We start from the raw sequence: 72089 nt of genomic DNA, 5'->3' as shown, positions 1-72089 counted from the left end.
CTCTCAATTTAATGCTAAAATTAAATTGATTTAATTTTCAATTTTGATTTTAATTCATTCAAAATTAATTAAATTCAAAAATTCAAAAATCAATTTCTCAAATTGAAGAAAATTTGAAAATTAATTTGGCTTTAATTGATTAGAAAATTTTAATTAATTAAATAATAATTTAATATCAAATATTAAATTAATCAAACACCTAATTTTAAACATGGATCCTATTCATGTAATTAATATTTAAATCAATATTTAAATATTATAAACTCTCCAATTTTGTTTAATTCCAATAAATTAAACATTTAATTATATCAAATATAATTATTCAAAACCTAATTGCAATTTGAACACTTCAAATTAAAAACCCTAAATTCAATTTGAACATTTCAAATTCACTCAATTTACTAATCTAAGGTGTTCTTATTGTACGAGCTAGTAGAAGGACCTTATGGACCTACAGATCATGAGCTCCAACGATTTGAGATTAACTAGCTAAACACTATAGACCGAATTAATCAATATTCGTTAACTATTGAGTCACAACACTATAGCTCGATGGTTGCACTCTCCTCACTATAGATATATTTGTGTCCACTTGATTTAACCATAATTAATAAATCGACTCTTCATAGGTGGTTCGTAATAACGGTTGGGTCAAATGTTGTTTTACCCCCGAAAATACATCTTGCTCTTTAAATTTCACTGATCCTCTAATGAACAATTGATTTGTGATCCAATTACTAAACTGAATCCCTCTCAGGCCAATGAGAGAGTGGGGTCCCTTGTTCAAGACCTGGATTCAGTACTTAAGAGAACAATCTTTCTCTTATCCCTAAATCGGGTAGGCGTGAATTCCATCTTGCACCCTATGTCCCCAGCTATCCACTCGGTCTTACCCCTAAAATGGGATACTTATTGAGCCGACGCTGTTGAGCCAACCCTTACCTATACAAATCTAAGAATAACCCGAATAAATAGGAGTTCATAGTTAGCTCAGTATTAAGATTGAATTACGTAGGTCATCTATGCAAAATGGTCAATCTTAAATAGTAAACAATGTTATAAAGCAAGAGTGACTTATTTCTTAGTCCGATCTTATGCAAACTTATTGCATAGGACGCCCCCACTCCTCATGTCAATACATGAACGAATCAGGATCACTTCGTTTGTAGCACCTTACAACAAACTGTAACAACTACATGAAGGAAATCGGCAGCGAGATTTCCATGAGCAGCGGAAGAAAGATTATTCCAAATCACAATCATGAATGAACAATACATTTACAGTCAACTTCAAACAAGCGGTTATACAAATCATACAGAAATTACAACATGAAAAACTATAAATGCTCAAAGGGAAAAGTGTACGAACATTTGCAGATGCATTTCCACGCTCCGTTGTGCAACCGCCCGAACAATCAGCAATCTCGAATGCACGATCTACACGACCGAAACAAAGCACGAACATAGCACGAACACTTCGTGCTCGTCATGAACTCCTCAACGTGCCTCGATCACGAACTCCTCAGCGACACGAACGGCCTCCACAGCACCACGAACGGCCTCCAAAAAACCTCGACGGTGTCGAGTTCAATTGACACCACTAAAAAGGTTACCTTGGTATTCATTGTGTGAGAATCTAGAGGGTGGGATCTGTTCGGACTTGGTATGAGGCAGACGAAGGAGGAAACACCGATCGCGTACACAACTGGGCAAGTGGGAGATGGTGGAAACCTATCGTATAGGTCGATTCCAATCATTTAGATAAAGCTAGGCGATCGTCTAGCAAAACCTATGTGATCATTTACCTCATCGTTTAGCTCGGTCTGTCATCTACAGACTCTACACGCGATCGTCTAGCAAAACTATGCGATCGTTTAGTACATACTGCACAATCGATAATCTTTACTCTGCATGATCGTTTAGCTCTACTCACGATCGTTTAGCTAGCCCAATCGTCATTTAGTAAATCTGTATTTACTTGACGACTCTATGAGTTTCTTTTGCGCGAAAGATAAAACTCAAAAAAACTTTTTCAGTCGTTTGTAAAAATCTTTTGTAAATCATCATAAAATTAGGAAAACTATTTTTCTTTTAAACTCACGGTTACCATAAATTCAATAACGACCCACTCATATGGTTATTTAAAAGAAAAAGAATTAATTATCTAATAATTAATATTATTATAAATATAAATGATAACCTATAGTTTTAATATTTCATCTCATGAAACATGTAAACCATAGTTCTTTTTCTATTCCATTGTACTTAATGTAAATCTCATTTACATACAATCCTCCACTAGATGTATCTTACACATCATACTAATTATATCATATATAATCAAAATACCTCTTGTCAATTTGAATATTTCAAATCAACATCAAAGAACTGATCCTCAACTGAATCCATTGAGCTACCAAGGGGACCTCATGGACCTGTAGCTCGAAGCTCTAACGGTACATGAAATAATTGACTAAACTCTTTAGTCAAGGGATCCATCATCCGTTAACTGTCAAGACTCCCACTAAAGACCGACAGCTGAACTCTCCTTACCACAGATATATTATGTGTCCATCTTAATCAATCAGCAGTGCGACAACCCTTCATAGATCGCTCGTAAGTACAGCTAGGCCAATAACCATTATGCCCCTGTAGTTACATCTGTCTCCTTAAGTACCACTGATCCCTCTATTGAACATAAGTCATAGTCCTACTATGACTGAGTCTTCTTTTCCAAAGAGAAGCTGTGGCCATTATGTTCAAGCCCCGGAATCAGCCCTTAAGGGAGAAATCTCTCTACTTATCCCTGCTTCGGGAAAGAAGTGAATTCCATCTTATGGATTGAGTTCCCAACTCCCAGATCAGACAAGTCTCTAAAAAGGTAGGCATATTGAGTTGGCAATCTGGCCACTCTCACCCATACTAATCAAAGGACCGCTCTCAAAGGCAAGAGTTCCCAAAACACTCAGGATTGGGGTCGTGTCACTTATGGTTGTTTAGGTGAGATGTAAGTCTCTAGTATCAATGGCATTATATACAGAGTCTAGTCATCTCGTGGTCCAGGTTGCATACAAACTCTTTGTATAGAACACCCCGGCTCGCATGTCTCTACATGAATGGTCAGGATCAACCATCTGTAGTAGTTTACAACACTTGCAAACTTCTACAAAGCAGGCCGTATCCGTAGTGTCACCAGGATCAGGTATCCCACCTTAATCCTTATACTAAAGATCTATTTAGGTTATCACTTAAGGCATGATCCACTTGTATATCACATATACATACTTAAGTTCACATAAGATAATCAAGGAGCTTTGTTTATTGGATTTGAGTAAATGCCAGAATTAAATAACACTTATTTTATTCATTGAACAATGTGTATCTTTACAAAGCAACGAGACTCCGGGAGAATTAAGACATCAATCCCAAAACTACAGAGTGGGCCTCATCCAATAGTATTACTAGAATAAGGTACCCAACCTTATTCATATACTATAGACCGTTTTGGCTATTTACTCGAACTTGATCTATCTTTATGTCTCTACATAAAGTTCAAGTATTCGTATAATAGCCATGGAGCTTTGTTTATTGGATTTAGTCTTTACAAGTGCAATTTACGTATTCAACAACAACTTTATTGAATAAATGTCAAATAACATCTTTATTGAAAAATAGAAAATGTTTTAACTTTATAAACTGCGAGTTTTAGGACATACAACCCAACAAACTCCCACTTGGACTAAAACTCCAGTGGATAAATATATACAAATATATACAATGTTGAGTTCAATGGGAGAATAAATACATAAACTAGGGCATCATATACCCATTATTTCTTCTACTTGCCCTAGTGCTAACTATCTAGTGGTCTTATTCCCACTAGGTGACCCTCAAACACTTTAGCCGATAGGGCCTTTGTAAATGGATCAGCCAAGTTGTCTTGTGAAGCTATCTGCATGATGATCACGTCTCCTCTATGTACAATCTCTCTGATGAGATGGTACTTGCGCTCAATGTATTTTTCACGTTTATGGCTTTTAGGTTCCTTTGAGTTAGCAACCGTTCCATTGTTATCACAATATGAAGTGATCGACAAGTGCATATTTGGAACTACTTCCAAATCAGTCAGGAACTTTCTAAGCCATACTGCTTCTTTTTCTGCTTCACTTGTAGCTACATACTCAGCTTCCATTGTGGACTTAGCAATACAACTTTGTTTGATACTCCTCCAGACTACTGCTTCTCCATTTAGAGTGAAAACTGACCCCAAAGTTAATTTTCTTGCATTCACATCGGTCTGGAAGTCAGAATCAATGTATCCAGTAAGGATCATATACTTAGCACCATACACAAGCATATAGTCCCTTGTTCTCCGAAGATACTTGAGAATATTTTTAACGGCAGTCCAATGATCATATCCTGGATTGGGCTGAAATCTGTTGACAATTCCAACTGCATAGCATATATCGAGACGAGTGCACAATATCCATACATTAAACTCCCTACCGCTGATGCATATGGAATTTGTTTCATAACTCAACCTCTTGAGGTGTCTTAGGACATTATTCCTTAGATAGATGAATTCCATGTCTGAATGGTGACATACCTTTCTTGGAATTTTTCATGTTATGTCTAGACAACATCTTGTCTATATAAGATGCCTGAGATAATGCTAAAATTTCATTCTTGCAGTTCCGAACTCTTGGGATTGATGTCCTAAATCTTTAATAATCTCGTAGTTTGTAAACTTTTTATAAACATATTGTTATTTTATGAGCATATACTCAATCCAATAAACTAAGCTCCTAGGTTATTTTATGTAATTTAAACAAGTATGTAGAGACATACAAGTGGATCTTGTTTAAATAATAACCTAAATGGTTTGTAGTAGATGGATAAGGTTTGGTACCTTATCCTGGTGACAATACAGATACGGCCCGCTTTGTAGGTGTTACAAGTGTTGTAAAATGCTACAAATGATCTGATCATGATCATTCATGTAGAGACATGTAAGGGGGGCATCCTATACAAAAATTTTGTATAAGACCGGACCACGAAATGATTTTTCTCATTATATAATGCCATTAATAATAGAGACTTACATTTCACTAGGATGATCAATAGGTGACATGACTTGAATCCTGAGTGAGTTGTGAACTCCTGCTCATGAAGGCGGTCCTTTGATTTGTATGGGTGAGAGTGGCCAGATTTCCAACTCAATAAGCCTACCATTTTGGGGATTCGTCTGGTTGGGGAGCTAGGAACACAGCTACATAAGACGGAATTCACTCCTTCCCCAATGTCGGGGCAAGTAGATAAATTGCTCCCTTAAGTGCTGATTTCGGGGCTTGAACATAGTGGTCACACCCTCCCCTGACCCGAGAGGGACTTGGTCATAGTTGAACTATGACTTATTGTTCATTAGAGGAATCAGTGGTACTTTAGGAATTAGATATAATTACAGGAGCAAAACGGTAATTTTGGCCAAATTGTACTTACGAGCAAATCGTGAAGGGTCACTGCACTGTTAATTGATTATTCAATGGACATAGAAATTTATCTGTAGTGCAAAGAGTGCAACTGTCGGCCTTTAATGGAATGACCGATAGTTAAATGGATGCTAGTAATTTAATGAAAGAGTTTAATTAATTATCCAAGTACCGTTGGAGCTTCAATCTACAGGTTCATAAGGCCCCCTTTATAGCTCAACAGGGATTTAATTAAGAATTATTTTTGGATTAATTTGAAATGTTTAAATTAATTGAGGAAATTAGTTATATATGATATAATTAATGTATTTGATACATTATAATATAAGGTAATATGAGAGAAATTTAAATATGATTCAAATACTAATTATATGAATGAGATTTATGTAATTAAATTTAATATAAATATGATTTATATTAAATGCCATGTATTATTGAGAGAAATTAAAAGTATAGGTTATATGTTGTATTTGATGCAATACAAAACTATAAGCTATATCTTATATGTTATATGTTATATTTGATATAACATATAGTATATATATATATATATATACACACACACACACATATATACTACCAATTTGATTTATTTTTAAATTAATTTTAATTAAAGGGAGAGAGTTACAACTCCTTCCCCCCTGATCTCTCATCTATTACGTGATGTGGGGAAGATGAATGGCTCTCATTCATCTTTCTCCATGAAACACTAAGGGAATAGTTCTCTCTGGAAAAAAACTCACAGAAAATAAAAAATCTCTCTCTTTCTCTCTATCTCCTTCCCTCTTCCAAAACCTTAAGGTAGAGCCCACAGCTCCTGTCATTCTCAAGCCCTAAAAAGAATACAAGAGGCTCTATTTGGTGGTGTCTCTTTTGGAAGAAGAGATCCATTCGAGGGAATTCTTAAAGAATCGTTCTTCAAAGATAAGATATTTTTTCTCCCTTCTATCTAATTAGAAAAACATGTTGTAGGTGTTGGGTTTTATGTCCTAAAACTTGCAGTTTGTAAAAATTAAACATATTCTAATATCAATAAAGTTGTTATTAAATCTATAAATTGCATACATAAAGTCCAAATCCAATAAACTAAGATCCATTGCTATTATATGAATACTTGAACTTTATGTAGAGACATAAAGATGGATCAAGTTCGAGTAAATAGCCAACACGGTCTATAGTATATTATTAAGGTTAGGTACCTAATTCTAGTAACACTATTGGATGCGGCCCACTTTGAAGTTGTTACAAGTTGTTGTAAAGATACTATAAACGAAGTGATCCAAATTCGTTCATGTATTGACATGAGGAGTGGGGGCGTCCTATACAATGAGTTTGCATAAGATAGGAACAAGAAATAAGTCACTCTTACTTTATATTGTTGTTTACTGTTTAAGACTAACTATTTCGCTTAGATGACTTAGGTAACTCAATCTTAATCCTGAGCTAACTATGAACTCCTGTTTATTCGAGGTTATCCTTAGATTTGCATGAATGAGGGTTGGCTCAACAATGCCAACTCAATAAGCCTCTCATTTCAGGGTAAGTCCGGGTAAATAGCTGGGGACATAGGGTGAAATATGGAATTCACGCCTACCCGATTCAAGGATAGGAGAAAAGTTGTTCTCTTAACTACTGATTCTAGATCTTGAACAAGGGGCCCCACCCTCTCACTGGCCCGAGAGGGATCCGATTTAGTGATTAGATCATAAAACAATTATACATTAGACGATCAGTAAAAACTTAAGGAACAAGACGTAATATTGGGGGTAAAACAACATATTGACTCAGCCGTTATTACGAACAACCTGTGAAGGATCGACTTACTAGTTATGGTTAAATCACGTGGAATCAAATGTATCTAAAGTGAGAAGAGTGCAACTATCGAGCTATAGCGGTGTAACTTGATAGTTAACGAATACCGATTAATTTGGTCTAAAGAGTTTTAGCCAATTAATCTTAATCGTTGGAGCTCATGATCTGTAGGTCCATAAGGTCTCTCTACTAGCTCGTAAAACATGAACACCTTACATTATTAAATTGAGTGAATTTGGAATGATATCAATTTGAATTGTTAAAATTGAATTTAAATTTGAAAATTTTCAAATTGAAATTAGGATTTTTGAGTTTGAATTAGTTCAAATTCAAATTAGGGCTTGCATAATTATATTCAATATAATGATCTATTTTAGGTCTAACTTAAGAAATTGTGAAAGTGAAGACGGATCAAGCTTATACTCTTAATTATCCTGTGTCTACTCTTTAGGCAGAATACTGTCACCCAAATTGAAAATTCCCAAACTCGGGGATGTTTCCAGTACCCAGATTTTCTTACCATGAGTATACCGAGCTAAGAGAATAGATCTCGTCTATAAGAGTCCTAACACGACTTAGATCGTTGATTGATTTGGATGCAATGGAATTGAAGCATTACACCAAAAAAAAAAATCCATCCCATGAGTATACATGACCTCACTACCCATAGCAATGGTAGTCAAGAGCATTCCTTTCCTAGGGCCAATATGGTCTCTTTCTTCCTTCCCTTATTTTGGCTGTTGTTGATGGAAAAGCCATTGAGCAAGGAAAGGAGTCGAGACAGTCTTAGCTACAATCCCTGCCCTTACCTGAGTATCTTCCTTNGTAGTCAAGAGCATTCCTTTCCTAGGGCCAAGATGGTCCCTTTCTTCCTTCCTTTATTTCGGCTGCTGTTGATGGAAAAGCCATTGAGCAAGGAAAGGAGTCGAGACAGTCTTAGCTACAATCCCTGCCCTTACCTGAGTATCTTCCTTGTCGTCTGAAAACATAATAGTCTTTTATTGAATCGTCTCTTTTCAAGGGAATAAGTGTGAAGAAGAATGCGCGTCATCCTCTTCTGAGGAGAGATCCTTTATGAATACATTTCTTTTGAGATATGAAGAATAGCTATCTTTTACATTCATAAAAAGTATCGAATGAATTATGAGTAGCAACTCTGACCTGTATGGTTAAGACATCCTTCCCCTTGGATTGTGAAAAGTTGAATTTTTTGATCTCTATATCACTAAATTTTTACTATATATGACTTGGGACCTATTGTAATGCGTTCCAACAGTTTCTCCTATGAGAAGGCTTTTGGTGCAAACTCAACCTTTTCTTTTCAATCATGGAGTGGGTTTTATCTTAGCCTCTCAAACTTTTACCTTGTTTACAAGTAGGATGGTTTCCATGGAGTCAGATGTTTGATATCTAGTGTTCTTTTTTAAAGCATTATTTTTTATTTCCATGATGGTTTATTTGCTAAAATTAGGTATCTATTAATCATGCATTCACGTAGTCGTAATCATGCCTTAGAAAATTGGATTTTCCATGATGACATAAGGGAAAAGCAAATATTTTATTCATCCATGTCATGCATTACAATATCAACTAGAAAAGAAAAGATGGGAATTCACCCGTATACTAGTGTATAATATTTAAATGTTGATTTAAATACCAACTACATGAATAATATTCATGTTTAAAATTTAGTATGTGATTAATATGATATTTGATATTTAATTAATTAAAAATCAAATTAATTTTAAATTTTAAATTCAATTTAAGAAATTGGATTTTGTAATTTTAGATTTGATTAATTGAGAACTAATTAAATCAATTTTTGATTAATTTTAGAATTAATTAAAAGAATTAATTGAAAATTTAGAAATTTGAAAAATCATGTTTGATTGGTTTTTCCCACAAACATCTCTAGCATGAGGTATAACCCTCATGGTTATTCAAATTTACACACTGATTTTCACTAAATTGAGAAAGCAGTTGTTGGCCATGAATTTGTTGATGTTGACTGCATGTTTTTTGGGAATAAAACAAGTCAAATTTGCTTAAATTTGAAAAGAATGTACAGAGAGTTTAATGTTGGAAATCAGTTTCTGCATCATCTTCTTCTTCCTCTTCAAACCCAGAAATTCACTAATCAAATTCACTCTTCCACCACTCAAATTCAAGGCTGAGAATAGTAGAGAAGACCTCTTGGTGGTTCATGGACTGATTTAGAGCGGAATTGGAGTGAGGAGTAGCTTGGATTTGAAGATTTCATCACAAAAGGTATGTAACTTGAAACCCACTTGAATATGCATGCTTTATAACTCAAATTAAATGTAAGTAGAGTGCTTATTGATTCTGTTTGTTTCCGTTCCATGCTTGTGTATTCCTTCAGTAGGTTAAATTTTAATTCACAATCCTTCTCTTTTAATTTTGTATGTCTTGTAAATCAGTGAAAAACGAAAACTAGGATCGATCCCCTTATTCCGCTGTGGGAACCTTCGTTGGTTTTCCCTTCAATTGGTATCAGAGCCAGGTTTTGGATCCCAATTTTTTTTGTTATTCCAAAATTTTAATTACAGTTTTGGTGGGTGCATATTGCATTATGAATGTATGGGTTTTGCGTATTGGATGTTTTCGAAATTAGCTAGAATTTACTGCTTTAAAGTTGTTAAACGTTGTAATTGCCCAATGTTTTGGGCATTTAATTTCATGTAGTCGAGCCTGTAATTTTCCGTGTCATTTGTGATGGAGCTCCGGCTTGAAATCGATGAATTTTTGGAGCAAAAACGGAGCAAATCGAATAAACGGACGAAACAGAGCAGACTTTCTGCCGCGCAGCGTCTCGACGCTCCTGTCACAGCATTGCAACGCTGCGACAACATAAAAGCCAACATCACAATATTAGCATCAAAGCATTTTGATGCTTCGAATGACCAATGCGTGCGTTTGGATTCCACCAGATCACGGGTTTGAGTCTTCTCAGTAGCTTCTTTGCAGTTTTTTCTTTTTATTTAATTATTAATTTGTAATAATTAAATATTTATTGTATTTTCATTAATTCAATTAATATAATTGTTATATTAATTCAATTAATACTTAGGATGCCAATTTTGGTCCAATATTCCTTTTTTATTTAATTATACATATGATGTATGATTTTAATTATTTATATATCATATTGTATGTCATATAGAATTAAAACCCACTATAGGTTATGCATTTAATTTCATGCATCATTTATATTATAAGTATTATAATATATGTATATGCATGATTTAGTTTTATAGCATGTTCATGCATCATATAATATAAGTGTTATACTATATGCTTGCATGCATAAATAATATAGTCATCCATCATTTATATTATAATCGTTATAATATATAGTTTGAATGTATGCATGTAATGTATGTTATTTAATTTCATTACTTTGTTATATATAAGTGTTATGTATATGTAGTAATGAAATGAGCATTGCATGATGCATGACATTACTTTAGGTAATCTTATAAACGTTATAATTTTATAAAGTATGTCGAGCAATTTCAATAAAAGATTAAATTTGTGGCAAACATATCTATAAGGGACCTTTTGTCTGAGGCGGGTTCTGTATAGGTTGGGGTACTTAAGATGACAGAAACGTCGCACTCCTACTTGGGAACCTACCTGGAAAGGTGAATTAGATAGATTTACTGCAAGCATGTAATTGTTGATTAACATTTGTTAAAGTGTTTAACAAAAATTAATCAAAATTGTTTAACTTTCTAAAGTAAGTCTTACTTTTGGGCAAACTTAAACGGTCACTTAGTAAAAATAATTAATCGTATTTTTTCTAAGTTAATTAAACTCTAGGTTGTTAAAATACTCAGTGGGAGGAAAAGATGTATATGATATGTCAAATTTTCCTCTCACGTTTCTCTTTTAATATTCACACCGTGAGACTCATGCTTGACCTTGAGGCGCCCTGGGAGCGTGCCCCTTCGGATAGTGTTTGCACTCAATATCAAGGTGAATTGAGAGAATATTTATAGTAAGTGGGAGAGAGATGTGTATCAACATGTCCCACGATCTCTTTCATTGGTTTACACCATGAGATCTTCTTACACGGGCTCAAGGCGCCCTAGAAGCATCCCCCTATAGATGGTTTGTGCATTAGATCAACATCAAAGAAAACTCTAGAAATGGATAGGATCACTTTAGTTTTTCCCTTCGGTTGGTTCATTGGGGCAGAACTCTGGGGTCTAAAATGGATGGTCACACTTACAGAAAATTATTAAGCAAGTTAATGATTTCTTAACCAAATAAATGATGATCGATTGTTATAGGAATAAGAGTTATTCTGGTGTAATGATTGGTTGAGAGTGTCTCAATTCAGTGAAAGGACAACTGATAGCTTTCGTCCTAAATCACTGAAGCGTCATTGAAAAAATAGATGTAATTGGGGTTCATTTAGGTTGGTTAAACCTGAATGGATGTTTTTAGAGTTACGCTAAAATTTAATGTAGATCAATTTGTTTATTTTCAGTAAAAATGCTAAACAGTAGTTTTCCATTAGTTTCCTTTTCTAGTTTGACCGATTTTACTTACACGACATAGAAAGAATCCCTTAAAACATATTTCGTGGTAAACAACCTCGACATTATCATGATTGAGGATTGTCTTCAAGTCCCAACCCCTGATGTAACACAAAATGTTTGTGATTCATACGAAATGTGGACAAAGGCTAATTCTATGGCTCGAGTCCACATTTTGGCAAGCATACCTAATGCATTAGCCAAAAGTTTAGAGAGCATGGTCACTGTGATCATGCAATCAACACAAAAATTGTTTAAGTGAAAGTTCTTACAATTCAAACAAATCAGAGTTGATGACAATAGCACCAGTAATGTCAGCTCCCAAGATAAACTCCAGTCCATATTGAATGTCAAGGGACAAACAGAGAAAGAAATAGTTGTTAACTCTGATAAAGTTAATCAACAAGGACTGTCCTCTGAGATGAAACTTGGAGTTTATAATTTGGGTTGTGGAACTGATCTCACTACTCTCCAGAAAATAAAGAACTCCAAAGAAAATAAATTTGATTTATTTGTCTTGGAGACGTACTTAGTAGATAAGGATGATTCTTCCTAGATAGTTGATTCAGGAGCTACTAACCATGTATGTTCTTCCCATCAAGGATTTAATTCTTGGAAAAAATTAGTAGCTAGAGAGATGACTTTCAGAGTTGGTACTGGTGAGGCCATTTCAGCCGTTGTTGTAGGCAGGCTTAAGTTATTTTTAGACAAGAAACAATATATGTTATTAGATAACGTATATGTAGTTCCTCATATCAAAAGGAACTTAATTTCTGTTTCCTGTCTAATTATCCTTCACTGAAAATAAGTGTTTGTTTTCAAGAATGGCAATGCAAAATAACTTGTCAATTTTTCTTTAAGTAAGAGATTGGCCATATTTACCAAGGCCATTAGTTACAAAAGTCGTGTTAAATACCGAAATGTTCAAAACGGCAACAACTGTAAAAAGATCGAGAATTTCTCCTTAAGAAAATGCCCACCTTTGGCATCTAAGGTTAGGTCACATCAATCTCAATAGGATTGAGAAATTGGTCAAAAGTGGACTTCTAAATGGTTAGAAGAAAACATTTTACCTGTATATGAGTCATGTCTTGAAGGCAAAATGACAAAGCGACCTTTTACTGGAAAATGTTATAGACCCAAAGAAATCTTAGAACTTATACATTCAGACCTCTGTGGTCCGATGAATGTAAGAGCCCGAGGAGAGTATGAATATTTCATCTCTTTCAAAGAAGAATATTCTAGATTTGGGCATTTATACCTAATGCAACATGAGTCTGAAGCTCTTGAAAAGTTCAAGGAGTATAAGACTGAAGTTGAAAACCTTTTAGGTAAAAGGAGAAAAACACTAACATCTAATCATGGTAGAGAGTATATGGACTTAAGATTCCAAAACTATATGATAGAACATGGAATCACGTCCCAATTCTCAGCCCCAGGTACACCTCAAACAAATGGTGTATCATAAAGGAAAAACAGAACCCTGTTGGACATGGTTCGGTCTATGATGAGCTATGCTCATATTCTTGACTCATTTTGGGGATATGCAATAAAGACTGCAGTTTATATTTTGAATAACATTCCCTCAAAAAGTGTTTCTGAAACACCTTTTGAGTTATGGAGAGGTCATAAAGGTATTTTATGCCACTTCAAAATTTGTGGATGTCCTGCCCATGTGCTAATGGCAAACCCCAAAAAGTTGGATCGTTCAACAGTGTGTCTATTTGTAGGCTATCCTAAGGAAACAAGAGGTGGATACTTTTATGATCAAAGTGAGAATAAAGTGTTTGTATCGATAAAAGCTACCTTATTGGAAGAAGACCCCATGAGGGATCATAAGCCATTAAGCAAAAAAATTTTAACTGAAATTTCTAATAAATCTACTGAGACTTCAGCAAGAGTTATTAAAGGGGCTGATACATCAACAAGAGTTGCTGATGTCAATTCATCTAATCATCCATCTCAAGAGTTGGGATTGCCTCGACGTAGTGGGAGGGTTATAAACCCACATGTAAGCTACATGGATTTAACAGAAGCCTAAAATTTTATAACTGGTGATGGAGTTAAAGATCCATTGTCTTATAAATAAGCAATGGAAGATGTTGACAAGGATAAATGGATTAAAGCCATGAATCAAGAAATGGAGTCTATACTTCAATTCTGTTTGGGAGCTTGTAGATCAACCTAATGGGGTAAAACCTATAGGTTGCAAATGGATCTACAAGAGGAAAAGAGGTGTAGATGGAAAGGTACAGATCTTTAAAGCTAGACTTGTGGAAAATGGTTATACCTAGGTTGAGGGAGTGGACTATGAAAAAACTTTCTCACCTGTTGTTATGTTAAAGTCTATCAGGATTCTCTTGTCCATAGCCACATATTATGACTATGAAATATGGCAAATGGATGTCAAGACTGCCTTTTTTAATGGTAATCTTGAAAAGACCATCTACATGAATCAACCAGAAGGATTCATTGAGCAAGATCAAGAGTAAAAGGTTTGCAAGCTTAATTGGTCCATTTAAGGACTGAAACAAGCATCTCGATCTTTGGAATATAAGATTTGATGCTACGATCAAATCTTATGGCTTTGATCAGAATTTTGATGAGTCTTGTGTTTACAAGAAAAACATCAACAGCTCAGTAGCTTTCCTCGTACTATATATGGATGATATCCTACTCATAGGGAATGATCGTAGGTTTACTGAATGATGTAAAGAAATGGCTAGTCGACCAATTCCAAATGAAAGATTTGGGAGAGGCGCAGTTTGTTCTAGGGATCCAGATTATCAAGGATCGTAAGAACAAAAGGTTGGCCTTGTCTTAGGCATCATATATTGACAAGATGCTTGTCAGATCTTCAATGCACAATTCCAAGAAGGGTTTATTACCATTCAATTATGGAATTGTATTGTCTAAGGAACAGTGCCCTAAGACTTCTCAAAAGGTTGAGGAAATGAGATGAATTCCATATACATCGGTTGTTGGCAGCCTTATGTATGCAATGTTATGTACTAGACTTGACATTTGCTATGCAGCAGGAATTGTCAGTCGATATCAATCCAATCCAGGATTAGATCACTGGACGATGATTAAAACGATCCTCAAGTATCTTCGGAGAATGAGAGACTATATGCGTGTGTATGGAGATAAGGATTTTATCCTTACAAGATACACAGATTCTGATTTTTAGACTGATGGGAATTCTCGGAAATCCACATCAGGGTCAGTGTTTACTCTGAATGAAAGAGTTATAGTATGGTGAAGCATCAAGCAAGGATGCATCGGAGACTTCACTATGGAAGCTGGATACATAGCTTCTTGTGAAGCTGCTAAAGAGGTTGTATTGCTTAAGAAGTTCCTTACTGATTTGGAAGTTGTTCCAAATATGTCTTTGCCCATCACACTTTATTGTGATAACAGTGGTGATGTGGCAATTCTAAGGAACTTAGGAGTCACCAAAGAGGCAAGCACATAGAGCGAAAATATCATTTGATCCGGAAGATTGTGCATCAAGGTGACGTGACTGTAATTAAGATTGCTTCAGAGCACAACGTTACTGATCTGTTTACAAAGACTCTCATGGCTAAAGTTTCGAGGGTCATCTAGAAAGTCTGGGTCTACGAGATATACGACATATTGTTTAGGGTAAGTAAGAGATATAACTAGGGTATAGTGTATGCCATAGTTTGTTATAATTTTATAATTTATTTGTATTGTAAATTAGGCAAGGCTTTTCCGGCTTTACTGACTTAGCGGAATAATCAGCTGACGCTCCCTAAGCTTTAGAACAAGTGGGAGATTGTTGGGATTGGTGTTTTAAATCTCTTGTAATCTCGTAGTTTGTAAACTTTGTATAAACATATTGTTATAAAATAAGTGTTATTTTATGAGTATATACTCAATCCAATAAACTAAGATCCTAGGTTATTTTATGTAATTTAAACAAGTATGTAAAGACATATAAGTGGATCTTGTTTAAATAATAACCTAAACGGTCTGTAGTAGATGGATAATGTTGGGTACCTTATTCTGGTGACACTACGAAAACGGCCCGCTTTGTAGGTGTTACAAGTGTTGTAAAGTGCTACAAATGATCTAATCCTGATCATTCATGTAGAGACATGTGAGTGGGGGTATCCTATACAAAGAGTTTGTAAAAGACCAGACCACGAAATGATTTGTCTCATTATATAACGTCGTTAATAATGGAGACATACATTTCACTAGGATGATCGTAGGTGACATGACCTGAATCCTGAGTGACTTGTGAACTCCTACTTATGAAGGTGATCCTTTGATTTGAATGGGTGAGAGTGATCAGATTACCAACTCAATAAGCCTACCATTTTGGGGATTCATCTGACTGGGGAGCTGGGAACACAGCTACACAAGATAGAATTCACTCCTTTTCGGATATCGAGACAAGTAGAAAAATTTCTCCCTTAAGTGATGATTCTGGAGCTTGAACAAAGTAGCCACACCCTCTCCTGGCCCGATAGGGACTTGGTCATAGTTGAACTATGACTTATTGTTCGTTAGAGGAATCAGTGGTACTTTAGGAATTAGATGTAATTACAGGGGCAAAACGGTAATTTTGGCCAAACTGTACTTACGAGCAAATCGTGAAGGGTCATTGCACTGTTGATTGATTATATTCAATGGACATATAAATTTATCTGTAGTGCAAAGAGTGCAGTTGTCGGTCTTTAGTGGAATGACCGATAGTTAAATGGATGCTGGGTAATTTAATTAAAGATTTTAATTAATTATCCAAGTACCTTTTGAGCTTCAATCTATAGATCCATACGGTCCCCTCTGTAGCTCAACAAGGATTTATTGAGAATTATTTTTGGATTAATTTGAAATGTTCAAATTAATTGAGGGAATTAGTTATATATGATATAATTAATTATATATGTGATATAATAAATGTATTTGATACATTATAATATAAGGTAATATGAGAGGAATTTGAATATGATTCAGATACTAATTATATGAATGAGACTCAGGTAGTTAATTTAATATAAATATGATTTATATTAAATACCATAAATAAGTTGAGAGGAATTAAATATTTGGATGCGATTCAAATATTAATTATATGAATGAGATTCATATAGTTGAATTTAATATAAATGTGATTTATATTAAACGTTATGTATTATTGAAAGAAATTAAAACTACAGGTAATGTTGTATTTGATGCAATATAAAACTATAAGCTATATGTTATATTTGATATAGCATATAGTGTGTATATATATATATATAGATAGATATATAGATAGATAGATATTAATTTATTTTATTTTTAAATTAATTTTAATTAAAGGGAGGGAGTTACAACTCCTTCTCCCCTGATCTCTCATCCTTTATGTGATGTGAGGAAGATGAATGCTCTCATTCATCTTCCTCCATAAAACACTAAAAAAATAGTTCTCTCTGGAAAAAAACTCACAGAGAAGAAAAAGTCCCTCTCTTCCTCTCTATCTCCTTCCCTCTTCCAAAATCCTAAGGCATAACTCACACCTCCTACCATTCTCAAACCCTAAAGAGAATATAGGAGGCTCTGTTTGGTGGTGTCCCTTTTGGAAGAAGAGATCCGTTCGAGGGAATTCTTGAAGAATCTTTCTTCACAGGTAAGATCTTTCTTTTCCCATCTATCTAATTAGAAAAGCATGTCGTAGATTAAATTTTAATGCTTAATCCTCCTTTTAAATTCTGTAATTCTTGTAAATTTTGTGAAAAACGAAAATTTGGACCGATCCCCGCATTCCGTTATGGGAACCTTCTTTGGTTTTCCCATCACGAACTATTTGGATCCCAAGAATATATTGCGATTCTCCTAAATCCTTCATTTGGAATTGCGTAGCAAGCCATCTCTTGACGTTAGCCAAAAATTCTACCTCATTTCCTATGAGTAGAATATCATCAACATGCAAAACCAAAAAAGCTATAGTTTTGTTGACAATCTTATTGTAAACACAAGGTTCATCAACATTTTGTTCAAAGCCATAAAATTTGATCACAGTATCAAATCTCATATTCCAGGATTGAGATGCTTGTTTCAATCCATAAATGGATCTATTAAGCTTGCAAATTTTTTGCTCTTGACCCTGTTCTATAAAACCTTCTATTTGAGACATATTGAAACTCTCTTCAAGATAGATATTCAGAAAGGCTATCTTGATATCCATTTTCCAGATTTCATAATCATAAAATGCAGCTATGGACAAGAGTATTCTAATAGACTTTATCATGGCTATCGGAGAGAAGGTTTTTTCATAATCTACCCTTTCTCTTTGAGTGAACCCTTCTGCCACAAGTCTAGCTTTATAGGTCTGTACTTTACCAGTTTAGTCCCATTTTTTCTTGTAAATCTACTTGCAGCTGATGAGTTTACCCCTTCTAGTTGATTTACAAGATCCCAGACTGAATTGAAGTATATTCATTTCATTTCAAGGTCCATGGCTTTAATCCACTGGTCTTTATCCACATCTTTCAATGTTTGTTTAAAAGTTAATAGATCCTCTAGGCCATTATCTGGTATGATGACTTGAGTTTCAGTTAAACCCATGTACCGGTCAGGAGTTGCACAGCCCTCCTCGAGGCATTCTCAACTCTTGAGAAGAATGTGAAGTACCAATTTCATTAACAACTATTGGTTATGGACCTAATCGACTAACAAATTCTGCTGATTTATCTGTAGTTTCTCTAGTCATTTTATTTATTACTAGCCTACTACGAGGTTGATGATTTTTAATGTGGTCTTCTTCTAGAAAAGTTGCATTTATCCATACAAGTACTTTATCCGCCTGAGAATCATAAAAGAAACCACCTTTTGTCTCTTTAGGATAGCCTACAAATAGGCATACTTTTGAACCACGTTCCAGTTTCTTCGGATTTTGCACCAACACATGTGCTGAGCATCCTGATAACTTGTAGAAATACAAGTTATTTATGCCACCTTATCTAGATATTGCAACCAAAAGTTAGTAATTATGCGCCAATTGTATGAAGATTAGCCTAGTATGACAATAATTATAAATGATTGCGCTTACACCCACTAATGCCAAAAAGATGGAAGACAAGCCAAACTTTACTCTGTTTTGCAGGAGACCAAGTCACTGCTTGCGCTCAAGGCTCATGAGAAACTAATTAACGCATCTCTGCCAAATTGCGCCCGTCGATCAGCCATGAAGAGATGATTACCAAAGAAACGGCGCAATGCGACAGTCGGTCCAGAGCTATGCTTCAACCGCATGCGGTAATAAAAACAAACACCGCATGCGAACATATGATTGAAAGATGCAACTGAGCAACGCGGGGGATTGAGACACGTGTACAACTAACGGTTATGTAGAATTGATAGTCTGATTTCATAACAGAAGGAATAATATCCCTCCATTTGCGGAATTACCATAACCATCAAGTGGGGAACACAAGGCCGAAGTCAAAGATCTGCTCCTATAAATACCCCATTGATTTCAGAGAAGAGGATGTTATTTTGATACAGGGCTAAGTGCTGTAAGATTTTAGAGAGAAAAGGCTGAGTTGAGTGTTGAAGAGAAGAAATCCGGGAAGAGAACAAGATAAGGCCGAGAGGTGAATCTCAGGTCCGACCTACCATATACCCGATCGAAGCTCTGTACAGAGACCCCTGCCACCGATGGAGCAAGCCTGAAAGGGAAGCTCTTCCTGCCATCGAAACCCTCTTATCCGGCAAGCAGATCTCCATCGAATCTGTGCCCAGACATTGGCACTTGTTTGTATCTATTCTATCTCCCTTTCATTGTATTCCATATTTTATTTATCTCTTCATTCACAAATCATGTATCAAACGCTTAGTAGAAATATTAAATGTTTCGATAAATTCCATTTACCATTTTCTGTCTGTTTCCGTTCACCCATTAGTCACTTTCTTCATGATGTTTTCTTAATCTCTTGATGAGCAATATGAATCACCAAGAACTTAATCTGTATTAAAGTTTTAAAATACGTTTAGCTAAAGCATGCTAGACAGCATCCTCACCTGTGAGAGAAAAAGTGAAGATGTCATTCCGATCTATCGAGAGAAGGTCAAAATAGTGCGTTAACTAAAGCGAGTAGTACTTCCAGACATGGAAGCAACCTTGCGTTCATTACGTTAGACTCTATTTCACCACAAACATGTGGGGAACATGGTCGATCATTGAGAGATGTACGCCAAGAGAAGAGCGGAACAATATTTGTACCTTCAATCCAATTAAGGTCTTGCGTTTTTGTAATACTTATCTTTCTCCTTCTATTCTGTTCATAAGACTTGTCGTTGCATCCCACGTCTTTGCACAACTTTCACAGCCAGCCTTAATCCTAGCATCTTGTACATGAAGTCTGTATCTTGTAACATCTAGCTTAGGTTTATTGTATTTTTATGTTTTATCGCATCTTTACTGCTTTCCTTTATTTTACTGCAATTTACATACCTGTACAAACTCCTTTATAAAGAATTGAAAACCTAGTCGCATATACTATGAACATACCGCAATAACCGACACCATTTTCCTGTGTTCGACCTCGGATCACACCGAGAAACTTTCGATGGAATTACACTTGGTTCCATCGTAAGGAAACTTGTGACAATGCAGAGCATACTACATGAACATTCCAAATTAACACATAACTATAAGTAGTATAGCATCATTATGAGCACTTAATATCATACATCCTGAACGCGTTACACATCCCTAGATCCTGAAGGGACGTAAATTACCTTTATGTCCTCTCCATAGCTCGTAAGGTGTTTCTGAAATACTTTTCGAGGGAACCATGTTCAAAATATATATTGAAGTATGAAGTGCATATTCTCAAAAAGAACTTGGCAACGGAGCATAACTCATCATACAACGAACCATGTCTAACAATGTTCTATTTCTCCTTTCTGCAACATATTTTGTTGAGGAGTGCCAGGTATTGTAAGTTGCGACTGAATTCCATGTCCTATCAAATAGTCCTGGAATCTTAAGTCCATGTACTCACCACCTCGATCTGGTCGAAGTGTTTTAAGCTTTTTACCTAATTGGTTCTCAACCTTAGTCTTAAATTCCTTGAACTTTTCAAGTGTTTCGAACTTATGATGCATTAGGTAAATATAGTCATACCTTGAATAATCATCAACGAAGCTGATGAAGTATTCATACCCTCCTCTAGCTTTAACATTCATCAGACCGCAAAGGTCTGAATGTACCAACTCTAAAGGTTCTTTGGCTCTAATATTTTTTCCAGAAAAAAATCTTTTAGTCATTTTACCCTCAAGACAAGATTCACATGACGGTAATGAACTGTCTTCTAACTGATTTAGATAGATGACCGTTCTTAACCAGTCTCTCAATCCTATTGATATTTATGTGACTAAGTCTCAAGTGCCAAAGATACGCATTTGGAGAAATTTTTCGTTTCTTATTTCTAGTTTAAGTTGTTTTAAACATTTCTATGTTTAAGACGGCTTTTACCTCAGTCAGTTTTAACATGTACAGGTTATTTTCTAGTTTTGCAAAACAAATTTCGATATCTTTTGAAGTTATGAACACTTCATTATTTTCAAAAGAAACTTTGTAATTTTGTTCCAGCAAACATGATATTATATTTCTCTTCATAGAAGGAATGTAATAAACATTTTCAAGTAAAATGTATCTATCTCTTATAAATAACTCCATATCTCTGGTCCTTACCTTAAAGATTACTTCGCCTTTTGTAAACTGTCTCCAGGAACTAGTTTCCTGAGAGAAAGTACAGATATGATTAGTGGCACCTAAATCTATTATCCAGGTCTTTTTATCATTTTTCACTAAGCATGTTTCGATGACAAGTAAATCATATTTACTTTGTCGTTCTACTTTTGCACTCTCATCTATATTGTTCACAACTTTAGATAAGTTGAGAGATAGAGGACAGTCCTCTGATAAAACAAATTTTGAATCATCATTTGTTGGTAATTTTGATTTGCATGTTGAATTATTATTACAGTTAATTAAAATGAAAGCGAGTAAATTTGAAGAATTCGACATGCTGAAATTTTAAACAAATTCTTATTAGTAAATCGCAACTAAACCCAACACATAAGTACCCAAAAACCATTATTTATTTGCAACGATACTCTAATGAGTCAGAATAAGTGCTATCGAAGGGCAGTCAAGTACTCTTTCACTAAAACAAGACATTCTTGACTAAATATTATCTCCATAGTAACTCTTATTCCCATAGTCATTTAGTTACCGTTTTCGGTCAGAAATTACTAACACTTAGTAATTCTATCATTTGTGGAGTTTGAGTTGTTCCAAATCTTATGTTGAACCCTCCGAAGGGATCGTCGCGGTTAACAACTAGCTAGTTCCGCCTAAAAACGACAGCAGGTGCAACATAGGAATCTCACGGTCCAAACTAATGGAAGAGACCGCAGGACACGTTGACACATATCCTTCACCCACTTACTATCAAATATTTCCCCCCATTCACCTTGATCTTGACTCATGCAAACACTTTCCGAATGGAACAATCGAGGTATAGAAGCATTGCACAAATCTCACAGTGTGAATTTTATGAAGAGGATCATTTGGACGATCATCGGAGTAAGTGCCTTCTCCCAACAATCGTTTGGGCCATCGTCAGGATAACTCTAATAAAAATTTCCAAACCTTTTTTTTTTAAGTTACCCTCTCTCGATGATCATATAACTGTTGGCATAAATAGGCTCTCCTGACAGTCATTTCGAATACCGTCAGTATAACTTTACTAAAAATTCCCCAAACTTTTCAAATTGACCCTCTCCCAATACATTTTCGGATGAAATACATTATCTCGACGGTTGTTTAACATACCGTCGGAATAAGTTTAATCAATTTTGATAACTTTATTATTTAAATTCACCAATTCCAAACGCTTCTATAAACGTGGGGCGAAATATCTTTTCTCGATGGTTTTTTCACCCACCATCGGAATAACGCTAATAAAAAGTTTTCAATTTTATTTTTGAATTTAACCCTCTCTCGACGCTCGTAAAACCTCGGGATACGTACATTCTCCTAACGGTCGATTTAAATATCGTCAGGATAACTCTAATTAAAATTTTGCAACCTTTCTTTAAAACTCGACGCCTCGTCTATACCATCAGGATAGACACTATCTCCCGATGCCTTAATGTTAGTGTTGGGAGAGGCCAATAAATCTTTTCTCTCATATCGACGGTCAAAGAAAAAATCATCGAGATAGTCGATTTATCCCAAGCTAGTCAGTTTTTTGTCAGGATTTATTTTTCTCCTTATGCCACGAAATAACGTCGGGAAAAATGAGCTCTCCCGATGCTTTTTTCTGCATCGAAAATAGTTTCGTCGAGAAAAACTAAAATTCTTGTAGTGTACTCCACCGACACACGTAGTTATTGATTGTTGGGGTTAATGCTCTAAATCTCGTAACGTCCTGTAGTTTGTAAATACCTGTATGAACAAACATTCTTTGATTTATAATATATGATATTTTATTCACTTTAGTCTATAAAATATTTTATATTTTAGTTGCATTAACCACAAACCAATAAACTAAAATTCATGGTTATCATTGTAACTTAAACATGTATGTGGAGACATACAAGTGGATCGTGTTTTAAGTGATAACCTAAATGGTCTATAGTATATGGATAAGGTTGGATACCTTATCCTGGTGACACTACGAGTATGGCCTGCTTTGTAGGTATTACAAATGTTGTAAAGTGCTACAAATAATCTGATCCTGATCATTCATGTTTTAGACATGCGAGCAAGGATATTCTATACAAAGGAGTTTGTATAAGACCAGACCACGAAATGTTTAGTCTCATTATATAACGCCGTTCATAATTGAGACTTTCATTTCACTAGGATGACCATAGGTAACATGACCTTAATCCTAAGTGAGTTGTGAACTTCTGCCTATGAGGGTGGTCCCTTGATTTACATGGGTGAGAGTGGCCAGATCGTCAACTTAAAGCCTACCATTTTAGGGATTCATCTAATTGGGGAGCTGGGAACTCAACTACACAAGATGGAATTCACTCCTTCCCCGAAGCAGGGGTAAGTAGATAAATTGCTCCCTTAAGGGCTGATTCCGGGTCCTGAACAATGTGGCGCTACATCCTCTCTTGATTCCGAGAGGAGTTTAATCATAGTGGGACTATGATCTATTGTTCATTAGAGAGATTAGTGGTACTTAAGGAGTTAAATGTAACTATAGGGGCAAAACGGTAATTTGGCCCAGCTATACTTATGAGCAATTTGTGAAGGGTCATCGTACTATTGATTGGTTATATCCAATGGACACATTAAATATATATGTAGTGCGAAGAGTGCAGGTGTCGGTCTTTAGTGGAGTGCCCGGAAATTTAACGACTGGTGGATAATGTGATTAAAGAGTTTAGTCAATTTTTCACGTACCGTTGGAGCTTCAAGTTACAGGTCCATAAAGGTCCCCTTGGTAGCTCAATGGATTCAAGTTGAGAATCAGTTTTTGGGTTAATTTGAAATGTTCAAATTAACAAGAGGAAATTTGATTGTATATGATATAATTAAATTAATTCAATTATATATGATATAATTGATATAGTGTATTTGATATATTATTATTTGATTGGAGGATCAATATTTGAATATGATTCAAATATATTTTCTATGAATAAGATTCATAGTCATTAAGTTTAATATAGATATGATTTATATTAAATGTCATAAATAAAGAACAAGAACTATGGTTTATATATTATATATGATGCAATATTAAAATTATAAGTTATAAATATAATATGATAAGTTAGTTATCATATTTATTTATAATTATTAATTATGATAATTAATTTCTTTTTCTCCATAACCACCCTTAATGGATAGTTATACGATTCTATAGCAAATTTGAGACAAAATGAAATTGGATTTCAAAATCTCACACGACTGACATAATAAGCAATCGAGCAAGAGAGTATTACTACACGATCACTCGAGAGCCTAAACGATCGAGTATCTAGTCTATGTGATAGACTTCATCTTTTATATGATACTATTATCGTTTACTCAATCGTTCTCCTCCTTCACACTAAACTCCCTCTAACCAAAATAAGCCAGAGGCCACCACTCATGGATTCTCACACTGAGAATACCAAGGTAATCTTGTAGTAGTGTCCGATTAGTTCGAGAATCGAGTTGCTACTTGTTCGAGGGAGATCGAGTTGTTTGTTGTGTTTGTGTTATTCGACGCATTGGTGAACGATTGAAGGATTATACTTGAATAAGGGTTCTTCAAAGGTACAACCTCTTAATCCTTTGTTTTTATATTCAAAGCAAGTTGTAATTTAGTTTATAATGCATAATCTGTTCTATATGACTGTAAATGTATGTGTTCATTCACAATGGAGTTTGGACGATCCGCTTCCGCTCAAAGGTCCTCTGTAATTAGAGTTCCTTCATTGACCACATTTTTGCATATAATATTGCTATTGATATTATATATGGAAGTGAGGATCCTAAACCAAAATCTATTGAAGAATGTCGACATAGAAAAGATTGGCTTCGCTGGAAAGAAGCAATCGAGGCAAGATTAAACTCACTTTCAAGACATTAAGTTTTCGGACCAATAGTCCAAACACCAGAAGGTGCCAAACCTGTGGGATACAAATGGATATTTGTGGAGAAAAGAAATAAAAATAATGTGGTCACAAGATATAAAGCAAAACTAGTTGCACGAGGTTTTTCACAAAGACCAAGTATTGATTATGTGGAGACGTATTCTCTGATGGTGGATGCAATTACATTAAGATATTTAATTGGTCTGGCTATATATGAAAATCTGGACATGCATCTTATGGATGTAGTCAGAACATATTTATATGAATCTCTTGCTAATGATATTTATATGAGAATCCCAAAAGGATTTAAGGTACCTGAAACATATAAATCAAATTCCCGAGAATTGTATTCAATAAATTTACAAAGATTATTATATGGATTGAAACAATCAGGACGAATGTGGTACAATCACTTGAGTGGATAGTTGTTGAAAGAAGGATATTAAAACAACCCAATATATCCATAAAGAAATCACAGTCATGGTTTGCTATATAACTGTATATATTGATGATTTAAATATAATTGAAACTTCTGAAGAGCTTTCAAAGGTAATAGAATATCTTAAGAAAAATTTTGAGATGAAAGATCTCGGAAAAATAAAATTTTGCCTTATTGCAAATTGAGCATTTAGTAGATGATATATTTGTTCATCAATCAACTTATACATGAAAATTTTTTAAAAGGTTCTATATGGACAAAGCACATCTATCGAACATTCCAATGGAAGTTAGTTCGCTAGATGTGAAGAAAGATATATTTCGGCCTCAAGATGATAATGAAGAACTTCTTGATCCTAAAGTACCATATTTTGTGCAATTGATGCACTTATGTATCTTGCTAATAATACAAGGCCAAATATTGCATTTTCAGTAAATTTATTAGCAAGATATAGTTCTTCTCCAACAAAGGTACATTGGAATATAATTAAGCATATACTCCGTTATCTCTGATGAACGATTGATATGGGTTTGTTTTATTCAAATAAATCGAATTTTGATATGGTTGGTTATGCAGATTATGGATATTTGTTTGATCCACACAAAGCTATATCTCAAACAAGTTATCTATTTAAATGTGGATGAACTGTTGTATCGTGGCGGTTAGTGAAACAGACCATTAGAGTTACTTCCTTAAATCATGTTGAAATTATTGCAATTCACAAGGCTAGTCAAGAATATGTATGACTAAGATCAATTACTCAGCACATTCGTGGAACATGTGGTTTGTCTTCTAGTAAAAATCTTCCAATGATATTATATGAAGACGACACAACATGTATATCCCAAATCAAATGAGGATATATTAAAGGAGATAGAACAAAACATATTTCACTAAAGCTTTTCTACACTCATGATCTTAAAGAAAATAACTGTACAACAAATTTTTCGAAGGATAACTTAGCAGACTTATTTACAAAATCATTACCAACCGTAACCTTTAAGAAATTGGTGCACAATATTGGAATGCAATGACTCAGATATTTTAAGAGGAGTAAATATACTATATATATATTTTTTTTAAGAGAATTAGATTATATGAAATATATACTATTTTTCCTTCACTAGGATTTTTTTCCCAATGGGTTTTTTTCTAGTAAGGTTTTAACAAGACATATTTCATATATATATATAATGGGTATCTAAAGGGGAATATTATAAATATCATTATATGTAAAATAGATACCCATTCTTAGTGTCAAAAAGCCAAATATCACTCCCTTTACACTCCATATATATAGTCATATGTCTTGTAAATACTCATTTTTAGTTCCATGTAATCCACTTCTTACTTGCCAAATTGCCTATAAATACTGGCATTTTGTGGGTTTTGAAAGACACACATTAGGCAAAATTCATGAAAATTGAGAAAGTGGAGATTTTAGAGAAATTCTTATTTCATATTTTGTTAATTTATTTTTTTTTTATTTATGTATTATGTTTAATTTATTTTAATATTTATTATTTTATTATTACATTATATTTTATTGGTATCTGTGTTCATGTTGTGCTCCTCAAGTTTATAACAAGATGTACCATTCTTCTTCTTCTTTTTTTTAATCTATTGTTTTTTTATAAAAAAAAAAAAACAATAAAGGAACAAAAATTAAAGATGCAATCAGTAGATATAACATCTGGAGGTAGATGGTCTTAATAGGAATGATACTATATCAATTAACGTGACAATATGTTAATCCCCAATCAAATTCGAATTCTAAATCAGCAGAATAAACAATTTGAAATTCGTAGGTTTAATAGAATAAACGAACTAATATAAGCTTCAAAGCAATAAGAACAATAATAAATCAAGTTTAAGGGAATAAAAATGTGCCAATTTATACTAGTTCACCTAGTGTGGATACATCTAATTCTTACCACTCGTGCTCGTTCTACTAAAAATAATTGGGAGAAGAACCCTATAATTTATAATTCTTAAGGATAATTTCTCACATTTCTCTCAATAAAAAAGACTTAAGAATCACTCTTATAAAAGTTTGCAAACTCTTTAAGAGGGAAAACACACATACAAAAGTCAAGAAGAACACATCTGAAAACAATAAGGTATATTGAGAACATGTAAATAGACCCCAGATGGCAATAATAAATTTTTGTATATGTTCAACTCATAAATTGTTGTGACTGTTAAAGTATATTATAAGGTTGTTGATTATATAAATAATAATATTTTGTGTACGTTAACAATAAAAAATACACCCACGGTAGAAGGAAAAAGTTATTTTTTTTAAAAAAAAAAATCCTCTATATTTTCTACTAATTCCAACCACCCACTAAGACCCATACATAGTACTTAAATATAGCAACTAAGCTTAAAAGTATTAGTAGATATAGTATAACGCAAATAAGATCCAGATAACAAATTTAGATAGTTTATTAATAATAGACCATAACACTAGTAGGTCTATTAATGAATAGTGATAGATCATATCATTTGTAGAAGTCTATCAGAGATAAACTATATAATTGATAAACTTTATTATATTTATAATTTTTTTAATATTGTTATACAATTAGTTATTATCACTAAAAAGGATATTGGTTGTAATTTTTTTTTTAGGAAAAAAAAATACCGTGAAATTGGCCTTACAGTTTCGGGCTCCATAATTTCTCAACAAGTTGGTTCTCGTAACATGAGAAGTAAAAAAGGTACAATTCATTACTATGCTAATATTGACATTTACTTCCAACATTTCTTAATTTATGGTTTAAACAAAAGAAAAAGAAAAGAAGAAGAAGAAGAAACTAATGTATAAACTCACCATATAGTTAGGCTACTAAAAATGGAAAATAATTGTAGACCATAATTTTAGATCCGTCAACAAGTTGTGTCGCCTCTCTTTTGCATATAAATATACGTAGGGGTGTTCAAAAAAATCCGAAAAAATCAATCAATCCAATCCAATCTGTGCGGTATGCGGTTTGGGTTAGGTTATCAACTCATTTGGGTTGGGTTGGGTTCAAATAAATGAAAATTTTATGGGTTGGGTTGGTTCATGGGTTCACCTAATATAATCCGAACCAACCCGAATTTATTATTAATTTTAAAATATATTTTTTTTGTTACTTATAACACAATTATTTATATATATATTGATTTTAATTTTATTTAATTTCAATATTTTTTTAATAATTGATTCTTCAACAACTCAGTTTCTTTGCACTTTAGAAAGAAAATTTGTACTATATAAATTGAAGTTGAGTAATTAATCTTAATTCAATATATGAAAATAATTAAATTGGATGTTTACATATTTACATTTTGCTTCTTTTTAGAACTAAATAAATGACCCGACTAACCCGAACCAACCCAACCCAAATATTTCATGATTGGGTTGGGTTAGGTTCATTTTTTAATAAGAGTTATTTGGGTTGAAAAAATTTATAACCCGGTTGAGTCTAAAAAGTCTTTCAACCCAAACCAACACCCCTAAATATATGCACTTCAATCACAAAACAAACACAACTATTTTCAAACAAACATGGCAAAGTTCTCCATCTCCCTTCAGCCTGTTTGGTAGACAACCTGAAAATAGAAATTTGAAAACAAGGAATTCAATGAAAACAAAGTTGTAATTCATGTTTTTAAATATGTGTTTGGGAGTAGATTTATAAATTAAATTCTAATTGAAACAAATTTTCAAAATGTGATTGAAAATATATATATTTAGTTACTCACTAAATATTAGGTTGAATATAAATTATTACTAATTAATTTCTAAACTTGTTTTATGTTAAATTTTTTGTATAATTATTATTTTGTAATATCATATAATATATATAATATAATATATTACGTTATTTTAATTTAACAAGAATAATTGAGTTTATAANATATATAATATATTACCTATTTTAAATTTAACAAAAATAATTGAGTTTATAACATAAATAGTATAATTGTTATTGTTTTATCATTTTTACTTTAATTATGCATTTTAAAATTTTGAATTCAAAATCTGGATACATTGAAAAAAATAAAAAAGTTTTTTTTCTAGAATTTGCATTGTTTTGATCACATAATTTGAAAATAGGTTTAGAGAATGCAGATGGTTGACCAAACACATATGCGCTGAATTCAGTGAATTTGGATCTGAGTTGCCTACTAAACAGACCCTTATTTTCTCATGTTTGTTTCCAACATATATTTTATTTGGTATTTCACCAAAAGTTTTTAAATATGTACGCTCAAAATTTGCATAACTAACATATAATAATGTTGAATTAATTTTGTTTTCTCTACATTATCCCTAACTTAGGAAATCGGGTCCTGATGAGTCAGAAAATCCCCAATTAAATAAGGAATGAAAAGGAAGCGGGGAGACTTTTCTCCACTAAATGCAATGAAAAATATATCACCACCCAATTAATTAATTAACTATACACATATAGATACACATACATTCATAAACTAGCTCAAGGTGATTCTTTAAAAAAAATATCATTATATAGCTCACACTTTTTTTTATATATATAGTTGAATATTAGGCTTGTAATATTAAAATTTTATTTTATTTTTAAAATTATGAAATTAAATATTTTTATTACACTTTGCACCTAAAATATAATTGTTTTTAGTAAGAAATTTTATAGTGTTTTTTTAATAGAAAATGTATCGAAAATAATCCATTCAATATATAAATTTTTATTAAGGTAAAGAATAAATTCTTCAAAGTTGTTAAAAAATTAAATAAACTAAAAAAATCAAACAAAAGAATTTTAAATGAATCCCACAAATTTTTTCAAAAATTTTTACAGGGATGAAAAATAAAATAAGAAGAGATGAAGAATATAATAGAAAAGCATGAGATTAGACTGCACGAATTATCAGAATGTATTCTAGAAATTTCATTACCCTTAAATTATTTGTGCTATTGTACCTTCGAGAAGTTTTAATTATGCCTAATTAATTATTTGTGCTTTTTTAAAAAAAAAAAAAAAATCTTCTTTTTTAAGTACGTGCTTTATATAGTACTGTGGTCGATTATTCCAGATGTTTAGTCAATAAAGTGGGTTGAATGTATATAACGTAACTTTCTTGTTTTTCAAATTTGGATCATTTTCATTTTTGAATTTACTCTCTGTTTTTATCTATCTTTTTTTTTTCTCCATTTAGGTGGGACCCTACTTAGGCTTGTTAATTGAATAACAAAATAGCAACATTGTCATTTTGCAACTTGCTAATTTTAACTATTCTTTAAAAAATTATTCCAACAACATATATCTAAGCTAAAATTTTCATAATATGTGATCAGCTCAACAAGATATTAAATTCCAGCTGAAGCAAATATGATTTAATCAACATAAAGATATATTAACAACCAAGAAATTTTCTAATTCCTTTATATTACTATTATAATTAAAAGGAAAAAAATCCATCATATTCTTTTTTGCAAGCGAAATATTGGAATAATAGTTAAAAAGATATGTAGGTTCCGTGTCGGAAGTGTGCCATCAAAGTTCAACTTCTACATGAACTAGATAAGAAAGAATCACGAGTATGAGTACATAATATCTCCATTGATATGATTTTTTTAGTGTAAACTATATAAAAGCAAAAGTTGAAATTTATGTCAAAATTAGATAATATATATCATATTCGATGGAAAAAACCCTACTACAATCCGATGAATAAGCAGAAAAATAATAGAGAGAAATTATAAGAAAACAATAGGACCCAATTACAAGTGTACTCTCTTAAAACTTTTACAATACTCACACTCTTCCCATTTTCAAATAAGAAAATACATAAAATAAATTTAGCTAAAGTTAACACCTCAAGCTTAAAGTATTTCTGACAGAGATAATTTGGTTTTTATAATACTTGGAGCCCATAATTTTTTTGTACTTTTTTGATATAGAACAACTGCACTTATAATATTTTGTCAAAATCTAATAACACTATCAAGATATGTCAATATTGTGTTGCCAATAAATTTGATATCAGAGTCTCTCCTGACTTCATTATCGAACTTACACTTCAATGTATTTTTATCAATCATATCTTAAAGTTTATAATTCAATTCCATTTTTAAGCTATTGCTGGTTGCTTTCTCTACTTTATCAAAAGTGTCTCGTGACATCAATGTAGGCCTTCACATGACGTGCATGATTCAGTAACCATTTATATTTAATACATTACATTTGCAATTTGCAGGTTAAATTATATACTAGTAGTTCTAATTACTAAACCTAACATTTATTTAACTTAAAATTAAATAAATAAATTTTCAAAAAGTATTTGAAATTTTAAACACAATTATCAACTCCACTAATATATATATATTTATAACATAGCATGAAGAGGATCCAAGATGAGGACTATATAAAAAAAATTATTGCCCCCACACTCTATAAAAAGTAACATTAAACAATGATAACGACTAGTTAGCTGTTTCACATATTTTATTTGAGTAATTAAGAATATGGTTTCCGACTAGAAAAATTTGGTCAGATGGTCTCTAACTAACGACAAAAATCAAACTAGAAATATTTATTAGGTTGAGAATAATTAAATTAATATTCCATATATTTAAGTCAATATATTTATTGTCATACATTTATTTATTCCTTGAAAATTCGCTCTAGTTTAATATTTTGACTCAGTAGATTGAGTTAGATCTTTATCATCTTTAGAAATAAATTTTCCATATTTGGTCGGAATTTGATTTAACACCTCAATTCGCTGCATCAAATTGGTATTAAAATTTCGGTGACGTCCTCCAAACGAAAAAGAAGTGAAATCATAGATGATGATCGGAGACACGCACATCAACGATAGACGATTGGATTTACCACTCCAACTATTATCAAACTCAACACACCTCATCAATCACTATTTTCATATTCGTCATATTTAGTATGTTATTACATTGATAATCTATTTAGAAGTTGTTAGTGGGATTTCCACTCAGGTTTGAATGATAATATATATTTTAAAATTTTAAATAGTTTCAATTATGTTAATTATTTTAGACAAGGTTTATGGTTGTGAAATCATCTTTTCATTGAACATACGATAACCAATCAAACTATATCCATCTTGTTCACTTGAATAATATGAAACGATTATATAGATACAACATTCTTTAATTTTTAGAGTATAAAATAAAATAAAAAGCATACCAAGCTTATTATATATTATTATATACTTGTTAGGAAAAATTAACCTTACTAATACACTATCCCGTTAGTTTAATGTGTGGATTAGAATGATTAGTTTTTAAAAATGTCTACCATTATAATCTAAAAAATGATGGTTTTTAAATATAAAAAAAATGGGCCAACTTACCTATAAATATAATAAAATATCACTACAAATAATGATATTTTGCTATATATAAGAATATTTATAACAGTTTATCATTTAAAATAATTACGCCAAGAAAATGTTACCATGCGAAGTAAATCAATATTTATTAAATTCATCTTTTGAACTTGAAAGAGTAGTACATTGTATTGCTAAATGAATACTATTTTTTTTATTATTAAGAACAAACTATTATGGATTTACAATGATAATAAAAAAATCATCCTTCTTTGGCACCTTAATTAATTTGTACTCTTAAAAATAACCGTTTAATTTTTTTTTTAATGATTTCAGTTTAAATTTATATCTTGTTCGCTCTAAATAAATATATCTGTTGTGTATTAGTAGTAGGTTGTATTTTTTTTTTCAGAAAACATTATTATATTACTTATCTATTTTTAAAAACAGTTGTATTCGATTAATCAATTTAAAAAGTAAAGTAACATCAATGTTTAAAATATCGATAGAATAAAAAATATCAATAAAATATCAATTTTGATGAATATTTATGAAAAAATTATAAGAATAAAAAATTTAAATTAGCAAATCTCATATTAGTTAACAGGTATATCATTTAAGGATAATATTTGGTTGCATCACAAGATTGCATCCATCTTTATATATCATTTCTTACCACTTAAAATATTAAAACCGTCTTAAAAAAGAAAAAAAAAAGTAAAATTTGTCACATGACAAGTTGTGATTGAACAATTTGGTGGGATGTACAATGATAGGTATTGTTTGGTGTGTACAAAGTATTTTTTATTATTTAATTATATTTATATTAATGACATTTTATTACTTAATTTTGAATGTTTAATAGATTTTTCTACTATATAATGAAAATATAGATTCACTTTTTGTCCATAAATACATAAAAATATATGGATAAATAGTGAAAATATCGACATGGAGACCGATAGGATTATAATAATTTATTTTGTATTTAGAATAAAGATAAACCACAGAATGCAAACCTAATCGAGAGTTGAAGTCCAAGGGGGACTGAGCATGACAGAGACAACTCAGATAACAACGATGTGTTAAAAAGAGCCCATCGCTTTACGCAAAACCCCAAAAACACACCGTATGGTGGCTGGTGGACTCCCCCCTTTCCGGCCTCTTTCCACGTCCCTACCATATGCAAAATTAAATTAAATAATATCGAATAACAATTTCCAAAAAAAAAAAAAAAAAAAAATAAAAAAAGGAAAAGTCAGTCAGAGAACAAATCATCCCTTTCTATTTTATTTGTTTGCATATTCCGGAATCCAAGTTTCAGCCTGCGTATCAAAAACACTCTCACCGTCATCGTTCTCCATACATATCCATTTCTCTTCTCTCTTATACGACTGTTGTTATGGCGCTTTCTTCAACTTTCTCTCTCGCATTTTAGTACTTCCGTTTTAGTCTCGGTCCTTAACGCCTCCATCTTCCTCGCCGAGTTTCTTGTTCTTCTTCCTCTTGCGTTTCCCGCCTTGGTACTCATGTTTCTCTTTTGGAGCTTTTCTTTTATATGTGCTTATTTCACAGTGATTTGCTCGTCGTGTGTTGGCGTATGTTGATGTTTTTGCGGTGTTATAGTTGTGGATTTGTCTACGGTTGCTTACTGATGTTTATCTTTTCTTTTTTTTTTTTTTTTTTTTTTTTTTTTTTTTTTTTTTTTTGTGGTGTTGTGAATTTTGGCATTGAAGAAGGTGTGAGTTGGATTTAGATACTGTGTTTCTGGAATGGGTGATATGGAGGTTGAAGAGAATGATGTTTACGAAAAGAAGATAAGGATTGGAGTGTGCGTGATGGTAAAGAAGGTGAAATGCGACGCAAAGCTTAATCATGTCCGCATCTCACTCTGTAACAGAACTCTCTTTTATTTCCTTTTCAACTTACTTGATGACCTTCTTCACTTCATAGGTGTCCTCGTCGCCAATGAGACAAATATTAGATAGATTGGAGGCATTTGGTGAATTTGAGGTTTGTAATTATTTTCATGTTGGCCCTGTAGTTGCTATCAGTTTCGTTTCATACGCTAGTTTGTTTTTTCTTTTTTTAATTATTGAACGAAAAATGGACAATGGAGATCTAGTTTTTAAAGAAATGGAATAGTGCAATAATTTCTGTGAAGAGTTTTGTGGATTTAAGATTTCATTGTTGTATATTTGTGCAGGTTGATTTTTTGATTGTAAAATAAGTTTATGCTTTTGTGGATGCTTATTTCTCATTGATTTATTTTTTATTTTTTTTATTTTTATTGTCATATGTGGATCGAGTGTAGATAATAGTATTCGGAGACAAGGTCATTCTTGAAGATCCAATAGAGAGGTATAGTATATGGTTACAATTATAATATAACTATCTTGAGGCTGCGAATTCAATTCTTTTCATTGTTGGTTCTGCATAATCGCACCTATTTCATTAAAAAGGTTAGCTACTATTTTGTCCTCTCCTTTCTAATTACCAGGAGCAGACTCTTCATCATTTGCTTGGTACATTGAGAATTTTTACATTTTCTTGCCAATATTTAACCAGCCAAGTGCTAAATATCTGGATCTACTCTGGCCAGTGAATATCACATCTTTTGCTCTGGATTTACTGTTGAAAATATGATGCTATCTTGAACGAACTCCAGAGAAGTAGCCTTTTAGAAAAAAAAGATGGGCCAATCAATTTTTAGCTACCTTTTGGGGAGTTTGGATTGAAAGGAAGAGATGTTTTGATTATTTGAAGATTTTATTTTTCAAACAGTTTCCACTAAACATCGAATAGATTGTTTGTTCCAAAAGACAGCTAGTCGTTCTATTTCCCTGCTTCCAATATGCCATGGGCATGAAATTATAGACTTTGAGCTTTGGACGTTATGAGTAATCTATCGGGATTCTTGTTTCAGATGGCCAGATTGTGATTGCTTGATTGCCTTTTACTCCAGCGGCTATCCATTAGAGAAGGTTGAAAAATATGCTGCTCTTCGCAAGTAAGTTTACTTCTCACTCATGTGTTCAAGTGCATTGTGTTTATCAACGCTTTTTTTCGGTGCTTCGGCCATGCTTGTTCTCGTGGGTTTTGACAAATTCTTCCAAGGCTTTTTCCAGCTCAAGTAGGTATCTCCTTTTCAATAGTTTAGACCACACTGGATCGTTTCATTTACAATTTTTTGGTCATATTATTTACTCTACTCCCCTCTGAAGACAGAGACCACTTGTAAAAATTTAGTCTTGAATCTTGATGCAAGTAAAAAAAACAGAAAGTCTCGATGTAACTGCTTTCTTTTCCTTTAACAACTCCCAATGTAACAGTTAAACAAAAACAACCAGCTTGTAGTAAACTTGAATTCACATTGAGAAGGTTACAGTAGGCAAAAAGAGCAGAGTGAAAGATGGGAGTTTTGAAGTTATAACCTCAGAGAGGAATGATAGAAAAGAGCTCCATTTTAATCAGAACGAAAAACCTTTCATTAGGAGTATGTACTTGCATAGATATTGACCTATTATCCTCCAAAGATACCTTGTCAACACAGTTTACTGCAATGAACTTTGAATTGTTGGCAGTTTGCAGTATACGGTCCCATTTTCTGGATGTTGTGAATCTTTGATCAATGGGGATGCATATTTGTGTTTGTGACCTGGGGAAATAATGACCTTGGAGCTATTTGTTATTGGATATTAATGGTCCATAATTTTAGATCACCTAATAAATGACTAATTGTTATAAATATCACTTGGTATTTAGGTCAGTTGGATCTGGTTTTATTCTTCTGTATGGATTCTCTTACTTAATAGAACGATGACTTGTGACTATGGAAATCCAAGTGACTTTGAACATTCAAAGAGTTTCTTTCCTGAGTTAGCTTCAAGGACTGGAAGTTTGGCAGTCATTGACGTTACCCAAGATTTTCTTTGCATGAAGGCGAGCCGAGAATATTTCTTCTAATTCTTTATCTATTTGTTGTGTTTGATGATCCTGAAATTTTAATTCTTTGACATCTAGAAAGTTGATTACTTCCTTATTATGCTTAATTCAACAATAGAATGATACTCTACTCTCATATTCAGACCCTTTTTGGTAAATGAGTTGGAACCACAATACCTTCTTCATGACAGAAGGAAGGTTTACGAGGTATGCTTCTTTGATTCTCATCATTTGATACTATCTTTTATTTTACATCTGTTAAACATGACTATTTTATGTAGTGGCGTTGTTGATCATATGATCCGTTAATTTTCCTATTTGACTTTCACATGATTACTGAATTTACATGCTTATGTTAATTCATTAAGATGGGAAAAAATGCAGAAGAAAGGAAGCATGAGGAATATCCTCTCCTTTAAAGCTATCTGAAAAAGTGGTTTTAAAAATCTCTCTGTTAAAATTAAAATTCTTTAAATGATTGAAGTGCCCAAAATCTTAGTTCACTCTTTTATGGAAGAAATTAAGACTACATTAACGTGAGCACTATTGCTTGAACTTGAAGAAGGAACTAAAGGAGTAGGTTATAGGAAAAAGAAAAAAACTCTCCCACAAACAGTTCAAAAGAACTCCCCCCTCCATTTTGGGAGAAAGGAAAGCTTTTGTGGCAAGTAGGAGTGTGTGGTATTTTATGGTAGCTTTTGGGTGAGAGGAACAATAGAATCTTTTGAGGGAAGTAGCTTGATCCTTTTAATGGTTGTTCCCTTGCTATATTCAATATTTCTTTGTGGGCTTCGATCACAAAGTTTTTTTTTTTTTTTTTTTTTTTTTAATAATAAAAAAAATTAAAATTTTTATTTATTTTATATAATAATTATTCTCTTGGCTTTATTTTGCTTGATTGGAGGCTTTTCTTTTTGATAACCTCCACTTTTTGGCGGTTTTTTTCCCTCTTTTCTTTTCTTTCTTCTTTTTTTTTTTTGTTTTTTGTTTTTTGTTTGTGTGTGTGTGCATGTTTGTGTGTTCTTTCATTTTTCTCAATGAAAATTGTGGTTTTTTCATAAAAAAATAGTTCAAATGAACTCCAGCTAAAAATAATTGGTTTCTCGATGAAACTCCTTTTTTTTTTTTGGTAAAGTAGCTTGTTTTGATGTCTAACTTTTCGAAGATGATAAAATAGTTTTCTTTTATAAAACAAGAAAGATAAATAAGAAAGATATGAACTTGAATATCTCGATGAAAGGATTTGGTATAGTGAAGCAGTTGGACAAACGACCTTTTTTCTGGTTCATTCATACCAGTATTGAAAACTATTCCAAGACGAGATTTTCCTTTTTATCTGTATGATAAAATTTGTCTTTATTATCATTTTGTTGGAGAGAAATTGATTTTGTCACATTTCATATCTCCGTCGTGTAAGGACTTTGTAGCTATGAAATTTCCAAATCTTCTCTTAGCTATACTTTTGCTTTTATAGCATATCTTCTCTTATAACCATGTGGTATAGCAATTTTGTAATTTCCATTGGATTAGAGGGTTCTTCTTTCTCATCTAGTATTTCCATCTTATCAATGTCTCTTTTCTCTTCTTTCAACGGATAGAAATTAAAGGAATTTTTAAGATTAAATTGTTTTGTTTTGACTCTTTTTATGTTAGTGTGCAGTATTGGGCTCATGATTATTACAAATCATTCTTTTGTAGCTTTGTTGTATGGGGTTCCCTTCTATGCTTGTCCCCTGGGCTGTTACCTTTCCTCTTATGAATATATCTTTGTTTCTTATCAAATGAAAAAAATATTTTATGTATTTAATTGTGCATCTTGGTTTTCTTTTTCTTTGAATAGATACGTTATGAAAATTTGTTATGATTGGTAAGTGATAATATTGGAAGTTTTTCTTTATTATAGATGTTATGTTTTCTAGAGAATTAGATACATTACGGTGATAACACTCCATACACAAACTTTTGATTGAAAAACTAACTATTGCATGTATTTTGGTGGTTTAACATTCAAATAATAAAGATTAATTTTGTGTTTACTTTTGGGTTTAAGCGTCTCGAAATGTTTGGAATATCTGTTCCAAGCTATGCCCTTGTGAATAGAGAAGTGCCTTACCAAGATGTGGAATATTTTGTTGAGGAAGAAGACTTTATTGAGGTTAATGGTAACCGTTTTTGGAAGCCATTTGTGGAGAAGCCTGTCGATGGTGAGCTTGCATCTATGATTTTCTTGGTTTCTTTTCCTCTCCATCAATCTTTTTGAAAGCATGTGTTTTGCCAGTAACATTTTGATGACGTACTTTTCCTTAAATCTTAAATTTGGATACAAAGAGAGCAAGAGCACAAAGTCTTACTTATGTTGCTTTCTATCACATTTTTAAACATTTTTGTGACCTTCAATCGTCTTTATAACAGTAGGTGGCCAAGAATTTGTGTAGGCAGGTCATCTGATTTATAAATTAATTAGCTACATAACTACGTTTAGTGGTAGAAATGTATGCAATATTCCTATAAAAAAATAAAAAGAATGTATGAAATTTTACATCCTCAGTGAGTTGATATTAACGTTGAACCATTAGATGTTGTGGCATCAATGTGCAAACTATGATGGGGGTTCAAGAGAACACACATATTCTTTTAAAGTTTTGTTATTGTTCAAGAGTACAGTTCAAACCAAATGCCTCTATGCTCCTCTCACACCCTTGGGCCACCCCTTTGTAAAGAAAAAAAGCTACTATGGGAGAACCTCTTTTTCTTTCCTTTTCTTTTTTTAAAAAAAGAAATTAACAAAAAGAACAAAGGACAAAACTTTTCATTGAAGGGATGAAAAGAGACTAATTCACCTAGATATAAACTCCAAGAGGAGTGAAATAGACGTCACATGTATTCTAAACATAAAAAGAGATAAAAGAAGAATTGCAATCAATTCAAGTTAATATCCTAAAGAGAGAAACCATCAAAGAGTTTGAAAGAGAACACCAAAGAGATGCTTTGAGATGAAATGAATCAAAGTGATAACCATGAACAACTTATACTCTCAAAGATCCTTCGATTTCTTTCCAATCATAATTTTGAAATCAAGGCCTTAACAACATTGACCCAAATCGAATGAGATTGAGTGGGAACTCTATTTTTAAGTGGATGTTTTCAGATATATTTAAGAGTTGCATTGGACCCATTTCTCTCTGTCGACAATAGTTGGTTGGGAGAACCTCTTGATAGGGTGAAAGTTTGGCTAAAGTTGATACCCATTATTTAATATCTCTAAGCTAAAGTTTAGAACCCCTTATTTAATATCTCTAAGAGGTGAAAGTTGGGCTAAAGTTGAGACCTCTTATTTAATATCTCTAATTCCTTCTTTGTTGAATTCTTTATGAGGGCTAATTCATGGTGGACACCTACCTAGGATTCAATATCCTTAGAGTTTTCATGCCATTGTAAGGATAGATGGGTTATCCCGTGAGATTAGTTGAAGTGTGCACATGGTAGCCTGAACACTCACTGATATAAAATAAACAATCTTTACAAGTGCTAGAACACTTTTGAAGGGGAAATTTTAAGATGGTCTTAAACTAAAATCATGTGTATCCATGAGTCTACACATGTTTTATTCTTGTGAAGGAGAAAGTTGCAAACTTGAAGGAATTACAATGCATTAGTCTTATTATTGGTCCTTAAAAATAAGTCTTAGGTCCTCGAAGATGATTATTTGAGATTTGGCAAGAGCGTAAACTAAGTATTTTGCTCAAGATTGAGCTTGAAAAGGCCTGACAGAATAATACATTTGATGCTAGTTTGTAGGAAAGAAGGTTTTGGTCTTAGAAGTGATTTTTTTGGGGTGTATCTATTCTGCAAGCATTTAATGTCAAAGGGCATAGGTGTTACATTTTTTAAAATTCAAGAAGTTCATTATTACAAAGAAAAGTAAGAAGAGCCAAAAGCCAACAAAAGTATTTTTTAACCTTTAGATTATATTTTTTTCCCCCTCTCATCTCATTTGCATAGATGAAGATAGCACAAATTACACTGCCTTATTATACTTTCATGTTTGTTTATGGAAGTTCTGTTCACAATCAAAAACCAAAACAAAAAACAATCTGGAGAACTTCTATTCTATTGCATTTATTTTGTAACCCTTCTCACTTAACTCTATACCTGAATTGAGAAAAATAATTGTTCTTCCTAAGGTGTCTATTCTCTTACTTAGATTCCTTAAATATGCTTTATAACTTTACATTTTAATAATGAAAGTTTTTAGTGAAAATAATATAATTCCCTATACGATGCTCTCTAAAAATTTTTTTCTTGAGTACCTTTCTTCAAGTGTTTTCTTCTCCTTCCATTGTTTAATTATAGTATGTAGCATTTATATTGTTTCATGTACTGCTTTGTTATCGTGCAATTCTTAATTCATAGTGATTTTCATCTTGTCATTATGTGAAGGGGATGATCATAGCATAATGATATATTACCCCAGTTCAGCAGGTGGCGGTATGAAGGAATTATTTAGGAAGGTAAGCTGATTTGTTGTAGCTATAATTATGTTACATGTATATTGAGGAAATCTGGACAGAAAACAAGTATAATTTTCGTGTTCTGCATTGCATACAACCTATTTTCCAAGCCAATAGACATGGAAAATTATCCTATGTTGTACGTCAATAGTTCTACTTCTAGATTCTATTCTAAAAGTTTAAGAGGGACTAATTCAATATTTAGAAGTTCTCTAATGTGTGTTGTTCTAATCACTTAACTTCAGGTTGGTAATCGATCAAGTGAGTTTCATCCGGAGGTTAGAAGAGTAAGGCGTGAGGGCTCGTATATATATGAAGAATTTATGCCAACTGGAGGAACAGATGTCAAGGTTCTGTACATTCTCTTTCATATGTTTCCCTATTGAAATTTATTCCTTTCATTATTTGTTTGCACGATGAGTATACATGTTATCCACGCTTTGCAAATATTGAGTAGCTTCTAAAGGAATTTCATCTAAAATCTGTAGTCTCTTTTGTGAATGTTTCTCAATTTCTGATGTTATAGTTGTTCTTTCTCGTATTTTCTTTATTAATGGGGGAGTGGTATAATTATTGGATTGTCTTGTCAAACGATTGTAGGTCTACACTGTTGGTCCTGAATATGCCCATGCTGAGGCACGCAAATCTCCTGTCGTTGATGGTGTTGTTATGAGAAATCCTGATGGCAAAGAAGTAGGTGGCTTATATCACATAATGTAGATCATTCAATTTACAGGAAAAAAACCGTTTACCTTCTTCTACACTTTGATTGGTCGTCTTCATCTTTTCCTCTACGGGTTTTTGTTATATAGCATTTCCTTTTTCAATTATGGAATGGTTGTTATTTTTTTCCTTGTGCGCTCGTGTGTATGTTCATTTTTAATTAATAGACGAAAATTATCTTTGTTAATGAGCAATTCTAGTGATAGTCTTGGAATTGTTAATGTTGATTTATGCCTTAATATTTGATTTTACTTGCTGTGATTATTGTGTAATTATTTTTGTAGAATTCTTTCCTTTTATGTTATTAGGTCCAAATTCTATTTAAGGTAGGGGTTTGTATTCTTGTAAAATAACAAAGTGAGGAATAATTCAATAATATTCATACTTTGCCACAGTTAACATCAAGCTCAAGGATCAAACTCTTCTCTGCAGATGGTTTTGGAGATATTTAGAAAAAGATGAACTTTATGGGGCAAGGTTATCAAAGAAAATACGAGGTTATTCCTTCAGACGTGAGGCCAAAGTAGCCTACATCTTCCTCCTCCCACACCCCTTGGCATCATATAGTTAGGCTGATAGGCACCATCAAAGCTAGAGTTAGCAACTCAGTTGAGAATGAGAGAGCACCACCTTGTGAAAAGAAGCTTGGCTGAAATATGATCTTTGTGCTATTTATCATCCCAATATTTTCGAAAGCCTTCTAAGCCGTGGAATCTTTCTTCAAGCTCATGGAACCTCAAACTCAATCAACGGAACATTGGTTTCTTCAGCTTCATGGCTGTCTTATTACTACTTTCATAATTCTTCTTCTTCAAACTTCAAGAGAATATATTTTAAATAATCAAGAACAACTTAAGGGTGGGGTAAGAGGGGATCCTCCCATCAAAGCTACACAACTAGAGCCTTCCAGTCCTTGATCATCAACAGACTATAGTTACAAAAGAATTTCATAGGTAAAGAAATCCACACAGGCACCGTATTCTGAACAAGATTACAAGAGAACAAAAAATTAGGAGACTTATCTTTGAAGGATCTAGCGTTCCTCTGCTTCCAAATGTGCCACAGACGGGCTCTTAAAGGCACAACTCCTATCGCCTTGGCTGTCCCTGTCAGATTCCTTGGATGAAGGCCTTCCATAATCCCAGTCATCCACTTTCTTAGTATGGAAAATAAACTCCCGTATCTTCTTAGAGAAGGAACAATTTCTCCCAGCTATTCTCTCATCAACTACTTACCTGTCTCTTTCTTGGTGTAAATTGATCCCCCTTTCGTGATGACAACTTATCTACCTTTATGGCCTCTTGGAATAGTTTTTTTCTGTAAATCCATTGGTAGGCTTTCATCATTTTGTTATTTCATTATATCAGTGAAGTGATTATGTTTCCTATCAAAAAGAACATTCCAATTACAGTTGAGGAATTTATTTCACATGGTTTCTGAGAGGCTTAAAACAATTGGCAAGATCATACCTAGAAATTCTAGCTACGCTTTCTCTGTGAACTGTTGCATTCCTACAATAAGGATGGAGAACATCCTAACCATATTTTCATTTTCTGTCTATTACTTTGAAGATCTAACAAACACTTATGGGAATGTTAGGTCTGATTGTTGGTTCCACCGCTATGGAATTTCTTTGATCATCCTTGTGTGGAAGCATCCCTTTCAATTGTGAAGGAAGAGTTTTCTGGTTCAGTGGATTTTGGGCAACCCTGTGGATCATTTGGTTGGAATGAAATATTGGAATCTTTTGAAGGGATGGAAAAGATCCTGGTGATGTTTGGGATATTGTTCTTTCTATTTTTCATCTTGGAGAACTTCGCAAGCTGAAGTCAATAAATTGTTATACTTCTATACTTGCAGCCATTTGGAGACTTTTACTGTAATTTCTTTTGGCTTGTCTTCGTACTTCCAGTTAAGGATGCTTTATGGATTATTTGGTTCGAAAGGCGTGGGAATCTTCCAATGGATGGAGAAAGCTCCAGGTGGTTTTAGGAAATGGGATATTATCATTTTGATGGCTTCATCTTGAAGAGCTCTACATGATGATATTAGTATTTATTGTGCTTAGGTCCTTGGCTTATGGAGATTTCCGTATGATCTCTTTGGCTCTTCCGTGTACTTTGCTTTATTTCTTCTCTCCCCTTAGGAGGTTGTTGTTGTTGGGGTTTTTTTTCCCTTTATTATTATTATTTTTAGTATTTTCATCTATGAAATGTTTATTTTTTGTTAAAATAAGAGAGGAAAAAAGTTTGATGAGTCAAGCAGAAGACGTTATTAGTTGATTGATATCATAAGAGGTGCTTAAGCTAGCATTTACATCCCTGATTATTTAAGGTATATCGATATGTTACACAAGAAAAGGTTTTCCATACCATATTTCTGTACTTTTTCAGGTGAGATATCCTGTACTATTGACTCCTGCCGAAAAGCAAATGGCTAGGGATGTTTGTCGTGCATTTAGGCAAGCGGTATGTTAAACGAATTTGATCTTCTAATTGACCTTTGAAATAATTGATATTATTTCTCTCTTTTGCCTTCTCTTCTAATTTACTTTATGTAATATAAACTGTTTATATCATTCAACTGCTCAACTACGACCTTACTTGAACAGGATTTGTTCTATAGGTTGTACAACTGTGTCCTTGAGTTCTAAAAACTGCTCAACTTGCTTGCTCTAGCCTAAATGTTTAGTAGTTTGTTTGTCGTTTCCTGTTTTTCTGTTTCCTGATTTTGTGAAATTAAAACATTGGCTAACTGTTTACTGCAGGAACATTACTAAAATTGCTTCGAAATTTTTGTAAACAATAAAATCAAGTTTTTTTTTTTACCTTGTTTCTGTTTTCATTGTTTTTTCAAAAATAAATAAAAAAAATAAAATAAAAGCATTATTTTATATTTGTTTACTTGTAAAATATCTAAATATGAATTCAATATAATTTTTTTTGATATTTAATATTAAAAGTTTATTTTCTTGTAATAATTTACATTTTGAGTGTAAAATTTTGGAGGACAAGGAACAAGAAATAATCACCATTTCTATTCTTCTTCTTTCAATAAAAAAGAAAGAACAAGAAATAAGAAAATGTTTCCAAATGTAGTTTTGTTTTTCTTTATTAACAAACAAGGAAACAAGAAACAAGAAGCAATAAAAAGAAACTAGAAATGAAAATGTTACTCCATAGGCCCTAAATGTAGATTAATTTAATTTTCAATTTTTTGATTCCATCTCCTTCTTTTATATATTTTTATATTTTTATATTTTATTAAGCTTTGAAGTACTGGATGGTTGGATTGCTTATTTGAGTAACTCATTTTGTTCCTTAAGAAATGCTTATACATAAACTTATTTATAGTTGTACAAGAAGTTGACCGTCTAGTCGCTTACCTCATTTTTAGCTTCAGTTTGTAAGAACTTTTGTAGTTATCTGTTAGGTTGGGCTCTTCTTTAGTTTGGTTGCTCTTTGGGGTTGGTTTTTATTTGCCCCTTGTACTCTTTTAATATTTTCTTGAACTTTTTTCCGACAAAAGCTCTGTGTTATTAAAAAAAAAAAAAAAATAGCTTCATGTACAAGAAACAATTGATATGCATCTTTTCCTTCTTAAGTTACTTTTCAGTGTACATGTTTACTAGCTGATTCTATTTTTACTTTATTTCTGCAGGTTTGTGGGTTTGATCTTCTACGATGTGAGGGCCGCTCATATGTTTGCGATGTAAATGGATGGAGTTTTGTTAAAAATTCACACAAGTAATGCAAAATTCATATACATTTTTCAATTATGGTTGATCTCGCTTCATGCTTTTTATATCTCATTTCAAGTAAATTGTGATAAATAATATTGTCTCCAACCTAATTTTTCAACTGGTTTGGCTCTTTCTAAAACTTCTATATTTCTATTTTCAACCTGTCGCACCATTGCATTAATTTTTAAATCTTATAATAACTAGGGTAAAAGGGTTAAAGATTCTTCAGAGTTGTTAGATGACGGTAGCTCTTGTGCCAACCATAAATCTAATTCCTTTTGAGAAAATATCAATAATCTAATTCTCTCTTGTGGAATGCCTTCTTTCAAAGATTGTTAAGGATGAAGAAATTGATAATTTTTGGTCAATATTGGGATGCCTTTCTTCAATTCAGGGTTTAGATTGGTTTTGTTGGAGGCTCCATGGTCACTTGAGCCATCAGGTGTATTTTCAGTTGTCTTCAACTCATCGTTCGGCATCACCTCCTCCTATGGGTGGAAAAATTTATACAGCTCTCTAGAAGTCCAAACAGTCGGAACAAGTTAATATTCTTTTGTGGATCCTGCTTAATAGAAGCTTGAATTGTCCAACAAAAGCTTCCCTCTTATTATATCCTCTTTTTTTTGGTCGGATGAGGATGCTTAACTCCACATGCTTTTCAGTTGCATGTATTCTCAATTTTGTTGGAACAAGGTCTTCTCGATCTTCCAGTGTCTGGGTTTTCTCCAATTCTTTTAAGGATAATGTTTAGCAATTGCTTGTTGGTCCAATTTTGTCTTCAAAGGCTAATCTCTAGTGGTTTAATGCGATCATGCCCTCCTTTCTGAATTCTAGATGGAAAGAAATCAGAGGATCTTGCATGGCCAACATTCATCATGGTTAAACCTTAAGGCCCCTTTCCGGTGTTCTCACTCTAAATATTTTGTTGATTTCTCTTTACAAATTTTGGTTTCATTGGTTTGGCAGTTGCGGTTCCTAATCAACTTTGTTTTCTTGCCTTAGGTTGGGGCTTGTAGGTGACTTGCGTTAGTCCTTGTAATTTTTCCTTTTGGGGTTGGCTGATTGGTTTTGCCCGTTGTGTTCTGATTTTTCTTTTTACTGTTTTTGTCTCTTGTAATTTTTACTTTTAGTTCCTCTTTCTTGTTCTTGTTGGTGTTTTTATGGTTCTCTCACTGAGAGGTTGTAACCATGTAACTGTTTCTTCCTTTTGGTAGGTTTTTTTTTTAAAAAGGAAAATACCTTTTGATAGATGATGAAATATTTGTTTCTTGTTAAAAAAATATAACAAAATTAGGGTGGTGCATTCTCCTTTAGAATAACACTGGTGTTGCAATTAAACGGAAGCCTTTTGATAGAAGCTTGGGCCTTGATCATAGATGTTTCTTACATCAAGACAAATCTTATCAAGAGTGGAGAAAAAATTGTGATGTGCAAATTGATAGTAATTTATGTCCTCGAAATTGTTCAATAGAAGAAAAAATCTTTGATCAAACCTAAGATCATTGCATCTACTTGGAGAATTCACCACTAGGAAAATGAAAAGGAGAAAAAGGGATTGAGAATATCCTCGAGTAATACCTCTAGAAGGACGAAACTTTCACTTCAGTTTAGCATTAGTAGTAATTGAGAACTTTGTGCTACATATGCAGGCTCAAAATTCATTTTCTCCATCCTAATCGAAAACTTGAGTGTCATGAGTTAGTGGAGAGATTGTTCTATTATTGGGAAGGTTTCTGTGTTTGGTAAGGCTATTAATGGTGTTCTTCATTATGGTGAAAGGTGCCTATTGAGTGTGGAAGAAGGCTGGGGTAATCTTCTCCTTGCTGATACTTATGATATATTGTTCTAGTGGATTGGAATCTATCAGTAAGTTGTTACTATTCTAAAAGAATTATAAACATATTGTCAAATGAATTGACAACTTTCTTGAATGTGAATGAATTGATTATACAATTCATAGAACATATCTGTATGTGGGATTTTTCTTTCATGGAGCGATGATGCTGTTAGGCCACCAATTATCCATCAATATGGAAGGAGGGGTGAGAAATTGTAGACGGTAGGTAGTGATTGGGAGTGAGGAACGTCTAAAAGAATTCTAAACATATTGTCAAATGAGTTGACAACTTTCTTGAACGTGAATGAATTGATTATACAATTCATAGAACATATCTGTATGTGAGACTTTTCTTTCATGGAGCGATGATGCTGTTAGGCCACCAATTATCCATCAATATGGAAGGAGGGGTAAGAATGTAATTGTAGAAGTTAGGTAGTGATTGGGAGTGAGGAACGTGAGGGAATGTATGTGATTGATAAGTGAGGACCAATAGATGGCAGAGAGAATGTCGTTAGAGAGGGGGAAGAGAGAGTATATCATTGGGGTTGAATTTATTATTTTCCTTCTTTTGCTTGGTTGAGTCTTCTCATAGTGAGAAAGGAGTTTGTATTGCCTTAGGGCAAGCTTTCATTCAATAATACCTATCTTGTAAGGGAGAATCCTTACAGATGCTTGGTGATCATATTTGTTTAATTGCCAGGCATTCGAGGCGTTTGCTATTGACCAACTTGCTAAGCAAGCACCTTTTGTACCTTGCCTTCTTAAATCATGTCTGGTCGTTTGTTAAATGCATTTTTCATTCTCTTGCTTTTGTTGGGAAAACTTGTTCTAATCTAATTAGTGGCTTTCCAAAAGGTTTTGTTCTTTCTAGAAATAAAAGGCAATGTTTGAAAATGACAAATGGAGATTGTTATTTATGTTTCTTAAGATTTTTTTTAAACCACTGTGTTCACTGTTGTTAATACTGAAAATCATTTTTGTTTTGGCAAATAATTAACTAATAGTAAACTAAAAATTTGGTAACTATAGGTATTATGATGACGCCGCTTGTCTTCTCAGAAAGATGTTTTTAGATGCGAAAGCTCCCCATCTTTCTTCAGCTATTCCTCCTACTTTACCATGGAAAGTCAACGAACAAATCCAGGTCTCTGAAGGATTAACTCGTCAAGGAAGTGGTATTATTGGAACATTTGGCCAGTCTGAGGAATTACGATGTGTAATTGCTATCATACGGCAGTATGTTACATTTCTTTGATCTCTCTCTATATAATATATCAGTTCTTTAGCTCTAACATCAGTTCCATTTTATATGGTCAGTGGTGATAGAACTCCCAAACAGAAGGTGAAATTGAAAGTTACGGAGGAGAAGCTGCTCAACTTGATGTTGAAGTATAATGGGGGGCGTCCAAGATCCGAGGAAATTATATTTATATCTTCTATATCCTTTCTCTCTTTTATCCAACTAAACAAAACTGTTTGACACTGTTAAAACTCATTTTGCAGACAAAATTAAAAAGTGCTGTGCAGTTGCAAGATCTCCTAGATGCCACCAGAATGCTTGTGCCTCGTACTAGGTATCAGTCTGCAATCATATAACTTCATAAGGGCTTTATTCTGAAAATTTAGCAAGTTATACATCCATGTATGTTTCTTTCTGTTTTATCACCAATGTGCGGTTGGGATGATCTATCCAACTGTTTCGTCAATGTATCAAATTAATCACTGTCCAATCATCTATTCTACAAGATTCAAAGACTGTAAACTGGAGATCTCTTCCATTTTTAGGTTTTATCTAATGCAGCATGCATTATACTGTACTTTATTTCTGTTTTTGTGTTTGCCATTTTGTAAGAAGGAAAATGTAAAACCAACATTGTGATAGATTTACTTATCAGGATACTTGATGCAATAGTTGAATTAAGAGTTTCTTGGAGCAATCTTGGAGAAGAATTTTATTGATGTTGAATAATGAAGGAAAGGTTAACAACGTTCCCTTTAAATAGACCTAAAGGGAAAAGGTGGTTTCACACCTAACTACCTAACTAGCTAACTAAACCTAACCTCTTTTAAATAGACCTAAAGGAGAAGGGTTTTGTCATGCTTAATCTAAAATATTAAATTGGAAAACTAATTAAAAGAAATAAAAACAATTAAAATACAGCCATTCTAAAATTCCCAAAGTAGCCTTACATTTGAATTAAATTCTTAGTTTATTTGTCTGACTGTTTGCAAATTATAGACCAGATCGGGAAAGCGATAGTGAAGCAGAGGACTTTGAACATGCAGAGAAACTTCGTCAAGTTAAAGCAGTGCTCGAGGAGGTTTCTTCCTGTTTGTTTACTTTTATGCTTATAAGTTACCAGTATTTGTTTTCATTCTTCTTATAAGGAAACCAGATCTCTCTTTGAGGAGAAATCAAAGAATACAAAGGGCCTTGCCCCACCAAAAGGAGTCAAACTAAAGCAGGGTTTGTTTCCATAGTATTTTCACATACATCTGCCAACCTTTGTTTGGATCCCATCTCAGTTTCAAATCCCCCCTCCATAAAGGTTTTTTAGGATGCAAACGTTTTTCTTTTTGTACTTATTTAGTTGTTAATTAACTTGTATAAATGCAAAATGCAAAGGATCTTGTTGTCTACATTAGTCAGTGCCAATACTTGGTAACCAGCAGTACCGGGGCTGGTATGTAGAATGAAAATTAATCATTTGGACAAACCCCTTCAGCCATGAGTGTGATATGCAAAAAAGTATTTTTGATATTCTCTTTTCTTTTCTATTTTTAAATTTCAGACAATTCAGGGATACGTCCAAACATTGGGGACATGTGGGCACATCAACCTAAAAAATTGATGAGAAGTTATTGAAAAAATAAACCCAATCCATTACTTATCTTAATATGGCCAGCCCTAGAAACCTAGCCCCACAATTTAACTCAACCCTAAAAATCCATCTGAAAGTTGAAAGTTGTGAGGGGAGGTCCATGGCATTTGCTGTGTTGAAAGAAAAAGTATCCTCAACAATCATGTTTCCTACTTTTTTTTTGAATTGGTGTATTGTGTCCCTTACTGCTTTAACTTTAGTCTGCTACGAGATATCTCTGACATACCCCCAACCCCTAACATATTTTTCCAATTATTATTTCTGTCATATGATACAAACCGCATCTTCTCCCTTTTCATGCTATTTTTTTAATTTACCCAGGGTGGACATTTCTCTGGTATCTATAGGAAGGTTCAGCTGAAGCCACTAAAATGGGTTAAAGTTACAAAAAATAATGGTGAAGAGGAAGAACGGCCTGTGGAAGCTCTCATGGTTCTTAAATATGGAGGTGTTCTAACACATGCCGGTCGAAAACAGGTTTTGATTCTCATTTTTGAACCTATGCAGTTATTTATTATTGTTAAATGATACAAGATTAAATTTGCCTTCACCCATTAGCTTAAACATTTTGGACAATTGGTGATTTTAAGATGATATCAGAGTAGGTGGTTTAGGGAGGTCCTGTTCAAACCCCTATATTGTTATTTCCTCTCCAATTAATGTTGATTTCCACTTGTTAAGCCTTCTTCATATTTCAAGCCCACAAATGATGGGGAGTGTTAGATGATATAAAATTAAATTTATCTTCACCCATTAGCCTAGGCTTTTGAATCAATTGATGATTTAAGATTATAGTATGGCTGTGATTTGGCTTCTGTTTGGGACCTTACAATGCCACTCTCGAAATGCACATAAATCACTGTCTTCACGTGTACAAAAAAAACAAAAAAACAAAGGAAGAAAGAAAAAAAGAAAAGAAAAATTCTGGTTGTAGTTTCATCACTTCTCTCGGTTTCCATTTTTTGCAGGCTGAAGAACTTGGAAGATATTTTCGCAACAACATGTATCCAGGTTAGAATTATGAATATTTTACCTATAACTGACCATGTACAGTAAAATTTTTAAGATACATTTCACTGGATAAATGATATAAGAGGAAACCCCAAAGCATTTGAAGATGATTACAATAAAGATTTCCAATAGGAAACCATGTGTAGGAAAAGATTATAGTTATTGGTATAAACATATGAATTACGTTTATTTTGTTGAGCTTATGGCATTGTATTGGCTTGAGCCACCTTTTACTGCAATTTGTGGGATGATCTTGAGTTTACATTCATCTGCCTATTTCTTTCTTCTCTATAGGTCTGTAAATGATTGAAATCAATAGCTTTTGTATTTTTGTGGTCCTCTTGATCATTTTCTATTCTCATTCAGGCGAAGGTACAGGTCTGCTTCGCCTCCACAGTACATATAGGCATGATTTAAAAATATACAGCTCTGATGAGGGTCGGGTTCAGGTATATTACTAGTGAATCTTGTAAATTTTGTATATATTTTCTTTCAGTATTGGTGCACTTGTTTCTGTTGTCCTTTTTCTTTTCTTTTCTTATTTACTTTGTATTATTAATATTATTTCTTCCCATAAAGACTAGATGTTAATCTTTGATAAGAGACAGGATTTTTTTTTCTGGGTTTCGCCACAGAAACATTTATATTCTTTCACATATTATCCATCTTTTTTCTGCTTCTGAATTGTTAAACTTTGACCAACCTGTTCTTCACACATGGGTTGTCTGGATAATAATATCCATTTGCAGATGTCTGCAGCTGCATTTGCCAAAGGTCTCCTCGACCTTGAAGGTCAATTAACACCAATTCTGGTTTGTAGCTTTCTCTCAATGTAGTTTTGAATGGCTATTACTATTTGGAGTATCAGGCTCATAAATGTTATCTTGTTGAAGGTTTCCCTTGTTAGTAAGGATTCCTCTATGTTGGACGGACTCGACAATGCCAGTACTGAGATGGAGGAAGCCAAGGTAATTGCTTAATGTTTTCTATACAGTACGCCATATTTTGGAATATTTAGATCCTAAGATGTCCAAAGACGAAAACAAGGCAACAGTTTTGAATTGTACTATTAGTCAACTTATTTCAATGATTTGAATTTAAAATACAATGTTAAAATTGATATCATATATACCTCCTCTTTTTAGTTTATGATGGGTTTTGTTTTGTTTTTGTTTTTTTTTTAAATATTAAATCTCCTCTTGGAGAACTTAATGGAACTAATAAACGATATAAATTTAGTTTTGTACAAGGAAAAAAATGAAATCTAAAACCAAAAATGTATTTCTGATGATCCAGGATATTTGGAATGAAAATTCATAATTTCTTTTGAAACAGAAACAAAACTTTTCATTGATATAATGAAAAGAGTAAAGCTCAAATTACAAAGAGGCATGAACCAAATAAACCATTAAGGATCAAAAGATGCACCCAGATATCTCAATTAGGTCGACACATTCATAGCACCCTCATCATATCCAATAAAAAACGATATTTTAGAGATTACAATAGATCTAAAATATTTGATTACATAGAAAAAATAAAAGCATTTCAATTGAGGCAAATATCCTGAATAGAATAATCTTCAAAGAGCTTGGATTGCGAACTCCAAGGAGAAGCTAAAAGACGAACTGAACCCCACCTGTTTGACCAATCCTTGAAATTATCATGGAAAATTCCCTGATTACGTTCAAACCAAATCTCATAAACCAAAGCTTTAACTGTATTTGACCATTTATCTGAGCTCTAGAAGATAGAGAAACACCAACCAAAAGATGCGAAATATTATCCTTCACATTGTTCCCAAAAGCTCAGCAAACCGAAGTTAGAAAATAAGTTCCACCAGCAATTTCTTGAGAAAGAACAATCAAATAACAAATACTACAAATCTTCTCCATTGGCTAAACACAATGGACAAATTAAGGGTGAAAGATGTTTACTTCACATCTTATGTTGCAAAGTAAAAGAGCAATTAAGGGAGCCATAAAGCAGAATCCAAGTCAAAATATTGATTCTTTTGGGACCTTTTGATTTCCAATGGGCTTTATACATCACCTTTTCAAGAGGAGTATCAAAAATCTATTTTTTTAAAAAAAAATGGAAACAAGCCTCTTCATTAATAAAATGAAATGAGGCTAATGCTCAAAGTACAAGAGAATTATACAAAGAGCAAAAAGGCCTAAGGATCAAAACCAAGGCTAAAACTTAGCCCAGACAAAAGATTAGCAAGAACAAACAAAACCAACATAAACCAAGACTAGACAAAACAGGACGAACAATTATAGACAATAAAACTTAATTAGCTAGAGGAGAACTGATCCGAGAAGCAATCCGCTAGCATTCTTGGAAAGTGAAAGCCTACCAATTTAAGCATAGGTCCAGAATGGAGTAGTCTTTGGAATTCTTTTTTGATGTGCACCAAGAGGAAGCAATTCGACAAGCGGTTTCAAGGCGAACCAACTCGATATATGAACAAAACTCCAAAGCTCCCAAAATAGAACAATCAGCAATTCTCCAATTGTTTAGCAATCCCAAAGTATCCACTTCCACTGCGGCTTCTTGTTTTTTTCCTTTTCAAGAACAATTTTGCATTTCTGAATTTTGCGTGAATAAGTTCAAACAAAATCTAACAAGGAGGGGAGGATCAGCCCAAGAGTAAACCATACTCTTCAACAATCTTCAAATGTGCCGGGACTTCTGAAGGATGTAGTGGAGAGAAACAAGCAGCACCCATCATATTTTCTTTCAAATCAACTTCATTATCAAACATGTTCATTTTATTGTATGCTTAAAACTGCATGGTTTTCGATTTGATTGTCAAAGGAAGGTACAGGTTTAGTCCTACGTTCTAGTTTCTTTGATGTTTACGGTTTTCTTCCATATGTTACAAAGGCAAGGTTGAATGAGATCATAACATCGCATGGAAAGATAGCTCATAGCAATGGTTCAGCTGAATCACCATGGATGACTGATGGAGCAGGACTGCCTTCCAATGCCTTTGACCTTCTACCCAAATTGGTAATTATCATTATGTCGTAATATATGCTAGTTTCTATCCTGTTCTGTTATCATTGTCCATTTTGTATAAAAAAAGCATGGTAAACATTTTCAACCATAAGCAAGAACAATTTTGCTTGGTGTCATTGTCCATGGTCTTAGGCTGTAAAATAGTAAGAATGAAATTGCTTGTTGTCCTTAGTCCTCTCTTACTCCTACAAATTCATGGCTTTGTTTTTCTAGGTAAAATTGACTAAGAAGGTCACTGAACAAGTGAGATGCCTTGCTAAAGATGAAGATGAAGAGATTACAGAGAAAAGTTTGTACGACATAATTCTACCTTATGATCAAGCAAAGGCCCTCGGAAAGACCAATATTGATATCGATCGCATTGCTGCTGGATTACCTTGTGGCAGCGAGGGATTTCTTCTCATGTATGCTCGTTGGAGAAAACTTGAAAGAGACCTGTATAATGAACGGAAAGAGTAAGAATTGACTCTTCCAATTTTTATGCTGCATTGAGTAGTGAAGCAAGAGCAAAGAGAAGGATATGGCAGTTTGAAATTATGCTGCCATCCTTTATTAGTCTCATACTATTTTATAAACTTGATGAGGAATGCTTAGGCCTGGATTATTTAATTTCATATGAAAATGTTGCTATTACGTGGATTTCATTTTAACTATTATTTCAAATTATCTTGCAGTCGCTTTGATATAACACAAATCCCTGATGTTTATGACTCATGCAAGTAAGTATTTTTTTTTTTTGTTTCTTCCTATTTTAATTTGTTAAGTAGTAGCTACCATACTTGCTGAGGTCATGCATGGGTCATTCATTAAGAGATGATGTGGCGGGAAGATCTTTTAGTAAATAACATCATGTCTTCAGGCTCTGTAGAAGTTTAAGACATCTATTTTGGTGATGACGAGTTACTTTTTGCATCACTAATAAGTGAAAGTTACTTCTCATTCTCACGACCTTCGGTATATAGGAAGCACATGATTAAATTTTCTTCCAACTTTTTTTTTGTGCGTTGGGGATTAATTCAACTGTTTCATGCTGCTTGTTTTTCATGTTACCCCATGCTTCAATGCTTTGATTCCCAATTACTTAAATCAGTATATTGTGAAATGCAATCAGATAAGGTTTGCAGACTTGATACTTGATATGAATACTTTTAAGTATGGATAGATGAATTTGGTTCCTACTTTACATCCTTCCCTTTTCATCTTTATATGCAAAAGTAAGTAAAGATGAGATGAAGAAATTTGCATTTGACTATTTACGTAGAGTTTATTTCCAATTGTACTTTATCTCCTTCTGAGTACATTTCTTGGTTGACTGGCAGATACGACCTCTTACATAATGCCCATCTTAATCTGGAAGGATTGGATGAGCTCTTCCAAGTTGCTCAGGTACAGTTCCTGCAAACAGTACATTGAGTGCCAAAACTTCTCATAGTTTGGTAATCGAGGAAAGCATTTGACCACTTCAAAGCACTACAGCATGGTCTAAAATTTGCATGGACATGAGATCTTTCAGTTACCATGGTCTAAAATTTTAGACTACAAGTTTTCCATATACTAGATATAAAGACTAAATGAATTTATGAAATATCAAAATGGAACAATGTTTGTTCGTAATCACCTATATTTATAAGTTCATTTAAATCGAGAATGAATAATCTTTTATAGGGATCACATATTTAGTTCAAATACTTAATTTTTAGGTTAAAATATCATTTAGGTCCCCATACTTTGAGGTTTGTTCTATTTTGGTCCCTGTACTTTCATTTATTCTCTTTTATCCTTGTACTTTCAATAAAGCTTAAAAATAGTCCTTGCTATTAAATTATAATTAACAATGAAATGAGTTGGCAAAGAAAAATGATAAATAAATGCCATGTAGGATGGGTTCCATGGCACCACAGTGGCCGTTCAAAATAGAGATTCTGGTGACCTTTGTGAAGGTGAAACCGAGTGTTCCACGGGCTAATGGAAGCTCACTGAACCGACCAAGGAAAGCAGTGTTTATGGCTATCTTTATGAACCATGTTAAGTTCATAGCAATGAGTGGAAGAGAGATGTGTATTTGCATGGATATAAAGATAGGGTCTTTTATTTTTTTTAAGGGTGAAGGCAAAGGAGATAATGCAAATATTGGCTTAATAATAAGGTTTTCTGAGATGCATGCACAAGAAAAGGATGGTGTTCATTTTGATTATTTTTTAAAACAGGGGTTTTGGACGGTAGATCCAAATATAAAGATTGGGTCTTTTATTTATTTTTTTTTTAAGGGTGAAGGCAAAGGAGATAATGCAAATATTGGCTTAATAATAAGGTTTTCTGAGATGCATGCACAAGAAAAGGATGGTGTTCATTTTGATTATTTTTTAAAACAGGGGTTTTGGACGGTAGATCCAAATAGATGGGATCAGATGAGGGATGAGGAATTAGTGACTGAAATTGCTAGATTGAGGAAGGAACAGAGGGCTCTAAAAGAACAACTGGAAGGAATTAGTGACTGAAATTGCCGATTACTTTAGAGATAAGGAAGAAATTCCTTATAAATCCCATTCTCTTTCCCCAAGTTTCATCAAATTCCTCACCAACAACCTCCCAATCTAAACAAGAATTCAAGGAATTCAATCAAATTTCAAAGAAGAAGATGAATTCCATGTTCAGTTTGTTCGATGCCTTCACCGCCGAATTGCTCCTCGGAAAATTCGTTAGGGCTTCTTTCTCTGTACCTTCCTTCAATCCCAACAATGGTGATTCTGCCTCTTTCATCGCTTCCCCACCTCTACAAAGTCGTTGCCAAGCAAGAAAGAAGAAGCTAACTCCAAGAATTCATCGATGAAGCCAAGATTTGCTCTGGAATTAGATGGCTTCAATTGCTTTGAGACTCTTGTCCCGAATTGAGGTCTCTTTTGAAATCATGATTCAAACTAACTGATATTCTTCTCATTCTTTCAAAAGCCAAATTTCTGATATTTTGACCAAACAAACCGATCATTGGTTCTTAACCCAACTTGCTGAGATGGCATTTGTTTATTATTTTCTTTTGCCAACTCATCTAGCTATTAATAATAATTCAATAGCAGGGACCATTTTTAAGCTTTATTGGAAGATGGGGACTAAAACTGAATGAAACATGAAAGTACAGGGACCAAAATGGTATTTTAACCTAATTTTTATTTTATGATGACCAACATTCTATAATATGTATAGTATGTAGAAGAAAGAGAGTATAATGGGTGGTATAGTTCCCATATTAATTTGTCTCATTGAAAAATAATTTGTAAATATCTGTTTTTTTGTAAAAAAAATGTTGTGCCTATTTAAACATTTTTATGTATTCTTAGAAAAACATATTTATATAATTTCCTTTTTATTCCCACATACAAATGTATCCTTTTTATAGTATATTTCTAATAGACATTTATTAGATGACTTTTTCAATGATAGACAACCGTCACCAATGAGTGATAGATGTCTTCAATAATTGAAATCTACAGTGATGTTTTTTCTATAGATGCCAATTTTATGTATTGATTATAGGCGTCCATTAATGAAGGCAATAGATGTCTATCATTAATAGCCTTATTACCAAGTGATATATTAGTCTATTAGTGAAGACGAAAAATGTCTATTAGCAATACACGTTTATCATGAATAAAAATGTGTTGATGGATCTGTTCGACTTCTCAAACTTTTATTTGGGTTGGGCTTAAAATTGTGCCATGTTTGTAAAATCATTTAATCTCGTGCTAGACTTTCTATCGATTTGGATTCTTGGTATATATTCAACTTACCCTTGAGGAAAGGGTATTGAGTGTATTTGTCCAGTTGTGTGCCAAGTTGAGTTACATGTCAAACCAAATCAATAAACGGATTTGCTCTTCCAAGCTTTGACTCAAGGAATTTATTGATCACATATGTTAAACTTCCTTTTTCAAAAGTTTTGTTGACAATTTTGTAGTTTTTGGGTTCAACATGTCAAGTTGGGAGACTTCATGGTCAAGAGATGTGTTTGCTGGTTGAGCTATGCTTAGGTTGGCACAAGATTGGATATGGTTTTTAGTTTTATCCAACACATTTTACTTCTTAACAATGCTCTTTTACATTGTTTCAGTATTCACCTTTTATGGTCGGACTACATTAGCTAAAGTAACTGATCCATTTGTTTGCAGTTACTTGCAGACGGTGTCATACCAAATGAGTATGGGATAAATCCAAAGCAGAAATTGAAGATTGGCTCAAAGGTTAGCTTCTGTTTCTTATGCTTATGCTTATTTTTCTTCGGGGAGCATACTTAAGTAATATTTGTATTGATTAGAGAATGTGCCTGTCAATTGTTAGCCGAGCATAAATTAAAATAATTTCTGTATTAACAAGGCCTACTTTTAAAACTTGAAAATTGTTATACGAGACTTCCAGTTGATTATAGAATGTTCCCGTGTAAGTTAGGCCAAAGCTGGTATAGTTTAGGGAGAGAAAAATAGATCAGTTGTTATCTTTAGTATTTTGGCCCTGTAGATTTTTTCTAGGGAGCTTATATCAAATGAAGGTAGAAGCTTCCTCTGTGACAAAGAACTCGACTAGAAAATTGTTTTCCATTTCAAAACTTTTTACTTGAAAATAAAGTTTCTCTCTTTTAAAAAAAGTATTTTTATTTTTTTTTATTTGTATTTGAAAAGTTACCATTGTCAAAGTGTTGATATACTATTAAATTTACCTTCATCCATGAGCCTAAGCTTTTAGGTCAATCGATGATTTAACATGGTATCAGAGTAAGAGGTACAAGATGTCCTGTGTTCAAACCCCTATAATGTTATTCCTATCCAATTAATATTGATTTCCACTTCTTGGGTCTTTGACAAAATTACAAGCCCAGTAAATGAGAGTGTCAGTGATGATATAATATTAAATTTACTTTCACCCATAAGCTTAAGTTTTGGGTCAAAATAGTAATAATCCTTGAGCTCTTGAAGGAGAATAAAAATAAGAAACCATATTGAAAAATAACCAAAAATTGTTACAAAAAATCCCCTACTAGAGTTGATTACATAGAACATCCCAAGAAGCATAAGGTCTAATAATCTCAGGTCTTTCGTGGGAGATACTTGTTGTAAGGTGATGGTGACGTGGAGCTCAGCACCCATTGTCCTCTTTTAAGAATTTCTTAAAATAAAAGAATTTGGAATCCCCACTAATCAGGTTGAAAGTGTAATTGGTCACCTATTTAAAACAAAAAGAAAAATAGGTCTGCATAAATCAATTTAAGTTTGATAGTCATTTCTATGTAGGGAAGATGTTAGCACCTAGGATTTAAATATTTTTCTGTATATTGTAAATCGAGGGGTTCAACATCAATTTTCAGGATTTTTTTTTTTTGTTTTTTTTGTTTTTTGAACAAGAAACAAACCACTTCATTAAGATAATGAAAGATATTACAAGTGAATGAAAGGAAACAAACACTAGAGAACAAAACAGAGGATCAGCAAATGCACCAGGACATCTCAATTAGGTTGGCACCTCTGTAGCACTCTCATCATATCCTAAAAAGTAGAGTAAAAATTCTAAAACAGAGTACAAATCTGACTAATCCATGCCTGAAACAAAGGCTTACACCAAATGAAAATCTGAAATTTAAACTATGGCCAGAATCTAAACAATAACAAAATCAAGAAAGCAGAAAAATGAAGGCGTTCCAATTGAGACTGATGTCTTGAATGGAGAAATCTTTAAAATCTTTTGAGAGGGAGCACCAAGATGAGGCATTGATATGAGCGGTATCAAATTTAAAGGAGCAAGGAGATGCTTTGTCATGGAACACTCTTTGGTTTCAAATCATAATTCTGATAACAAAGCTTTGACTGCATTGACCCAAAGTAATCTTGGCTTCTTCTTCAATTTTGGTCCAATCAAAAGTTGAAGCACATTTTCCTTAAAATCATTGTCAAAAACCCAGCTGACCTTGAAGCAATTAAATAAACGTATCCAACAGTGTTTTGCAAAAACACACTGGAAGAACAAATGTTGGAAGAACAAATGTGAAAGAGATTCTGAACTTGCCAAACATTGAGAGCAAACCTGTGGAGAGATATAATAAGTAGGCAGCTTCCTTTGAAGAATATCTGCATTGTTAAGCAAGCCATTCAACATAATCCAAATAAGAATATTTACCCTTCTAGGGCTCTTGGATTTCCACAATGTTGATTCTAGTGGTGTTCCAATTGGGGAAGAGAAAGATAGGTGCAATACAAGAGATCTGACTGAGAAAATCCCACTTGGTTCTAAAATCCACCTTCTTTTATCGGGGAGCAAATTAAGTGTAGAATGGGAAAGCTTTTCAGTCAGGAGCTGGAACTTTTCTAACTCTTCCTTTAGCAGTCTTTGAATCTAATGCCTCGTCCCAAAAATCATGTATTGTACCTTTGGATTTGGTAGAGATGCTGAAAAGACTAGGGAAAGAGTCTTTTAGAGGAACAATTTCCAGCCATGGGTCAAGCCAAAAAGCTACCCTTTTACCGTTGCCTACTTTAAAGGCTGCCAAAGATTCTACTTTTAGCCAAGTTCTTGAGATGTTGACCCAAGGACTTCTAAGACTGCTGGAAGATTTACCATTAGTGTGCCAACCAAACTTACTATTTCCATAGATGCTTGTAATTACTTTCCTCCAAAGGGAATTCTCCTCATCAATTTTCAGGATTAATTGATATTTTTTATATTTCTGATATTTTTTTTTATCAATTCACATAAATGTATATAAAAAATCATTTATATTAGAATGGGTGTTGATACTAAGTTGTGCAATTTAGTTTTGAAGTTAAAAAAAAACTTAGTAATTAATTTAAATAACTTGTATAAATTTCTTTCTCCACATAAATATTTGTCAACAATAATATTTTATCGATATAACCATCGATATATCCTTAAAAAATTGAAATTTCGATATCGATATCGATTTCAACTCTAATATTTTAATCCTTGGTTAGCACCCTATAATGTTCATGAAAGTAGTTAACAGTCTTATTTTAATTATCCATATAAATTAATGAAAATTCACACTTTTGTTTTTATTTTATTTGTTATCGATTCATATTTAAGAAACAAAACATGAACCAACTATTACGAGTGAAAAAATGGAAATTTATTTTGGAAAATCTATTTTATATTTTCAAAATGATTTCATATTAGAAAATCACTCTTGACTTTTCTAACCTCCATGTTGAAATTTTTGAAGAAATTTCATGTATGTCTACGAGTCAATCCTAAATTAAGAACACGATCCAATATCAAACTTATTTATTTTATATACAAAAGAAAACTTATCAAAGTTATTATGGTTTAAAAGAAAACATTCTGATGATTAATTCACTTGGAGGGTAATTTAAGAAACTAAGAAAACATTATCTCACATATTTAAATTTTGGGTAAATTACACTTTAAGTCTTTGGTTTAGACTTGAAGTCTATTTGATCTTTGAAGTTTCAAAAGCAATACTTTAGTCCCTCGCGTTTGAAAAATGGTTCTAAATGATCCCTAGAGTTATTTGACTGTTAGTTGACCTAATGGAAAGATGATGTGGTGGTTAATTAATAACGAAATTTTGTTGATGTGGCACTTTTAAATGAGTTGGCAAAAAAGATATTAATTTTATATTGTTTATCTCTTATGTGTCGTTCTCTCTTTCCCCTCATTTCTTTAGTCCATAGTCCCTCTATTCTCCGTCATTTGCCTCCTTCAGTAGAGCTTGTCACCGTGGTGATTATAGTTCTCATCCCAAGCATCGGCCTTTCAATCTTTTTTTTTGCCCCACTGCTTCCCTTCTCTCAAAACTAACTAGACAAAATCCATAAATTTCACTCTCATATCTTGGTTCTTCCGCACTTTTTCTTTTTCTAAGACCATCTTTTTTTCACTCTTAACCCATACTCTTTCAATCAGCCAAATCAACTCAGAACTAATCAAATAATATGGAATGAAACATTCTCCAACTTTTAAATCCAATCTCAAATTGACATGGGTTACTTTATATTATGTTTATGCCAATTATTGAAACAAACTTGCACAATCAATAGCAATATTGTGCTAGTTAGTAAAGGATGAACAGTTTTGCTCAATCCATCTACAACGGCGAAAAAGCCAACCAGATTTTGATGTAAGGGTGTTGTCATGATCATTTTTAGCCAAACCTGAAACAATATGGTATTACTCTAGAACCAAGTTGCAGGGAGGGTATATGGTTGAAGACTCGAGGGAGACGCTAGGATGAGGACAGCAACCGCAACCGTCAAAGGAGGAAGAAAAGACATCTGTTGAAGGGGGAGAATGTGAAAAAAAAAAAAAAAAAAGAAAAAGAAAACCCCACATAAGAACAATGAATAATATAAGAGAATAAATATTACAGGCAACGGGCTTTGGAACCATTTGGAGTTCATGGATGTGCAAATCCCTAGTGCAAATTTCTCTATTATTATTCATGATCGGCCCAGGGTTAAGATTCTCCTTTCTTGTGGAATCAGATAGGGAGAGCCACTCTCTCCTTTTTTATTTATCTTGGTTACCGATTGTCTGAATCGTCTTATGAATCATAGTTCATCAAAGGATCTTATTGCATCCCACTCTATTGGTGATTCTTCCTTTGTATTGAGCCACTTACAGTTTGCTAATGATACTTTGCTCTTCTCTACTACCGATCTCTTTGCTATACAACATTTATTTGAAGTTACTCGTATTTTTGGACAAGCATCTAGGCTGTCTATTAATTTCTCTGAGAGAGCTTTTGGGGATCAACCTTTCTGACATTGATCTGATCTGGATTGGATGTTGACTATTTTTGGTTGCAAGCAAGGTCATTGGCCCTCAACCTATCTTGGTCTGCCTTTGAGTGGTAACTCCCTTTTGTCTCGTTTCTGGCAACCGATTGTTGAGAAAATGAAACATAAACTTCAGAACTAGAAGTATGCTTTTATCTCTAAGGGTGGTTGACATACCTTTACATGCTACTTTGTCTAGCATGCCTACTTATTATTTCTCTCCCTTTCATGCTCTCTCGAAAGTTACTAAAAGTTTGTATAAATTGGTTCGTGATTTTTTTTTTTGGGAGGACTCCTTGTAGTGAAGGTGGGATGCATAATAATGTGGATTGGGAGACTACTGACTACTCAACGACAAAACTTGATGGGTGGTATTGGTATTGGAAATTTTTGTTGTCATAATTCAGCTCTTTTGGCCAAGTGGATCTGGCTTTTTTTGCATCAACAAGATGTTTTATGGTCAAAGCTTATTGTGGCTAAGTATTATTCTCCTGTTTGTATCTGGTCGTCTATTGTTCGTGGTGGCTCTTTGAAATCTCCATGACTGCTTATTTGTCAGAATGTGACTTGGTTGCTACTCACTCGTACATAGAATTGCCTTGGTAATGGTACCTTTATTTCTTTTTGGAAGGATTATTGGCTTAGTTGTGGTGGTCTCTCAACAACTTTCCCTCGTTTGTTTTGTCTTGCTCGTTATCCTGACATATAAAGTGGTTGATGTGTGGTTAGAGGGTTTTGAGGCATGGGATTTGTGCCTTGGACACAATCTAAATGAATTCGACTCTTGAATGGGCTTCATTATCTCAGTTGTTCTTGGTCAAATTTCGTTTTTCTCCTAACTCTTGGACTTGGACTATTGCCTTCATTATTTGTGCTAAATCTCTTATGGTGGACTTAGTTGGTACGGTAAACCTCTTGTGAAGGATTTATATTCTGCCATATGGGTGGATCATTATCTTAAAAAATCAAAATTTTCGTATGGGAGTTTAGTCTCGGAGCTGTTAATACAGGTAAGTCTACAACGTTGCATGTCATATATATCTATATCTCCATCCAGATACCTCATGTCTCAAGACCATTTTGAGTCCCCTATTCATCTACATTTCCATGTTCTTTTGCTTCTCGTTTTTGACATATTATTGCAGAAGCTTTTGGTTGGTTGTTGACATGTTGTATTAGTATGTTTGGCATCCTTGCTTCTCGTTTGGTGGGGCATCCTTTTCATGGTACTAAGATGACAATTTGGTTGGTCATTTTGCGGGCTTTCTTTTGGACTTTACGGTGAGAACGCAATAGTCATCTTTTTAGACTCTTTTTCACCTTTGATAGATTCTTGGATTTGGTTCTTTCTACAGCTTTGCATTAGTGCAAAACTGGGCACCCTTTTAATCACTATAGACGTTCTTACTTAGTTTCTAATTGGAATCTCTCTTGTTATCGCCTATAGGTGCTTTTGGGTTTCCCCTTATTTCATTCATTCAACAAAATGTTTCTTATCTAAAAAAATAAATAAATCAATATTTCCCTGCCTACTCAATTAAAAATGCCACATCAACAGAACATACCACTAATTAACTACTACATCATCTGTCCGTTAAGTCAACTAACGGTCAATTAACTCTTAGGACCAAAAGTGTCGGTTCCCCTTGAATTGTTAATCAAATAAAGAACCTACTAAAAAAAGGGGGATGTCAGTTTATTTCAAGATAATCAGTTATTTATAGAAAAGAGAAGGCTCTGATCTGTTCCTTACCAAATTAGCAACTTGTCTCGTATATTTAATCCTTGACTAAGCTCCTGAACAAAGACTTAAATAACTTCATACAGTGGGCTCCTTCCTCATTTTTGTAAATCAAATTATTCATTAAAGATTTTGCTGTGAATTTTCAAGAGACCTCTGAGAATCAAAGCTGAATACTGGACATTTCTTTGGATGTTTCATCATCCTTGACCTTCCCATGGAAGCCAAGTTCCCAAGAAACAGTAACTGATTCCTTCTGACAAGTACCAGAAGTACTTTTTTTGTTCTCTTACAGAACAAGAACCAGAAGCACCCTCACCAGTTAAGGCCCTATGGTTTTTGGTTTTTGAAAATTAAGCTAATAAGTTTTGAAAACTAAAAAAAATTCTTTTCAAAAGCTTGTTTTGTTTTAACAATTTGGCTAGGAGTGAAACCCATACTTGATAAATTGGGAGGAAACTAACATAGATTTTAAAAACATAAAATTAAAGCAGAACCTAAATAAATACAAAAGTCATCCATTTTCTCATCCGATTTTTTTTTTTTTTTTTTTTCTATTTACAAAAACCTACCATCATCTGAAACTTTCCCAAGCATTGATATTTCTTTGTTTTATGAAATGACAGAGGTTCTAATGTAGAAATATTAATTTGCTCTCAGATCTTCATTTACAGTTAGGAATCTTTCAATGTATGTATGTTATGAAACTAATATTTGTAATATATATTTCTTTTTGAGTAAAACAAATATGGGGCGTGGCGATTTGAACATGCAACTTCAAGAAAATGAATAAATGTCAATTACCTGTTAGCAACTAATATTGTAATAGTTTAGAGTAGGATTAGATATTCTGAGTTAATTTAAAGTTAATAATATTCTTTGAGAATCTGAAATTTGTTAGGCCAAAATATCATTAAACACTAAATATTTAGAATGATAAATATTTTGGAAAATCTTTCTGTAGCTCATATAGCCTTTTCCTCTCTTTCAGCCAATTGGAGAAGTCTATTGTAACTCCTTTGGCTTTGCTTATTGCCTTTTTGTAAATTTCATATATCAATGGAATTTCTCTTATTAAAAAAAGAAAAAAATATTTTGGAAAAAACTGATGACTGAATACAAAATCAAGTAGAGAACAGTAATATCAAGAAATTTCAATGTTTTAATCAAACTAAGGAATATTATTCCTTTTGACCTTTATTACCAGCAACAATAAAAATCCAGCATGCAAATAAAAGACAAACAAAGAACGTTCATCCTGTAATGTGAATCACACTATCATATTCAGCATCCATCCTTAGTCATCCACGTTCAACCTTTGTCCTAGGTGGGAGTGTTTCTTACTTTTAAGTCAATAAACAGGCGTTAAGACCTTTTTTGCATTTATTGTCCCAAAAAAAAAATGATCTTTTGTATTTAATTTCATAGTTTTCCTGCTAGATCGCTCGCCGTTTGTTGGGTAAAATTTTGATTGATCTTCGGAATGCTCGTGAAGAAGCAATTGAAGTTGCAGACTCAAAGGGTAATCAAGATCATTCGAGGTTAACTGAAAAGAGAGATGCAGACAATCTTTCAAAGCCTTGCAGTAAACATGAGGACAACAGAAAAGCCAGCACACCAACTGAAATGTCAATAGACCCAGATGATGATGATGATAAGGAGACCAAATATCGCTTGGATCCAAAGTAAATTTAGGACTGTTTCATATTTATCTTAAATTCTTCCAGCTTGACTTAACTGTTTCATTTTCTTTCCTACTTTTTTCAGTTATGCTAATGTAAAGACTCCTGAACGCCATGTTAGGACACGCCTTTATTTTACATCAGTGAGTATAATAATTACAAAATATTAGTTGTTCATTTGATTAAATCTCTACGTTATGGGAAACTTCCATGTATTGCCATCACCATTTTTATTCTTTTGATTAAATCTCTACGTTATGGGAAACTTCCATATATTGCCATCACTATTTTTATTCTTTTTAATGATTCAAACGAGGGTGATCTTTTCATGGTACTACTGAATTTGACTTTTTTCTCCTGTCAACATACAGATATGGTGGTGGTTTGAACTTTTCTATTGTTTTATATTTGTCCAGGAATGTAGCTGTTAAATTTTGATCAAATGGTTTTGTAAAAGTTTTTGTAATTAGCTTTTTTGGGAGGGGACTATCTCTTCCCCTTGCCCTGTTAAGTTTATTTTTCCAGTTATTGTTTTTGTTCTTAGTATATGCGACGTAGGTTTCTTATCCAAAATAAGATTAGTAAGAAAAAAAGAAATGGTCTCTTTTGTCTCGACAGTTATTTGAGCAAATCGTTCATTTCTAGCTTTCATCTGGATTTTCCTTGTAGAGGGAAATTTACTCAACACCCAACACGACACCCTTCTGTTACTAATCCCTGTATCTATTTTGTTAAAGCTCATCTCTGTTCATGTTCTCTTAAATTTTTTTACCCTTCTAGTAACGAACTTTTGCTTACCATAGATTCTATTCTTGGTACAGTTCATTACCTTTTTTTATTTCATAACAAGCTGGTCCTGAATTGCGTTTTAATGTTACATGGATCGTTATTTTCCGCCACTCTGTATGTTCATTTGATGGTGCTTGTATTTAACCTTATTTGTATAAATGGCAGGAGTCACATATCCATTCTTTGATGAATGTGATCCGTTACTGTAACCTTGATGAGTCTCTTGTAGAAGAGGATAGTCTTGTCTGCCATAGTGCTTTGGAACGTTTGCATAAAACCAAGGAGCTTGATTATATGAGTTATATTGTACTCCGGATGTTTGAGAATACAGAGGTAATTGTGTAGTGAAATGTATTAGTTAAGTCGATTTTCAATTCTTGTTTGGTTACATGCTTTCTTCTGGAGCAATATTCTTAGACCTACAACTGATATACTAAATAATCGCTTGCTCCAGAGATTAGCCTGGGCCTGTGGGCTTTTCTGGGTGCTGGGTTCAAGCAACTCTGTATCTTGACTGTAAAAGAAACTATTTTGTGCAAGTTTTAGCTTATGAGATCTAGAGATCTTAATAGTTTTCATAAATGCAAGGGTGCTGCATCTTTACGAGGTTTAATGGAGTTGCATTTGCATAATGCTAGTGTGAAACCTACTTCAATCAACAACCTTAAGTTTGGATGCATCACACGATTTTAACCCTCAACAATGTTGGTGTTGTTCTTGGGAGTGATATACAGCATATTAGGTTGATCAGTTGTTTTTACACATGGTCAGTTAAGTCGGTAAAGAATGCTAATTTGTTTTATTAGAGTGCTTATGAAAACAGTGAGCTACATTCTTTGATTGGTCATTTAAAGGAATGGAAATGTTATTTACGAAGTAGTGTTTAGGGTCGGAAAGGCATCTGACCTTACAGGCGACCCTGGTGGTCCGACTCCATATTCATGTCCATTGAAGGTCGGACTTCCTGTCCAATATGCACGCTGATAACCTGTCCGCCTGATCCACATCAAACCCTCTTCATCACCATGAATTCATGGTTTGTGTTTCTTATTGAAGAAGAAAAACTCTTATGAGGCTGATTCACTGATCTCGTGTTGCAGGTGGCTTTAGAAGATCCTAAAAGGTTCCGCATAGAGATGACATTCAGCCGTGGTGCAGACCTGTCTCCTTTAGAGGTAATATAACTTCCGTTTTGGTACTAATAACAAACATCTAACTGTAAAGTGCCCATGAGGAGAAAATCTTGTGCATACATTCTTACTTCATTGCTTTTTACTTTCATTATGCATGTCATATCTTGGTCTTTAAAATAAAAACACATTCAAATATTATTTACTATTTTATAAACCAGGATAACATAGTGGTATAAATGTCAAGCCTCACTTGTGCAATTGAGATGACAGTTTTCACTATGAATGTCAGCCATGATAATTTTACAAAATTGATCAAGATTCATGTAAGCTGATAAAAAAAAACAAGTGTTAATGGGGTTCAATGGGATTTCCTTCGGCTTTCCGCTTTTCAAATTAAGCCTAATGTTCCAATCTTGGCTTACAGAAAAACGACAGTGAAGCAACGTCGTTGCATCAGGAACATACATTGCCAATAATGGGTCCAGAGAGGCTGCAAGAAGTGGGATCGTGCCTAACACTAGAAAAAATGGAAACAATGATGCGTCCTTTTGCAATGCCAGCAGAAGATTTTCCTCCTCCATCAGCTCCCGCTGGTTTCTCCGGATACTTCTCCAAAAGCGCTGCAGTGCTCGAGCGCTTGGCGAACCTTTGGCCTTTCCATAAACATTCCTCTACTAACGGAAAGTAACCTGCTTCTTTTATTCCAATAATAATTTCCTTTTCAAATAGCCAGCGATAGTTTGAGTTTTAGTCTTGGGTTTTCTTGTGTTCAACAACGTAGGAAACTTGTTGAACGCGACCACAAAAGCTAGGTAATCTAGCCAATTTTCCTCCTGCCCTTTATATGTTGGTCACTGTAAATAATAATGCTTTCGTTTTTTTTTTTTTTTTTTTTTTTTTTTAAAAAAAAAAAAACTGTATTTCTTGTCTTTTCATTTTTCCATCTCATATACCATATTTAGTGTATTGTATTCTTGCTTGGGTTATGCAAGTCATCTTTTTTTTTTTTTTCTCTTGCGGGTCCACTATGGGATTTGAAATTAGGGCAACTTTTTATGATTATTCCTAATGTTAGACTTGCACGTAAGAAATATTAAGGTTAGGATAATGTCTTAAACGCTGGATGTTGAGGCTTAGCCTCATCATGTTCCTCTCACCATGAATTTTTGTATTTAGGATGTATCGACATTTGTCTAAAGCTAAAGAGGATCCATCAAGATGTACTTTAGTTTTTTACCAAATTTCATTTCTAAGCTCCAAGCTGAAGATTTTAAGTTAAATTCTTCCCTACAAAGATAAACAACCTCAATTGTGGAAAGACTTGATGTTCATACAAACAATATAAGATGAGAGGTTTCTCGTCCCTAATAAGGTTGCCCATTACCTATTTTAGGTCACTTTTAGGGTTGTATTATATAGTATAGTATCTGAGTGTTGAAAATTTTTTAAATATGGAAGCGTTGTGAAGAATACTTCAACAACAACAAAAGGAAGGAAAAACAGATAATTTTGATTGGTTTTTCACTAAGCAATTTTGAGAGGTTAGCATCGTATCAATCCTCATAGTAGTGCGATAGTTGATGGAAATCAAGGAAAGGCCTGACATGTTTTTTATAAGATCATTAAATTTACATCTGTAAGCGTGATAATTTTATTTTTCCCTGTGTTATTTAGGACTGCTATTTGTTTTTAGCAACTTTTCCGTTTGTATTTTGGAGTGTTTTAAGGTACTTAAGGAGCCGATCATTCGAGATATAAAGCACGAAAGTAGAAAGATAAGATATAGAGCAGAAGCAAAGCACTTCAATATCGACTTTATTTTCCAGACTATCAAAAGCTCCACCTTCGCCTTCTCTTTTAGCTATTTTGTATTTGCTTAAATTGGATAACGACAACAAGCATATATAAAATTGATGGGAAGTTGTGGCAGATGACTACCAAAAAAAAAAAATAATAATAATAAATAAATAAATCACAATGATGGACAATGTCTAAAGTTCACGTGTAGTTTATGCTACTCTATTTTTGGGGGTTGTCAACCATTTTCGTTTCCATCAGATACTTGACATTATTGGTATTTTTACATTCAATCCCCGTTCAACCGCTAGATTATGTAAGTAAAAAAAAATAAAAGGAAATTGACGCAGCATACAACTCTCGATATTTCCAATGGAAGATTTCAACAAAAACTTATCAGAAATGGTGACTCAGAGATAGGAAGTGACAATGGGTGCTAGAGTCGTGCCATATAATGGGAAAACCCAAAGAAAATGTCAAGGAAAGGCTTAACAACATTAATGTCAATTCTTAACATTGATGAGTGCCAAAGTTTCTATCCCAATTAAGGTAGTTTTTCCTTCACTTTTGTTTTTCCCTTAATTAGAAATTTTTTGTTGCTTCTCAAGAAACAGTTCACTTGATTCATGGATTTTGCTTCTTGTATGATTCCATCATCTAGTGCTGTAAACGACAAGACCCTCAGATGACGAATAAGATAGTAGCAGACGGTCAAGAAACGGCAGTCGGACAAAGAACGGAACCTGCAAAACAAAAGCTCGTTATAGGTTGAGTCGCGGAGCTCGCTCTCTTTAAGATGTTTCGCGGCTCTGCTCAAGTATTCAAGCAGGTCAGGAATCTGCCATGTCGTCCCTAGGATAAAACAGCTCGAAAAAGAAAACTCGATTGGAAATGCACCGTTACCGATCGGAACACACACCCCTCTAATTGAATGCTCGAAAAACAAAAACAGGGAAAGAAAAAATAAGCAGAGGAGAGTGATTGAAATGGAAGAAAGTGTAAAAAATGTTGTGCTCTAAGCCGCTGAAGGACGCGCCTTTTATAGGCTTACAAAGCTGAACTATAGTGAGAGGGAAGCGCGGTCAGCCTCTGAATGTGCGGGCGGAAGGCGGACGACCAGAAGATGCGGGTGGAAGACGGGTGCGAGAAGACCGAGAAGATGCGACCAACTAAGGATTTTTTTTCCTTTTTAAGAAAATAAAATGA

At 33.5% G+C, this 72089-nt stretch overlaps 1 protein-coding gene across 7 annotated transcripts; it reads left to right on the top strand.

Moving 5' to 3' along the window:
* Positions 1-34528: 34528 nt before the first annotated feature.
* On the top strand, positions 34529-70001 carry LOC120079978 (inositol hexakisphosphate and diphosphoinositol-pentakisphosphate kinase VIP2-like). Of its 7 annotated transcripts, none has more exons than XM_039034482.1 (31): positions 34529-34791; positions 35008-35118; positions 35222-35281; positions 35583-35629; positions 36195-36278; positions 37357-37420; positions 39264-39417; positions 41654-41724; positions 41970-42074; positions 42325-42417; positions 44841-44915; positions 46108-46193; positions 49059-49265; positions 49347-49446; positions 49533-49603; positions 50269-50350; positions 51233-51388; positions 51880-51922; positions 52289-52371; positions 52672-52734; positions 52816-52890; positions 54812-54937; positions 55160-55401; positions 55621-55665; positions 56266-56332; positions 59110-59181; positions 66923-67167; positions 67250-67307; positions 68119-68286; positions 69054-69128; positions 69511-70001. In XM_039034482.1, the coding sequence occupies exons 2-31, from the start codon at positions 35041-35043 to the stop codon at positions 69772-69774; spliced, it is 3159 nt and encodes a 1052-aa protein (XP_038890410.1). In that variant the 5' UTR covers positions 34529-34791; positions 35008-35040; the 3' UTR covers positions 69775-70001. The 7 variants fall into 7 exon arrangements, with proteins under 7 accessions (XP_038890410.1, XP_038890408.1, XP_038890407.1 ...); XM_039034480.1 differs by having other exon boundaries at positions 35008-35145; XM_039034479.1 differs by having other exon boundaries at positions 35005-35145.
* The last annotated feature ends 2088 nt before the right edge of the window (positions 70002-72089 follow it).

The sequence above is a fragment of the Benincasa hispida genome, chromosome 6 (genome assembly GCF_009727055.1).
Source record: "Benincasa hispida cultivar B227 chromosome 6, ASM972705v1, whole genome shotgun sequence".
NCBI lineage: Eukaryota > Viridiplantae > Streptophyta > Magnoliopsida > Cucurbitales > Cucurbitaceae > Benincasa > Benincasa hispida.
This window is presented reverse-complemented; position numbering and strand designations above follow the sequence as displayed.

Bases quoted from the DNA above. Each gene is read 5' to 3' on its own strand.
- LOC120079978 (XM_039034480.1), top strand. From the start codon at position 35,041: ATGGGTGATATGGAGGTTGAAGAGAATGATGTTTACGAAAAGAAGATA. The intron at 49,447-49,532 runs GAAATTATATTT...CTCATTTTGCAG, and splicing joins GGGGGCGTCCAAGATCCGAG to ACAAAATTAAAAAGTGCTGT. The intron at 52,891-54,811 runs GTAATTGCTTAA...TATGTTACAAAG, and splicing joins CTGAGATGGAGGAAGCCAAG to GCAAGGTTGAATGAGATCAT.